The sequence below is a fragment of the Crinia signifera genome, chromosome 5, assembly GCF_055691185.1.
Source record: "Crinia signifera chromosome 5, ASM5569118v1, whole genome shotgun sequence".
NCBI classification, from domain to species: domain Eukaryota; kingdom Metazoa; phylum Chordata; class Amphibia; order Anura; family Myobatrachidae; genus Crinia; species Crinia signifera.
In genome coordinates this window covers 89,053,174-89,125,262 of record NC_139221.1, presented here as the reverse complement: position 1 = coordinate 89,125,262, position 72,089 = coordinate 89,053,174, and the positions used below count along the sequence as shown (strand labels likewise).

The 72,089-nt window shown below is 42.4% G+C and overlaps 1 protein-coding gene across 1 annotated transcript; it reads left to right on the top strand.

The window, feature by feature from the left end:
- The first annotated feature begins 16,491 nt into the window (after nt 1-16,491).
- On the top strand, nt 16,492-65,144 carry APCDD1 (APC down-regulated 1). Its single transcript, XM_083187655.1, is given in 6 exon segments — nt 16,492-16,794; nt 47,293-47,473; nt 48,356-48,887; nt 62,351-62,672; nt 64,092-64,439; nt 64,442-65,144. Coding segments are annotated over 6 exon segments (1,551 nt in total). The 5' UTR covers nt 16,492-16,730; the 3' UTR covers nt 64,546-65,144.
- The last annotated feature ends 6,945 nt before the right edge of the window (nt 65,145-72,089 follow it).

Genomic DNA, 72,089 nt, shown 5'->3' with positions numbered 1-72,089 from the left:
CAGCCCCTGGCGCTGGGTTTACCCAGAGCTGGGAAATTGGGCCATTGCTCTGGACTTGCCCCCCCAGGCTAAAAGTTGCCAGCCAGCCCCTGGTGCTGGGTTTACCCAGAGCTGGGAAATTGGGTGGGGGTGGATGGGCTCTTGCAGACCTTTGAACAGCTTCAGCCGGACCTGCAGGCCGGGACCTGCAGGCCGGGATCCTCTTCTGTCGGCCAAGATCTTCCTCTGCCCATCAGCATATGTCCCACGGGGAAGCTGCTGGGTATAGCGGCCGGTGAAGCAGCCATGGCAGGGGAACCCTCTGGCCAGGATGTTCCTGTCCCCAGCCAATGGTGTCTCTGCATCTGGGGGGGCCGCGGCTGTGGCACCGCCCGTCTCCGACCAGAGGATGCCGCACCCAGTACCAGGGACCCTCTGTGCTCCTCCACACTCTCCGTGTTCCCTGTATCCTCCCCCGTCTTCCTGCTGTCCACACCACCCTGAGCGACCCTTCTCCGGGGGATGGAGGATGGGAGCTCCGAGAATGGAGGACGGAGCTCTCCTGCTTGCGAACATTCCCAGCCCCCACCGGACCTGTGAGAGATGTGCAAATTATCCTTAAAATGCCAGCGTTGCTCACATTTGTTATATGAATTTAAATAAATAAATGTTGTGTAAAAAAAGATTATATTTCCTATATAAAAGGTGAACATTACAGATCATTATGATGAATAAAAATGTTTGCTTAGCAATTTTCACAACAATTTTGACATATTCACTTGGCACTCAAAGAGTTAACAGATGTCACAATGGACCGCCTTAGATGAGAATTTGTAGCGTTGGGTACTTTTCTTTGTGAACTGTCAAATGTGTGTGTGGAAGACAGGGCGGGACAAGGCCACTACTCTGGGTAGGGCTGGATCATAGAAATAAGTGAAAAGTTGCCTCACAAGTTCGCCGGCCTACCGGGAATCTTCCATATAAGGGCTATGGCTAATCTGCTCCTGTCCATGTGTAATCCAATAGTGAATTCTTTCTTTGATTGTTTTGTAGATCCCATCAGGATTCCTCTCGTCATGCATATTCAAATTATGTGAGCATAACAGCAAAAAATAAAAATAGTTCTCAATATAAAAAGTGAGGGGAGTGTGAACAGACAATTCTATATTGCTTGTCAGAATAGTGGAATTTGGCGTACCATACTCACACAGATGTGGAGCGGCTTCTACTCATAAAGATATCTTTTTTCGTTCACTTTAACTGGTGTCAATGACTTAATCCGTGAAGGGTAGTATAGACATCTACTAGTAAAGGTGGCGTACCATACTTACACACAATAGGAGCGGTATCCTCGCAGAATCAAAACTAAAAGTGATGGGCCCAAATCTAAGCAAAACAAGAGATAGAGAGGAATGTGAGAGTACTGTACTCTCCCCGGATTTGTTTGTATCCTTTGTATTATCAGCATTATGACTGTTGGTGTGTCATGTCAACATTTTCATTGTGTTGACACGGTGCAGATGTCAACATGTAGAATGTTAACAATTAAAACATGTCAACATTATAATTTGATATGTTTGAGTCCACATTATGACTGTCTATGTAGTCATTGTCAACTTGCTGACTGCATATCACTGAACCAATTATTCCAGTTTTTCACATATTGAGCGGTATTCAATGCCACCAGAGAGGGTATTTGTACGGGGAAGAAAACAAGCCATCCTCGCTGCCAAACCCCCTTGCCGTATTCAATGTAAGGGCCAAATTTATGTTCCATGAAAACAGACAGAGTGATAAAAAGATTGAGAGAAATACAAGCGTTAGTAGCATTGTTAAGATATTCCATACGGTCTGGAGGCCTGGTGACTTCATACATGGTGATGACATCGCATGTTCTGGGGCAGGGCTGGCACCACCTTAGTCTATGTCTCCCGTTGTCATTTACAGCTAGCAGAGGTACAGTACATGAGGGCAGAATGAAAGAAGGTAAGGAGCACCAATACCCAACTATTAGATCTGGCTCAAATGGCATTATTTGTGAATCACTACATGGACTTACAATTGTTGAGCACTCCAGGCCTAAGGCCATGGTATGTTATACATTTTCCAGTGCATATCCAGTTACGAGCCAGGCTCACTGACCAGGAATGTGCGGCAGTTTTAAGTATATTCTCAAACTTATGTTAAACCCACCGATTGTTGTTCTTTTGTTTGTTTTTTTGTTACAGGGAATTGTTATACTTATACTAGAATGAATACAGGTATTATGTAAGGAACAATTTTCATTCTGTGTATATGGTTAGTAAGTCCTCAAAGTCCATTGGTTGCTACTTGCCTAAAGAGATAGGATCCTACTTCAAAGACAAAGTGCCTGACCCATAACATTGTTATCCTTCTGGACGGCAAGGAGAGAAATGCAGATATCATTTTTCATGTATTTTTTAGACTGTTCTTACAGAAGAAACTGATTACTGCTCAATGTGAAGCAGCATTGAGTCCTCAATAACTTAGCTAAGAACATGTGTATTAAAAAACAAGGGTGGTCTTAAAGGTCAGTAGGTAGGAGTAATGCTAAACAGATTTCATAAATGTAGAACCACCCAAAGCAATCACATAAGGTCTACATGTGTTAGAGGTTCACAGAGAGAAACAAGGTGAAAGCAAACTCAGAAGTTGCCATGTTTATTAGCCGTGCAATGCTGCTTACTGCTCAGCAACAAATAAGTGACTGTCATTTTGCTTTAATCTCTTTGCACCAGAGTAGGCTCCTATAACTACTTCACGCTATTGCTTCCCCACAAAAGCCACTCAAAAATTGTCAGGGTTATAGTTTAGTTCATAGTTATATATATAGTGAACTGTACAAATTGGGAATGCGCTACTCTATAGACAATTGTGTTTGTTTTTTACTTTGGTTTAGACGCTGAAATCTACTGTTCAAAATGTATTAAAACAACTGACCTCACTGGTCATTTTTAATAAAAAATATTTTCAGTAATTGTACAGTACATCCATTATAATAATAGTCTTAAAATATTAAATGTCACCCTTTCGGGATGGTGCTTTTGAAGTAAATTCATAATTGAAACACCAACGCGTTTCATCTCTCTAATTAGACTTCATCAGGGGTTCCTTAATGCAAATAACATACAGAGAAAGGTGGTACTATCTATACAGAGATCATGTGGGCTAATTCTTTAATTTTAGATGAATAAATTAGTAAATGCATCAATACTTACAGGAAATGTGGGCTTTATACAAAATGTATTTATGAACAATCAGACAGTTTGGTTTGTATATTTAGATAAATACATTTCTACTTTCAAGGTATAACATTCTTAGCTCATACCTTTACATCATATTATACTGGAATCAAGTTTATGAACCAAGCAGTTGAGTAGAACACAGTAAAGATCACATTTTCAATAACACCTTTAAATGGTCATGAGCAATATTAGATCAAAATAGTACCTATAGGAAATCGGATTGACTGTTTTATTTATGTGAGTTGTTGTTTACATAGCCTTTTCCTTATAATGTTTATATAACACATATCTCTCACTGTCAGAGATGGCATCAGAAATGGGGTGTCCCAATTGTTGTTAACTTTGGATAGGGTAAGCAACCTCCATAAAAGTAGCATCCAATGGCTAGCTACATAATATAGAGTATAAGGGGGAAATTTACTAAGTAAAATTCGTTAAAAAAATTAGTATTTTCATAGAAAATTACAATTTTTGGGGGCATATTTGTATTTTTGGCATTTACTATGCCAAAAACACGATTATTCGTATTCGTGTTGATGGGACATTCGTATCTGTATTTATAAATACGAATTAATACACCTTCGATAGAATACGAAAGGAATCACCATTCAAAAGAATGGTGATTCCTAATTTACTATTGAAAATTGAAAATACGGCCGGTAATTAGTGGAATACGCCCGCTAATTGCCGGCCAAATACACCAGAAAAATACACTTCATTTTCCTGGCGTATTTGGCTTTAGCCTGCACGGATCAGTCAGATCCGTGCAGCCATCAGTGTGGAAAAAAATAGAAAAATAAATTTAAAAAACGGCATGGGGTCCCCCTACAGCTGTAACCAGCACCTTTGTGTCCCAATAGATGAGGCAAAACAGAGTCCCTGGTTTGGAGAAACATTTTGCCTCATCTATTGGGACACAAAGGGTAGCGTACTAGGAACGGACACAGGACAGGAAAACAATATTGGACAGTGGGTGACTATATACCTTTTAACAATGGAACCTGCTCACTAATAGCAGTACCTTTTTATCATTTAGCAATTTAATATTGCCTTTTTAATACCAAGTGTTCTTGGCTTAATAAATTTGTTATTTTTCAACACTGTTGCATGTTTATGAGCTTAGCGCAGTTTGAACCCCTCTTCCTTTTTACTATTCTTTTAAATCTAGCCAGTGGCCCTCATTCTAATTCCCTGTTCCCCCGCGCTTGCATGCGGGACCGATGGTTAGGGGCTGCACATGCGCATAAATATTTATGCGCATGTGTAGGCCTTCTGAGCGAGTGCCCTCGCCGACCTGCACTGTCGGCGTGGTGCTGGCACAGTCTGGGAGGCAGGATGCGGCGGAGGTGGGTGGACGGTGAGGGGGTATGGGAGCGCCCACCATTTCATATGCATATCCATGGGGTGCTGAGGGTGGGCGGCTTACATCACATGAAATCAATTGTCAACCAGAATCAGGGCCAATATATGGAGTTGAAGATTTTTTAGTAATACAGACCGACATACGGTAATTGCATTGCATTTATAGTTCCATAATGACAATAATTATTATTTCAACACAACTTTGCATTTGTTGTTTCAACATAGCTAGCCACAAATATTAATGTGCTTGTAATTGGGAGGCAACTGCCAATAAGCTGAGAATTTGTCACAACCAAACCTGTCACAACCTTATTCTACCAACTCAATGTACTGTAAGCAGCGCCACATTAAGGTATAAATGGGACTGGCGCTGAAAATTATCAAGGGCCTATTATGTGCAATAATAGGGGTTGTGGCCAGCACCTAATAATGTGGGGGGCGTGACCAGTGTTCTGGTTGGGTGGTCTGCACATGGGTGTGTCTCTATTTGTGTAAATACTTTCAACAAATTATATATGCCTGGAAAAGGTAGGGGGCTGGCATAGGAAAAATGCAGGAAGATATATTGGCGGGTGCCCTCCAAAGGTGCATCCGCAGGACGCTGATATCCTAAGATACTTGCGGGGTGAAGCAGCACTCCAGTCATAAAAAGATACTGAAAGCAAAACTTGATAGACAACATTTCAGCACCTTTTATGTGATCACCTAAATTTACCATACCATATACCCCTTATACAAATCATGATACACAATAGTAACCCCCTTATACTGTACTTGCCTCTTACACATTATGCCACATGGAATGAGCCAAAATTCACTCTGAATGAGCCAAAATTCACACTATGGCTCATGGATTGAGTCAAAATTAACGTTATGCCACACAGATTAAGGAAAAATTCAGATTTTGTCACAAACGGATTGAGCCAAAATACACACGGATTGAGCAATAATCCGCAATATGCTTCATAAACAGGGTCATTGCGCGCCTAGGGCGCACATTTAAAATTTACACCACAATGCCCATTACATCTTAAGCCACACACCATAATGTCCATTATGTATTATGCCAAACACCATAATGCCTATTAAAAATTATGCTACATAAGTGCTGCTTACCTACATGCTTATTGCCAGGGGTTCCATGCTCATTGCCATGTGGGATTACATGCTCATTGTCAAGGGGGAATACATGCTCGCGGTAACTGGGGGACAGCCGCCGGGCAGAAATGACAGCCATTGACAGCCGGGCAGAGAGCAGGGAGCACTGCAGGTCCCGGCTATTTGAAATAATACCCATTTCACACCAGAAAATGCAGGGATTTACCCGGGAATATGGACCCAGGATCATGCAGAGACATTCCCGAGCTGGGCCCTTTTACACCAGCCTAGTCCCTGCATTTTCTGGTGTGAGAGGGAGAGAAAACCACCCCCTTTAACAAACCAGCTATATCTTCGGAACCAACTAACCCATTTACATCATAGTGAAGAACTTTTGAGTGGACTTCAAATGATTTTGGTCCCGTGAAACTGGGCCATTTGGTTACAGAGAAATCTGCCCTCAAACAACATGAACAGCCATGAAATTACATTTCAGATATGAAAAAATCGGTTTACCTGCAATATCTCTGGAACTTCAAGCGGGGGGAGGGTGAGCCTGCACACTACTTCATTGATTTCCTGTATTTTTGGAACTTTTGGTCCACCTTATTTACTTGAATATGGTGGGGGTGCTAACTTTAAACAACCTATGTATTAGGAAGTTTAAGGAAGAGGCAAGAAAGGGGTTGCAGGGGTAGATGCACACCAGAATGGTACATAAGTTGTACCAAAAAGAAGAAATTTTGTACTTTATAAAGAATTTTTCTTAAAAATGGCCCTTGCGTTTTTCTTTTATTATTTGAAACTCCGGGTTCATGAAGTATTTTTAGACATGGTGAAATAAAGAGGTTAAAAATACAGACAATCACTAACAACATACATAGTGTATAGAGAATATCAGTGGTGAAAAATTGTGAAAAAATTGTATTTTAAAATGTGGAGTCCTGCTTAGCCGTATTTTGGGATTGACTTTTATGAGGTAATCTCTGTTTTTTACATACGTAACTGGGGCTATATTGCCATTATGTTAATTTCTGATACAGAGCCCAGTTTTACACTCAATGGGGGGTATAGGCTAATATGCTATTTTATAGCTATATTTAATTATATAATTTGTAGCCTTTTCTTGGCCCTTAGGGCTGGGAGATTCCCTGTGTCTGGAGGGATGTGTGTGGTATAGTCTTAATGTAAACAGGCACAATTAGTATTCTTAGAATTGCACCTGCTACTATCACATATGATATTCAAGTACTGTGGATCCCTTTATATTGAGATTCCCTGGTGGTATTTATTTGCAGAGCTACAATATGGATACAATGTATTTAATGCTCCTGTGTTAGGTGATTAAGTTGTTACTATATCACATAGCTGCCCAGGGGGAGTGGGATATGCTCTCTGCTCTAATAGCTGTAATGATATATTTTAGCTACTGCAGCGTATTTTTCTCCAGATACTCCTTGGGTAATAGTTGGGATGTAATACCTCTCTGCTATTGCCACCACTGTCCCTCTGTCTCTCCTCTTGGTCAAACAGATACTTATTAGCAATATGAGGCTTGTACCCCTATCTGTTATTTTTCTAAGTCCCTAGGATATGCCCCCTCACGTCAATCACATATACATTTTAACAATATCAGACATTTCAATTAAAATACGGCATTAGTTAGGACTTCACAGAGTCCGACACGTGTTTCCCCCATCTAAAACAGGCTTTATCAAGGCAAACACGGCTGCCGTTCACTGGCAATATTTATTAATTTCACCCGTCCAATCGGGAGTCATCCGTCGGTCACGTGTGTGCTAGTTATCCTATCACACGTTCCGCCTGGCTTTCAGATATGAAAAAATAGGTTTACCTGCAATATCTCTGGAACCAATGAACCAATATGGACCACCCTGGTATCAGATTGAAGGCCCAGCGATTTGGGTTTGACTGAAATCAACCTCAAGCTTCTGTGCTGCCGGAGGGGGAACTGGCAGACGTTGGAACTGGGTGGGGGTCGGAATTAGCGGGTCCCATGTTATCCTATGGGGAAAAGTTCCAGCTTTGCCTGGTGGTATCTCCGTTTCCCAGGGGTAGCATCACGGGGCCAGGCTCGTTGGAAAGCCCCGACCCTCAGCTACAAAATGGGCCTTTTTGGAGAGTGGGCCTGGAGCTGCAGCTCCATCAGGCCCATTGTTAATCCGGCCCTGACTGTAAGTGACAAATATTAGCTCCCACTCTAATCTTACATACTTTACATATACTGTACAATTAGATTAAACAACTGGAAATAGACCTGAAAGGTCCTAGTTTACCTTATTAGTTTGGATCCCCTTCATGTTTCTGTCAAACAGCAGAATGAATGGTATTGTGACTGCTGCTTACTTAACCATCACTTCCCATATGTGTTAAAATAGGAGTTTTGACCTTGATAAACAATTCCTTACTATGTGGGGCCATTGTGAGAGATACTTTTAATATGTCTTATCAAAGCTATAAGAATCGGAGAGAATTGTACTAAGTAAAGACCTCAAGTTTGCCACAGACTAAAAAAGTAGATACATTTGACCTAGTCATACACCTTAATAAGTATGTTAGAAGTCTCACTCTAATACCCCTTTTACACTAGAGCCATGACCCGGGTTATTGCCTCTCCAGTCTGGGCAGGGCCTTGGGTAAAAAAAAAAAACCTGGGTCCTGTTACCAGCAAATGTTTAGGGTCGGACACGGGGCTTCCCTGGAGTCAGGGGCCTTGTAAATGGTAACCTGGGTCATCTGACCCAGAGACCCATTTCCTCCAATCAGGTAGCCCCAACCTCCAGACCGCAGCACCCTGAAGTCAGTCTGGAGGTTGGGCAGGGGCAGTACTATACAGATAGCAGCGGAGGATGAGCAGAGGTGAATGGATGCCTGTGTGAGGCATCCATTCACCTCATGGACGGAGGCTGGGTGTGCACGGAGGCTGGGGGCAGCCCAGCAGCTTACCTGGGTGCTGGGCTTGCCCCCAGCATGTCGGTCGGCGTTGCAAGGGTGTCAGGCGGCGTTGCGGGGGTGTCGGTCGGTGCGTTTCCCGGGGATGCCGTGGGACGCCGGTGTAAAAGGGAACTGCCGGGTCGCATCCGGGTCCAAAACTCGGATGCGACCCGGCAGTTTAGGTGTAAAAGTGGTATTAAGAGACATTTTTTAAAGAACCCTAGAATGAAAAATACAGCAGAAGCAACTACATTACCTTCCAAGTTCTACCCAGTATTGATGATTTTAGGAAATTTAATATTTTGAAAGATATCAAATTTTTGCTAAAGGGGGCGTGCGAGTGAGTGAGATGCTCGTCCATCCCAATCAGCCAGTCTGCCATCCTAGCTGACGTCAGCTCCATCTGTAGCTTGTATCAACTATTTCCCTAAGTGCTTTGCAACAGTTGTGTTGGTCACTGCCTCACCTGTAAAAGCATAGTTTAATGCTGTGAGCATTAGACCAGATCGCATGCTATGTTTATGGTAATTATTTTGAGCAATAGAGTAGGAACTGCAAAAAAGTTGAGTCCCTTCCTTGCCGGGGGCTGCAGGTTTAAATGCATTGATCAATACATGAACTAAATCTCCACTGTTTATTATTGTCAGTTAATTTAGTGAGTGCAGGGCCCCTGTGATTTCTATTTAATCAATGTGATATATGATATAATATTATATATAATATTCACAATGGGTCTAAAATTAGGACAATAGATACCCAAAAGATAACACATCAACTATTATCATACAAAGTTTTACTTTACTTAATATCACATTAAAACAATCTAAAATCAACATAACAAATGCACCCGTGTGGGGTGAACCTAACTGGACCTAAGTCCACTTTTTGCCCCAAATTTCAGAAATCAGCCAACGCATTTTGTCCCTAGGGATTTCTTCTGGGGTGTCTGCAGAGGAACAGGTGGATATTGATAAACTTGTGGTGACCTTTCCTCATTCACAGGTCAGTGACTTATTCCTACACAAAATGCAATGATGATGACCAAATCCATTGATATTTTAAAATCCATGTTCCATATTATGTATATTTCTGTGGCTCAACATTTCTGGTGAGACATCTACTGGGTTCAAGGGTTAGTCCTCCACCTAGAAGTGTCAATACTGGAGCTTGTTGTAAACTCACTAATTAAAGTATTTCAGCCAGGGATTCCCTGGCTAACTGTGGACAGAAAAACTGAGGTCAGGGGAGCCGCTAAATTGGATTTAATCTCTCTTTTTCAGTAATTTAGTGATTTCACATTGAATGGTTACACATACAGAAGACCTTCTTAAGAGTTGGGCAATAATGCAAGCTGCAGTTCTTTTTGGATGCAACATGCTATTTTTATTAGTATATACAGTAAGCACAACTTATTACATGCATGTCTGTATGACTTGGTGACTCCTGCACATGTTGCCCTAATGCACATACACCCAGGTTTGCCACCTGTTGCACTCAAACACTGGTGCATGCTGCAAACTGATGATAATGATGATGGCAGACAGCTGATTCTGGTTTTCAAAATGCATATAAGATAAAACCAATGTAGTTAAATAAAATCATTTAAATGCATCAGGTGTATCCTAATAGCAGGATTACAAAGTAAAGTATACTTAAGGTTCCCATACACAGTACAATTGCTGGGTGCGATGAGATGCGCGCACATCTCAGAAAGTATGTGCTGCACATACTTTTTGTACTAGAGCTCATCTCATTGCATCCCATTGTATTGCAAAAACCTATGTGATGAGATGCGATTTAGTCCAAATTGTATACAATAATTGTACTGTGTATGGACACCCTTACTACTATGTTCTGGAAGTGGAACACAATCCATATATGTATTAATGTGAGCTTAGGTTAAAAATGTAATACTGTTCAATTGGCAAGCTATTTGTGGTATTTAATATGTACAATTCGCTGCCATTCACTGTAATGTGTATAGTCACACCTCCTGTTGCATTCCTGGTACATCTGCTCCTTGCATGGTGAAGGAGGCTCAATTTTCTTCAATCAGAATTAAACTCAAATTGTGTTTAATTCTGATTGAGGGATAAAATATGAGTTGGACTTCTAAAATGTTTCACTACCTCCACCACACCTCCCAACTTTCCTGCATGCGCCAGCAGGGTGAAATTAGGGGACATGGCCTTGTGATCAGGGGCGTGTCTTTTATCGCAGCACACCCACGGGGCTATACAGCTGTTCCACAGAGGTCCCTCTTTCGTCTGACAAAGAAGTTGCGTATAAACAGTGCACGTGCCACCGATTCCCCTCGGTACCATGCAATGGGATGTGTAACTAGAACATCTCCTCACATGCCTCCACTGCAGGAGAATTCATTAGATGGTCGCCAATCATTGTCCTGCCTTTGCAAATAAAAGTCAGTCTCCACTAAACTAATCCTCAGGGGGTGTTAAAGTGGATAAATAAAATCAGACAATCAGATACTGTCAGTATTCAAATGGCTACGGGTCATTGAGACAACCAACAGGGCTGCCATCAGGAATTTTGGAGCCTGGGACTCATTTCCAGTCTGGCCCCCCCATACTCATTTGACTTATCATAACCCGGCTCCTGCACCCCCATCCCCTCTTCCGCTGAGCTGCAGTCCGGAGGTCCCAGAGCGCAGGCTTCTTCAACTCAGGATGCCGGTGGCCAATTAAAATACAGAACCGACTGGTGAGTCAATCAGAGCTCGGGTACTGGCAACCTCTGATTGGCTGCCAGTACGCGAGCTTTGATTGGTTCAAAAGCCGGTGCAGCATTTTAATCTGCCACTGGTGTCCTGGGTTGAATAAGCCTGTGCTCTGGGACCTGCTTTGTTCAGCACACTGAGCGCAGCGCAGCAAAGGCAGTTGGGGGGTTGTGGTGGGCATAATGAGCTGCCGGTCCCTTTCAGAGGCTGGGGCCCGGGACAGCTGTACCCACATGCATTGGGTCGACCACTGAAGGTTGACATGGCTTAGGTCACCACATAAAATAGGTGTACATGGCTAAGGTCGAGATGTCAACACCAGCATTAGGTCAGCAGTCAAAAGTCGCATGGGATTTTCATCCACTAGGGCATAGAGGTAGACTAGAATAGTGTGCTAAGCGTATCGAGGCACCGAGCTCGAAGCATGGCGAGCCATGTGAGGGAAGGCGGGACACTCAGACGGTGTCCATGTCAACTATGTCCACATTCAGGACTGAGAAATGAAAAACTCATGTTGACCTGATTGACGACCTGGCCATTGTCGACTTTCCATCCATGTCAACCTATTTCATGTGTCGAACTAAGCCAAGTCGACCTTCAGTCTTTCCACTGTAACACGCTCCAAGGCTTGGCTGCCCTTACAGTCGTTTATGTAGAACGGACCGAGACAACTGTTCATCTGCTCTGTACTTTATCATGGATTTTCTTGTGGTATGATCATTTGTTACAGAGCCTGTGAATAATAGCATGTGACAGTATGATCAGCTCCTTTCATCTCTGGGTGAATGCACATCTAGCTATCCCATTGACAAAGCATCTCTTTATCTCATTGCGATTATCTTCCTCTGCAATTTTTGCCCAGATTCGCGATACAAGGGCTCCCAATAGCCCACTCCCTACTTACAAAGGAGCATCCTCCGCCTAACCGCTCCCAATGGCCTGAGCACATGTCTGTTCTTCTGTAAACAGCGCCATCTTGCTCCACAAACAAGTATTTTTCTCGCAGAGTTGTCCTCTTATCTCTTTCGTCACCTGGTGTCTATAAGTGAATACGGTATATTTATAAAGGTATTTTTGGCATGGAAATGTTCTGTTCAGTTTTTTTTTCTTTTCTAATTTTTTTTCATCTGCTATTTTTTCAAGTATTAAATCAAGAATATGAAGACATTACACTGCTTACAACATTCTATCTGCCTTATTTAAACTTTTGTATGTAAAACTGCTGGTGAACACTGAATAGATGCCATGCACATTATGTATTAGCAAGGGGCGGTTGGTGACGTAATTTTCTGGGGTGAACATGGTGCACCAGTAACAACTGGGCAGCCCCCGGCCCCCTCCCAGCTGTGAGAGACTTTGCGCAGAGCAGCGGTGATCTCCTGCTCCCTCCAACTGCCCCCCTCCTACAAGTCATTGCCAGCCATGGGAAGGACATCGGAACACTCTCCAAATAGCGGGACTGTCCCGCTGTAATAGGAACAGTTTGGAGGTATGTATTAATGCATGGAGGGGAGTTGGAAGCTGACCAAAGACAGAAGATGGACAGCCCACATCAACATACATGTAAAGTTGTATGTAAAATATGTGCTGGCTGCCTTACCTGGGGATCTATAGCCACTGCCACAACGCATGAGCCAGGCTGTCTGTTGCCAATAAGCCCACATCCTGACTCCTGTGAAACTATCCAATGGGAGTTGGCGGGCGGGCTTATTGACAATAGACAGGATGAGTGCTGTAAGCCTGTGTCCTATGTTGCAATGGTGGCTACTATTCCTAGGTAACGCAGCCAGCTCATATCTTGCATACACCTTTACAAGTATTTGGATATGTGCCGGCCAGCTCTCCCCTGCAGTCCCTGACTTCCCTCCCTGAACTGATATATATGGTCTGCACATGGCATCAATGCAGAGCAGCGGTGATCACTGGAAACCTACACACTCACACACACACACACACACACACCTTCCATCACTACAACCCGCATGTGGGACAGCAGGACAGTGTTCAGTTAGCGGGACTGTCTCGCTATAGTGGAATGGTTGGAAGGTATAATTATGATAAGGGTCCATGTGGGGGAGGTTACTGGAATTGGTGGCAAAAACTTAGGTATGTAATGCCCATTTTTGTCATGTACTGTATCTGCCATCAGCTGAGATCATAGAGAAACATGGGGTAGGATGTAATGGGTATCTGTCATTAGACATTGGTTCCCCAGCACACTGAATGGTATTATTAACCAATCTTGAACAGTCTTGCTTTACTTACTCAGTATTAACCCCTCCCTTGCATGCACCTGAATGGTATTACTGAACTAATTTGAGGATCTACCACTATCTGTATGTATCTGTCATTAGGACAACAGTGTCTTGGTCGACAGTCAAAAGGTCTACACATGAAGAAGGTTGACATGCATTAGGTGGATATGGTCAAAAGGTTGACATAAAAAATGTCAACATGAGTTTTTCGCCTTTTTTTGTGTGTCTATGTCACCATGGTAAACATAGACACCATATAAGTGCCACGTGTGCCCTGGCTGCACATACAGCGCTCGCCATGATTTGGGCACATTTGCTACTGTATATACACCATTAAATGCCCATTCTATGCCCACTGGGATGGTAAAGTATGATTAAGTCAGTTAAAAAAATATGAAGAACGAGCGTATTTTTTTGTCAACCTTTTCATGTGTCAACCTTTTGACTGTGGATCTAATGACTGCATACCGGTTGTAGTGAAGTCCAAGTTCAGGGGATGTGTGGGATTCTAGCAAAACATGGACATTTTTTTAAAGGGGCAATAATTTACAAAGCATGGTTTTGCCTTAAAAAAAAAATGGTCTGAGTTCGGTCGGCATCCCGCACATCTGCTGAACTAGAATTTCATTACATCCTGCCCAGGCTGCAGCTCATGTCACATGGTGGCTTGGTGGGCTTCTGGCATATTAAAATAAATAATTATATTTAATATACTTATTTAATAAATAAGTATATTAAATATACTTATTTAATATACCAGCAGCCACCAAGTGACATGAGCTGCAGCCTGCAGCAGGTGCGTCACAATGGATAACAGTCAAGAGAAGTGTGGAGATGTAATATTTAAGTATTAGTACAGCCAGGCCTGAGCCACCTAAGTTGCTGCCGTGCACTTACAGTGTGTGCTGTGGCAGGCTCCTCCGATGCGAGATTATCCCAGCCCAGTGTCACAGGCGCCGGGGCTCCGAGTCCCGGCTGGCCACCGCAAGCCTGAGCAGCAGTGGCAGATTGGTGCCAAAAACGAGACTGAGCTGAGGCCGGACGAGTCCTACTCCTCCCATGAGTGGTGCTCGGTGCCGGTGCGTGACGTAATGATGCACGGCACCGGCCGCTGCTAAGCACTCTTGGGAACGCCGGGTGGGAGGGGGTGGAGGGGATGAAGTCGGCGGCGCAGCACAGGGGCCCGGGAGCCAGGAGGATGCAGCGCACAAGTAAGTGAGGCTGACGCCGACTGCAATGAAAAAAAAAATAAATTCGGTACATTCGGTACAATTATAATTTGCCGGTACAGACTGTTAAAAAAACGGTACTGTACTGGCAAATTCGGTACAGTTGGAGGGTATTATATACATACATACATATATTTATATATACATACAGGGGCAGTGATGCCCAATGTATTGGGGCACCTACCGATCCTCCAGCGGTAGGGGTGGGGGAAGCTTTGATGTCCCACAGGTGGTAGGGGGTATTATATCAACCGTTCAGCATGTAGGGCCTGAATCAGTAATTTCCACTAATTACCCCTTTACTGCACAGATGGTGGGAGATGGGGTGGGAGAAGGGGGCATCGGGCTGAATAAAGGGGCCCTGATACATAACTTCCAGGGTGGTAGAGGACGTTTAATATGCAGAGGAGGGGTGTATAGTGGAGTTGGCTTATTATTCATAATTTTCTGGTGGGAGGACAGCTTGCTTGACTGCAGATATCTCCAGTTCCCGGAACTAGATTTCTTAGCTTTTAATGGAATTAAAAACGAGAGAACCCCACCTACCAAATGGTATTGGGGACTAGGGGATCAGAGTTCAGCAGGCAGACCAATCTGCCAATGAGAATATAAAACTACATACCAGGTGTGTGGAGCTGGAGCAGATGCTGGAAGGCTGATATCTCTGGTTCTGGGAACAGTAGAGACAAGCTACTAGTGTCTGTCAAAGGCAGAGAGTCCCAGCTTTTGGAATATACCCTCAGACGAACTCTTTGTCAGACGGAACCTGAAATATCTGACTGGGAAGAGCAATTAACAGTCTTGGATGGGGACCACTGCTTTGAAGTCAGATTTTTTTTTTTTAAATTATTATACCCATGGAAAGAGGGGACCCTCAGCTTTCAGCCTAGGTCCCTTAGACTCCTAGGGGCGTTTCTAGGTACGCAGAACCCCCCCCTGCGTGCGCCACTGGGGGGAGGCACCAGGGTCGGTGCAGCCCTGCCTCTGTCGCTCCACAAGGGGGAGGGGGGTGCCGGGTGATGCAGTGTGGGCCGCCACAACGCTCAATGGGAGGGGGTGGGTGTGATACAGTGAGGGCTGCTTAGTAACTCAACGGGGGGTAACGCGGTGGCCGCCGAGTCGCTCCGGGGGGGAAGGGGTGTGATGGGGGGGGGGGGGGGAGTTGCCACTCACCTCCATCCACGGGGACCTGGGCAAATGCCTAAAGCTGCCTAGTGGTGGCGCCGGCCCTGGGGTGCCCTACCCTATTTATCTTGCCTCCGGGCAACTGGGACAAAATGACACCACTGGAACCGCGACCACATGCTGTGAAGGTCCTTCTTACCCAGTTTGGGGTCAGGACCCACAGAATGGGAACACCTGATTTAGATAGATATTTTCATATAGATGGATCTATATACACGCATACATATAGTAATACTTCTGATGCCAATTATGGCTAAAAGTCTGTGCTGAGTGTGCAGATGAATCCCCTACACGGCGGTCCCCAGTGCTATGATCAGGGTGCATGTACCTGATGGAGCACTGCTGAATGGGAATACTCCGGGAAGCTCAGGGCAGTGTCAGACACCCCTCCCCCTGCACGCCCCCTCCACTTATAGTGCACAGAGTGGGGGAGACGCTCACACTCGCTGGCAGGAGACAGGGACCGTCACCGGCAGCTCATCCCCGGCGTGTATACAGGAACAGCCGGCTGCGGTATATACAGTGTGACACACGCACCGGGAGCGGGGGGATGATGAGCTGCGGGCACCCGGCGGACAGCACAGGAATTCTCGCCTGTTGGATTAATGTGTAGAAGATCAGTGTGGATTGTACAGTGTGCGTGGATTGCGGAGTGTGAGAAGCGATGGAGCCCCGCAGCCCGTGTTCCCAGGCGCTCCTCTGCTCGCTGCTTGTCCTCCTCGTGTCCGGTATGTGCACTACTGTTGCTGCTGCTGCTGGCCGGGGTAGCTGCTCCGAGCCTCGCTGCCCCATTACTGCCTGCCTGCATCCCCCAGGGCTCATCGTCAGTGTCCTGCACATGTTACAGAGTGGCGAGCACAGTACCAGTGACAGCTATCTGCACTCCCCATTAGAGGTGTGTGTGTGTGCTGTATACTGCATGGTGCTGATGTTCCTCCTGTCCTGTCAGGGTGCTACACTCAGTCATCTGTGGGGATAATATAGAGGGTTGCACCAATGCCCCATGTTCTTGGCAGTATATGAGCCTGGTACCTATGTGTCCTCTGTATAATGTGCTTATCTGCCAGGTTACACCAGCAATGAAATCCTTGTGCTTATTACTGCTACAAAGTTACCACAAACTTCCAACTTGGAGGCGCAAAATGTGCACAAAGCATGCTGCTGCCCTCCATTACTAGGGAGATGAACACATACTGTACACCTAAATTGTTATTGCTGTGATAAATGATCATTATTGGGACCAAATCCTGATAATCAATATGCCCCATATCTCAGATACTTACATCTTATGGGAACTGTAGTTTACAAATGATGTAAGTAAAAAGGCGCCTGAGACATTAGTTTACTTCAAGTATGGATTCTTTGATGTCTGTGACAGGGAGACAGTGATCAGTCCAGGTTACAAGGTGCTGCTTCTGGGACCCAAACCATGGCTGGCAGCAGCTTGCTCCACTGTGTTGTATTAAGTTACTTATTAGAGCTTTGCATTTACTTTTGTTAAACATTTTTTAAAAAGTTACTTGTGGAACGTATTGTTTTCTGTTTTGTTCAACGCCAATTGTAAAACGCAGCAGAAAATTCTGGCGCTATATACAGTACTGTAGGTGACTCTTGATAAACTAAAGGGCTATATACTGTAGACATCTACAAAGTTCACATTTTTCCTTTGATTTATGGTGGCTGCAATACTAATCTGTTCTGTAGGTTTTATAAATGAAAATTGCCATTGAAAAGCATCACATTTTGGGGGATATTTGTCAAAACTTGGAGAGAGATAAAATGGAGAGAAATAAAATATCCTCAACCAAACTCATTTACATGTTAGAGGCTGCATTTGAAAAATGCCATGGCGCTGATAGGTTGGTACTTTATCTCTCACAATTTTATCTCTTACCAAGTTTTGATAATACCCCCTGAATATGTTTAGCGGGAAGTAGATTGTTATATGCCAATGCCATTTAAAAATATTGAGCCAGTAAGATCATGGCTTTATTCTGTAGGATAGATTTTGTGCAGTGGAAATCTGTGATATAGACATTTACTGTTTACATAGATAGATTGGAGGGTAATCAATCCCCGACGCTTTTTATGATGGTGGAAATAGCGGCGGACGCCTATTCAATGCTGTCTTGATCGACAGGATGGGCCCGACTTTGAAAGCTGTCAGGCCTGTTTTGACGATTACGGCCGTGAATTTTCGCGAACACAGACAAATCCCGCCAATCCATGGCCCTTTTCGCTGATCACAAAGCAGGACATTGAATCCCGCCTGGCCATAGGCTGTGGAGCAAAACAAAAACGGGCCAGGGTCACGGCTGTCAGGACAGATAGACAGTCGTGACCCGGTATTGAATACCCCCCATAGTCTTTGATTTGAATGTATATCACAATCAAAAATGTCTTGAGTGTTATGCAAGCGTGTTTTACAGAATTATAATTTAAGAAATACAGAATATAGACATTACAGTAATATACAACTATTATGCTCAAGACAAGTGAACATTTTCTGCAACATATTTCCCTGTTTGCATATTCCCATATTTCCCAGGCTTCGGTAGTATATTTGGCCTTAAGTGCTCCCAGACCTGCCCCAAGCACTCAGTACAACAGAATGAATTAACTGACATATAGGCCAGTATTGAATTAGTCCTAAAGAAACATCGGGTACGAAAAACAGATGGTTTTACAGATGTTTCTCAGATATTTTTTTCAGGCTATCACAATTTGGACACCCCCTCTCCAAAAAAAATAAAATAAAAAATTGCCAGAAAACACATATTCATTTAAGGCAGGTGAAAAAAATAAAGTGCAGCTCGCACCAGATAATCGGGGCTAATTGAATAGCCCACTAGCAACACAATCTCGTGGGTAATTGAATACCGGACATTGACTTTCTTTAAAGTCTGCAAAATATGAATTTACAAATAGAAAGAGCATTCCTAGGAAAAACAACTAAAAGAACATGGCCGGAACTTTGTGTGGAATGGTCTCTTCCTTTGTGATTAAAGTGAAATTTAACTTATTTCTATTTTTTTTCTGTAAATCTGGTTCAGAAAGTTTGAACACTTATGGCAAACATCCATAAGATTACATCACATTTTTTCTTAGCTAACATCTCTGTCCCATGCCAGGGACCTTGGCAGTTCTGGAGTAATCCACCAGTCAGCAACAACCTTTTCCCATATTATAAACTGAACCAAAACTTGTACAACTTTGAGTCAGTTCTAAGCCAGTCACTGGCCAGATATAGGGGACCCTTTTATCAAAGCTTGATGAGAGATAAAGAACCAACCAATTAGCTATTGTCATTTTACAGGGTGTGTTGACCTGTTTAACAATCTGACACTGTGGCACTGTTTAAATGTTCCTTGGTTGCAAATGTGGCAAAGCATTACAGCACTCCTGGACCATCAGTTACCCTGGTGTGGTGTCAGTTCTGGTTGTTGTGGAGGAGATGCTAGATAAAATTCCAGACCGGCAATAGCAAAGTCTGAGGGCCACAATCAGTGGGTATAATTCAGTGAGAGCCACATCTATCCTCTAAAGGGCCCCAAGGAGAAGCCTCTGAGCCAAGTGTGGCCCCATTCACCATTTTGACATGTCTGGTTTAAACTCTAGAACAGCTACATGCTGTCACTCAGGAGCTTCTGCAACAGTCAAGGGAATTTTAAAACTAACTTATTCAGATTAGCATTTCAAAACTGACAGAAGTGATCCATCTCTGCAATATAACACCCTACTTTGTGCATTGTAAATGCTGATTGATTGATTGATTGATTGATGGGTGGGTGGATGGTTGAGATGCACTGAATAAATGCAGTTGTGGCATTTGGCTTTTATTAGTATATTCTGTCCAAGAGCAGATTTAGAGACACTTAACAGTGTTTTCTTAGGAAAGATTACGTTCGATCCGCTGCAATGCTTGCATCAGTCAATTGATTTCCCTTAGTGTTTAGTGGGGTGAAAGAAATTGTGTCTAAAAATCTTACAAAACAATTGAGGCATTTATCACATTAGTTTAAAGGTAAAGTTTTCTTTGTCAGTTTGTTTGCAGACTTTTCTTGGTACTCATTCTGTTCAGTCAACACGTATTTAGCTGTGTTTGAATGAGGAATATGATTTAGCCTTATGCCATGAGAATAACTGCTTGCCAGGAGCACGCTGTTTGACTTTACTTGTGCATAAATCCCGGCTGTTTATTCTCTGTTTTGTGTTATCCAATCAATCAAGAGTTGCCATAACCTGTTTGCCAGAGACTTGTTCCAACTTTCTGATGTTTTCGGCTGTACATTTAGCTGACTCTGTTCACACAGCTTTATTTTTTTTTTTTTTTTTTTGTTGTTTATTTTGAAAAACTGTCCAGAAAATTTCCTGAGAAAGATCAGATGTGACTGCGGGAATAAAAACAAAAAGTAAAAAAAATAATCCAGATTTTATATACTAGTTAAACTAGTAAAACATACATTTCATTAATTCAAAGCAGAATGGACAGTTCAGGCCAGATGTATCAAGCTTCAAAAAGTGATAAAATGAAGAGCGATCAACAGCCAGCCAATCAGCTCCTACCTGACATGTTACAGGTCGGATTTGAAAAATGTCAGGTAGAAGCTGATTGGCTGGTTGTTTATTACTCTACACTTTATCACTTTTTGAAGCTTGATACATCTGGCCCTTAATAGTTAAAGAAGGATGTAACCTTAAGGCAATGTTATTTTAATGGCTTTTATATGAACTCCTGCAACTTTTACTCAATGTATGCTTTCAGCCATATATTTTCATTATAAGGACGAATTGCAGATTTTGGCTATATGGGTTTTGGCACAAAGCTCCTGATTGGATATTTTCTGTCAATCTTACGTATGTTATTTATATGGTTGTTTTATTACCAATGTAACAAGGGGGAGCGGGCAGAATGAAGAAATAAAGAAGAGGGGGGACACCTGCTGGAACCTTTAAATAATTTTGACAGTTCACATTAGTATAAGCAGATCACAACAGATCACAGAACAATGTGACTTATATGTTGTGTAATACTTACAATAAATAAAGCTTGGGGTGTTGAGTGAGTATAATTTGTAAATTAATATTATTTTAACGGGACATTATACTGTTTTTCTTTTATTCCTATGCTCATCTTTATTAACAAAATTCAAAATGTTACTATTTATATACAGCAAAATGTACTAAAGGGAAATTGTGGGTTAAAAAAATACAAAAATTCCATTTGCAGAAATTGGCGACACTTCCCATATGTACCAAGCTCCGGAATGTAGCTTGGAGACAGTGAGTAATGCTATCTTTATGTGGTGTTACCTTAGGTGTCCATTTATCATTGAATATATGTGTAAAATGCCCCTAAAACATTGGTTTTCTGGGGATAGCCAAAAATATTCAGTATCTAGCAAATGTATTATTAAGGAATACCTCCATTTCCACCAACAGTCAGTCTAGCTACCACTCCATATCTCGAGGATGATCTTCTTTCGGAGTCCCGATCCCTGCAGGTGCTTAAGCCCTGTGCACACTGTGCAATTCATCTTCTATTCAATTCCGCTTAGAATGGGATTGAGTTGCATGACGCAGTGTACACATTCCATTTGGACTATATAGTACAGATCTGCACAGTCTATTTTTCTATTCGATTTTTGATGCTGCGAGGATCAAATTGGCATCGAGTGCGGCTGAAAACCGTTCGATATAGTCAAAATCAAATTGAAATCTAATTCTAATCGCACAGTATGTATGGGGCATTAGTCATACATGCCGGCTGAATAATCGCAATATTAATTGTATTACTATAAATAGACCCCTTATTGATATTTGTAAAAGAGGACGCATGTGCAGCATCTATAATGGTGAGGTGTGTCTGCGTAACAACAGAGAAGAGGTGTTTGGAGGGGACAGTGGAATGGGAACTAGCTACAAGTGGAGAGGGTGGAAGGACCATGAATGATCCAGGGAATCTAAATAACAATTAGATTTTGGTTGTCTTTCAGTTATAAATGAGGAACCAGGAGGGACATTATAGACTGCTGATTCATGGGGTATATTAAAAATGGTGTTGAAAGTGTGATTTTCTGAAGTGACTGCTTTTTAATTCTACTAGAATAGTCTGAAATATTAGTGAAACTCACAAATTTGGTGAGTACTGTACCTCTAGAAGATCAGTCCACCCTCCCTCATCCAGCCCATATAAGAAAATAGAAATACTTATGTAATTTGTGCTAAATTGTGTCATCTGGCTAAAAATGTGACACTGTGCAACAGGGGCCTTTGTCCTGGTGAACAAATCGCACCACTATGCCCCATGCCTGGTGCATTAGGTTAAATCTTAAATGCTACTAATATAATTTATTTCAAACTAGTAGACTATGTAAATATAAAGTGTATGCCATATAAAGTACATTATTTTAACAAATACTAATCCACAAAATGTGCTCAAATTGTAAACTTTGTAAGTGCTTATAAGCAAATAAACATTTTATACCCCTTTCACATCACACAAATAACCGGGTTGACGTGCAGTGTTAAAGTGCCTTCTAAAAATACATTAAGGAAGGGTCGAGCGACCCGGGTCCCGTTCACACAATGGCCCTTATTCAGATCTGATCGCAGTACAAATTTGTTTGGAAAATGGGCAAAACCATGTGCACAGCATGTGCAGAAAGAGTTAAATTTGGGTGGGGTGTGTTGAAACTGAAATCTAAATTGCAGTGTAAAAATAATACAGCCAGTATTTACCCTGCACAGAAACAAAATAACTCACCCACTTCTAACTCTCTCTGCACGTTACATCTGCCCCACCTGCAGTGCACATGGTTTTGCCCATTTTCCAAACAAAATTGTACTGCGATCAGATCTGAATAAGGGCAAATAGAAAGGAAAAAGAGCAATTGTGACCAACAAAGGTCACACAGTAGCGCTGATCTTCACTAGTGGTGCTTCTATGTTTTAATGTTTTAATTTCTACAATGGTATCCCAGTATACAATTAATGGCTCAATTTACTTTAATGTTGGAGTGTGGTTGCAGCCCTCTTTTTAGGAGGATTGTGAACCTCCTACACGTGCAAACAAGGGGAGTTTTAGTGGCAATCAGATGATTGTCACTGAGAAAGCGCAACTGCACTCCAATGATCCACAATATTTAATCAATCATGATTTGGATTTATTTAAAAATACATAATATAACAATTCGTGCATGAAATACAATTCCTATCAAATTAAATGTGTGTGTGTTTTTTTATTTTATAGGAATTGTATTTCATGCATGAATTGTTATATTATGTATTTTTAAATAAATCCAAATCATGATTGATTAAATATTGTGGATCATTGGAGTGCAGTTGCGCTTTCTCAGTGACAATCATCTGATTGCCACTAAAACTCCCCTTGTTTGCAAATAGAAAGGAGGTAACGTCGGCTCCAAGCGGTACCTCCTCCCCGCCCCCCGAAAATGTCAGCAACCCGACTTATTGCATTCCAAATGCTGGGTCACTCCCGAGATGGACCAGTGTCCAAATACCAGTTGCGACTCTGCATTTGCAATGTGAAAGAGGCATTACTTAAGAGTTAAAAGAATACACAAAATCTTGGACTTTTATCACCACTTGCCTCCCTTTAAACTGCATTACAGTGTACCAAGTGTTAACACTTTTTGCAGGAATAATGAAATAAATCCCGGACATTCAGAGTGTGTGGTTCCATTACATAACATTTGGACTATCAGCAGCTAAGCATATCTACTAATCGGAAAGGAAATGTATAAAATCCCTAATATTACAAGTCTGTATTCTTATAACTTGTCATATAACGTTCTCGATTGTAACAAAACAAGATCCATAGTAGAACTTCTTGTGCTTGTACTGTGTGACTAGCCAGTCATCACTAGCAGCAATGTCAAAGTGGAGATGGTAGTCTGAAGTCTATCTGACAATGCAATCAGTGTAGGTCAAGAGAAGTCATGTTGATGTCTGCAAAACTGTTATCAATCCTCACAGGATGAGCAGAAACTAGACCTGTTCCCAAGCAGCTGGATAATCAGTTGGAGGTTGTTGGAGGTTGTTGTGTTTTACAAAGCAGTGCAGAGCCTGACATGGAACTAAATCTGTGTCCACTGCATCTTAGCACCTCTTATACGGAGTCAGAGACACAGGGGTGTATTTACTAAAGGTTCATGCACACTAGACTGTAGTAAACAATATATACGATAGGGACCATCATTAATGAATATCCTCTAGTGTGCACGTACTATATTGTTAACGATGCACGCTCCCGAAGGTCACTAGTGATGTACTCTGTCATATGTACACGCCGGACGTCAGAAGATACCACTAGCAGAGTCTCATGGGACTTGGCACGATGCAGCAATGATGTATGTCGAGGCATCTGTAGACGTCAGACATAACTCAATTAAACAACTTTAAAGAAATTCCTGAATACAATTAATACATGACTTGCAGTAAACCTAATCTCAGGGACAAACTAGGTAGATGGGTAGAGGACAGAAATGAAAAAGAAAGGGGCAAGTAATTTACCCATGAGCTGCCGCTTATAAGCATAATATCTGTAGGCTGATCTCTGTTTACACCATCATAGGCTGGAAGCAGATACTTGCCGGACATTGAATAAACCCCAGAAGGTGCAGGGGGGGGGGGGGGGGGAATACATAGGACTGTTGGATTTGTCCTCCTGTAGTAGTGATTTCAGGTAGCTTGTTCTCCTTCTTCTCCTCCTCCTCCTCCTCCTTAGTAACGGCCACTCTCACACTGATAGGTAATTCCTTGTGATGTCAGTCACTAGGCTGTCCATCGGGTTTGTTATTTTAAACCTTTTGGACACTTTACCGGAGAAGGGGACAGACCTGCAGGGGCACGTCTGGCAAGGTAAGTATGTGTGTGTGGGTGTGTAAATGCATGTATATATGGATGGATGGATGTAATAAAGTTTTACATGGTGTGTATTTATTTTAATCTTGGTCATGTTGTGGAACTAGAAGTCCCAGTGTGCCCTTTAATGCCCCGCATGCTGGGACTCGTTGTTCTTCAATTCCCTGCATGCGGGGAGGCATACTGGGAGTTATAGTTTCAAAGCACAAACACCAAGATTATGGTCTGACTTTTACACAAATTAATCAGTCCGCCACAGACGGCCCTTGGCTTCAGTTCTGGAATATTGAAGCCTGGGGGGCTTTTATTGGGTGGTCTCCCCCAGGTACCGCGTTCAATGCTCACTAGCCACAATAGTCATGGTTTGGCTGGGAGACCTTGCATAAAAAGTGTCCCCTGGCTGTGGTATGACACCACTGGCTGTTGGAGCCCAGTGCTGGTTCCAAAATATGGGGGACCCCAGTCTTTTTTGTCCAAGAGCAAAAAAAAAACCAGAGGATCCCCATTATATTGTTTTTGGGAACCAGGACTGACTCAATCATCCCAGGGCTGCTTATGTTTTTATTTTGTTTACTTGCAAACACTTATTTGGACAGAACCATCTCACTGATCTTGCATGGTTCTGTCAAACTTGCCAGCCTGGACCTGGTCTATTTTGTTTGCGCCCTATTACATTTGTGATTTTGATGGTTTCCATGAGAAAACACCTGGATTCAATTTGTAATGTGCAATTTTTACAGCAAATTGTTCAATTTTTACTGCAAAACGCACTCTATTACTTCTGAGATTTATGGAGAACATGCGATTTCGGACATTTTTTGCCAAAAAATCGCACATGTCAGAAAATCGCACCCTATTACGTTTTACCCTCTGAAAGATCCGAGTAGGAATAATCTTGCATCTGCGATGATAAATGATAACCAATATATTTTTCTTTGCAGACTGAACTCTTCAGACACCTGCGTGATGTGAATCTCTCTTGTAAACCACCTCTTTCCTTTTTCAGATCACATCATTAATCATTCAGTATGTGAGCGTTAAACCTGCATCTATTGAATGAGGTATTGATGAATGATTAAACTTGGAGAAAATGTTACAGCTCAGATCATAGCAGTGACTGAAATATGAGATGGAGCGTAACCTCTGTGCCTAAAATTAGAAAAGAAAATTAGAAATGAATCAAACTTTAGCTTTGTCAAAGACCCCAGTGTATATGAGCTTCTGACTGAAACCAGACACATGTTATATTAAAGGTAGCAAAACTATTTTTGGTTAGATCGGATATAATAGTGAATATAATGGATTTTGCTTTTATAAATTTATTACTAGAATGTTTTTAGAATTTGCAAACACACTAATAATTATGTAATTCTGGATACACAATGGCAGATATATCTGTCATCAGACAGGGTGTTCTCCATAAATAGTGCCAGAGCCGTCCTGCCTGATGTCACAACTGATTGGGCGTGCCCCAGGTGAACTGTCAACCACCGCCGGCTACTGTGCCAGTGTTGGAGCGCTCAGCGGATTGCCCGTACACAGAGCATGATGTGCCAGTATATCTTTAGATGGGTACTTATGTAGTATCTGGGAGTCCGATTTAGAAATCGCATCGCATCGCATGCGACCAAATCGTATGCGATGCCATGGTCAAGATTTTTCCATAGGATTCAATGTTAAAATGGTCTGAGTCCATTTTAACATAGAATTCAATGGGAAAAAGGGGTCCTTTTCCTTTCCCCACTATCCAAGTGGGCATGGAGTTGGATATAAACCTGTGGCGAGCGTAGCGAGCCACCGAGCCCGAAGCATGGCGAGCGTAGTGAGCCCCGCGAGGGGACACAGAATACTTTTTAAGAAATATGCGTCCCCTCGCGGGGCTCGCCACGCTTCGGGCTCGGTGGCTCGCTGCGCTCGCCACGCTATATAAAATCAACTCTATGCCCACTTGGATAGTGGGGAAATGAACAGGACCTTCTTAACATTGAATCCTATGCAAAATCGCATCGCATCTGATTGTATGCCTTAAGGTAAGGCATACAATCACAAAATCGGCAGCCCAGATACTACATAAGTACCTTTAGATGTAATGGGCCGTCACAGTCTATCGCTAGTACACACTGACTGATATTCCATCAATTAATCAGTCCATTGAACGGCTGATATATATGCCATTGTGTACCCAGCATTACTTTTAAGTAATAATACCAGGTCACCACAGGCCGCCCACCTTGCATAATAGTACAAGGACACCACAGGCCGCTCCCCTTGCATAATAATACCAGGACACCACAGGCCGCTCCCCCTGCATAATAATACCAGGACACCGCAGGCTGCGCCCCCCCCCGCATAATAACATCCAATAAATGTTATCTCCCCTGCCTTTCAAGTTTTGCCAGCCTGGTCCGTGCTGCAATGCTGCAGCTCCCGCCTCTCTGTCCTGCTCTACCACGCCGCGGCTTGCTGAACCTCACGGGTGGACAAAAGGGGCGGGCGGTGTCAGCGCCGGGCCCTGCCCTGCACATATTTATCCCTGGAGGCTGATGGACATGTCCTCATGCAGGACGCCGGCGGCCATGTTCCTGTAGCCGCGCCGCCGCATACAGGACTGGAGGAGGAGGCACCATTACTTGTTACAGCGGCCCGGGGTGAGTGTGCGTGAGTGTTAGAATCAGATATCTTCATTGACATTTGTGTATTTTTGTATTCATTCTGTGCATTTACAGTTGGATTTTATGCAAGAAACTTTATGGGGATTGACAAAGTTGTCACTGTGCACTGAGCTAAGGGGTCAAATCAATAAGGTGAAAGTTTGCAGAAGCGAGTTTGTTTCATGAAACATATACAAGAGAAATGCAAAATGAAATTTAGAAATGATAATTCACAGAATTCACAGCAAGATAGTATTCATTTATACAAAATGTGACCCGAATAAAGTGCATAAAAAAATAAAAAAAACTATCCTAGACCTCAAAAAAGTGACAACTAAGATATAGGGCTGATGTGAATGTTAAAATATTCTCTGTAAAGCGCTGTGGAATATGTGTGCTGTATATCAGAAACTGTAAATAAATAGGGTGTCTGCGGTGAGTTTGGCTTGTTGCAGCAAGGATCACCGAAACAAGCAATCCTCGCTGTATAAGCCCCGCGCTCACCCTATTCAACCTTCCAGGGGACTCTTCGCAGTCAGAGGACGGCGAGTATTCCCCAAATGGTGAGGTTCGCCACTAATGCAGTGAGCCCACTGCATTTAGAGGCGAGCCTCGCCGTTTTGACAGCCAAACTCCCTGTTTCCACCTTGCTGGAAAACCCAGCGAGGTGGAAACGGCGAGTGCAGGGGGATCCGTTGAATACTGACCCATGAGCAATCGGCACTGCATGCCAAAGAGCATTGGATATGCCCCATAGACTCTGTTAGTGGCCATAAGGAAAGCATTGGAGGTTTTATAAAAATTCAGTTATTTTTTTTCCTGATTTTCGCATCAAATTAAAGTAGCTGCAAATCCATTCGCTACTCACTAACCATCAAATCATTTTTCCAGTGTGTGCAGTCTATACATAACCCGGGACTTACTCGTACAGTGTGATAGAAACTGGCTGACCGAGGCCAGAGCTGACCTCACATGACTTCCCTAAAAAGTCTGGAAACACCTGCATTGTCCCTAAAACAGCCAGTTACCTCCTACAAACACTGGCTTTCAGTCAATAAACTTATGTATGGCCATCTGTTTAAAAAAAGTCATTGGATCTTATGGTTGGCTTGCCTTGAACATTTGAACCGTTAGCCATACGAATGCGCAGTCATTTGGTTAACGCTCAGCTTGTGAATTCTCAGCTCAGTGATCAGTTCTGAATAACACCCTTGGTTATAAGCCACCAGGTACATTAGGGTCATGCTGTGGGAGGAGATTAGGGTTAGGCACTAGAGGGAGGGGCTACGTCAAATGGCACATGATTTTGTTCACCATTCTAGCATAATAGAAATACATGTTGACGTGTCATCCATGTAGACCAGGGCTGGGCAATTGCGGCCCTCCAGATGTTGATGAACTACACATCCCAGGATGCTTTGCATTAGTTTTGCTATGTGGCCATGGTGAAACTGATGCAAGGCATGCTGGGATGTGTAGTTTATCAACATCTGGAGGGCCGCAATTGCCCAGCCCTGATGTAGACACTATGAATGTCCATAATATCATGTCAACCTTATACACATTAACATGAGAGGTCGACCTAACATTCATGTTGAAAGGATTGGCTGGGATTCACTGCTGCAAATAGGAAACATGGTTACAAAAAATGAATGGGGAGAAAATGTTCTTTTCAGGACTTGGGCTATTATAAGAATGCTAAAAGTAGATTGGGCAGCTGCAGAAGCTTAGGGCGCAAGAAATAAGGCACAGAAATGCCAAGATGTAACTGTCCATGGTAGTGAATGTGCGAATACTGAATACAGAAGATTCAGCTTCTGTTCCACATGCCCATCCATTACTTATCCACCTGCTGTAATCACTTGAATGCACATTGTGTTGCAGAGATTTGAACAAATGCTTTGAACGTAAAAGTAAAAAAGTTTTGTCTTCTAGTCAATAAACTACATAAACTTGTCAATTATTAGTCGTTAACAATATTGAGCGTACACACTAGGCAATTTTTTAAAAGATTGCTCAGAAGGGTCATAATGAGCGATATATCTTATTACAAAATTGTATGCCCAATATTGTTAACGACTCTAAAGGGGTGTACACACAGATTTTGACTATATAGTCAAAATCTCCTAGAAGGTTAGCCAAAATCTCCCTATTTTTCTCCTGCTCAGTCAATATTATCTAGCATAGATTGCTTAGCATAGATTGCCTGTGCAGGCAAGACAATTTTGACTAGATCATAGACTATCATTAATTAGTCAAATTTGTCCATTAGCCAAAATCTTCCCGTGTGTACACCCCTTAATGGAGCTTGGAGCTTATATGCTATCTTACAGCTTTGTCAGGCCAGTGTACAACGTACCCAGCTTGCTGTCACATGCATGTACAGGGGAAATGAAAGCGATGATTATTTTTGCTAATATGGGGAAAAAATGGAAATATTTAAAAAACATAAAAATGTTTATTCTAAAAATAAAGCACTTTTTAAGCTTTTGTTGCATAATTAGCATAATAATATACTTTTTAAAGAAGTTTCTGCTGGCTATTTCGTTGTATTGGGAGAAGTGACCATAAGCTCTATCACTGGTGAAAACTCCCTATCTTCAGGGGGTTTTCAGACCCGATCATAGACCTGCGTTTTGGCAAGGTGGGCGGTTTGTCAATCGACTGGGCATGCGTACGGATCATAGGGCACATGGGCGCGGCCATTCTTCAAAAAAATCCAGCATCTTTTTTGATAAGTAGCTGTTCACAAGTTGATTGACAGGATGCCAGCATTTGGGGGATGGTACACGGCCGTTTTCTGGGAGTGTCAGGAAAATTGCAGGCATGCCCAAGCATTTTACGAAAGGCGCGTGACATCAGCTCCGGCCATGGTCAACCTGTTTCTATCCGACAGGCCGAGCAGGTCTTGGGATACATACAGACTGCACTATGCATCTATGCTTTTTAAAGCAAAGTTATAAACCTCTAGGTTGAATAACAGAAATCTAACTTACTGTTATTATTAACACAAGGAATTAATGCAGCATAACTACAGACAATGTGGTTGTTATTGGTATGAAATCTGCTATTCTGCATAGTTATCTATTTATCTATTATATACACACACAAACACTCATATATATATATATATATATATATATATATATATATAGTATATATATTGTAACAGGTTCGCTGTTCATATAGGACACAGCACGCCGTATTCAGTATTTGTGCATGTATTTAATGACATACAAGCCACACATCCACTTCACAGCAAACAAAGCTTCATATAAACATTCAAAGATACTTGTCCACGCAGCGCTCTGTGCGCACGGTGCCTCCGGGCACTGGCAGTCCAAGTCCCTGGCACTATAATACTTGTCCCTGCTCACTGGCCGCTATCAGGCATCAGTGCAATGAGCAACACACTGCACAAGGTTTAAATCTCTTCTCCTGCAATTAGCCTAGTTCCCACCTGTGGCTGTGCAGGTCTGAAAACCTGGACTGGAGCAGTGTGCTTGAATGCCCGCCCGTCTCTCCTCCAGGCACAACTCAGAGACCCATTCCTGGCTTTGCAGTGAACCAGGTTCTGTTACCTGGCTGCAAAGCACTCTCTCTGAGGCTGGATGGCTCCTTCTTAACCCTTTTACAGGGCAGTTGTGACCAGCAAAAAACATCACTCTGGTGAAACTAACCCTGTTTCACCACAATATATCGTCATCATAATAGCACTCCTAAGTCTTAAAAAAACATATTATTATTTTATTTATAAGGCGCCACAAGTGTTTTGCAGCGCCGTACAAATAATATGTGTATCTCATTCAAATAAAGCCTGTAGATATAGAAACTTTCATTTGCGATGTCTGCTGAAAGGTCTAGGTGCCTGTAAAGTAAACTCCTGCGATCCACCAGTGCCGTATTCAAAGTGAAGAGTCTGTGGTTAGATGGTAATTATAGGGCTGCTCCCCTAGACCCATCTGCTTAGAATTACAGAGAAGTTTTAATCCTCATCATAACCTTGAGACAATTTGGAGCCCACAGACAGATCAAAACAACAGCTGCCAAATAGATGAAATGGGGAAACAATTCAGCTTAAAGATGTGTTCTAAAAGCATACTCTTATCAAAGGCACAGTTCTGTTCTCTGGAATCATTTCTTATGTGTTAAACTCCATTCTCTCCATGATACTTTTCTTAAGTTTAAATATGTTTGCAATGGTACAAATACATTGGCTCATTAAATACATATATGTATGCAGTACACATCGTGCTGTAAAAGAGCATTTTGGCTGCAGCCATAGCATCTAATCTAAGCAAGATCCAGCAGATAATTCCATGATGTAAACAGGACCGAATGATTTTTCAGTGGGTCTAGGCATGATACTATCACGTTATCAGAGTCACATGTGAATGTATCTAGAGCTAACTCCTGTCACATCTGCAGCCAGCTCTCATCAAGCTAAACATTGTTTAACGAATATGGTCTTAACTCGGTAGTATATTTGCCCAGAGAATTGTGCCATGTTTTTGTTTCCTATCAAATCTAAGGAAAATACTATTAGTTCCACCATTGGGATTTGGGGGCGTTGTAAGTTACAGAACTTATGCTCAGCATGGTCTGGAGTTTATACTGAAGTCACAGCACACGAATAATTATATTTCTGATGTAGTCTGAGAACATTAGTAAGGTCATGTTTGCATAATTACCAACGTAGGCAAACTGGCATAGACGCATATACCTTTTAAACGTCTGTAAATGCCATTTTTACCTGTGGCTTCCCACGGCTGGTGTAAAGGCACACTAATGATGGCAGCAGCCAACCGCTTCAGACTGCAAATCATTTCTGTAGCTGCTAGGTGCTTTGAAGTGTGTGCATATAATAGGTTTTTGCAATTTATCTTTGTACATGAGATGAAGCTTGTACCATCTGTAGTAGGGGAGCCTATTAAACCAAACAGCAAACAAAATAAATTGTTAAAACATGGGTGTATGATCTATGCATATATAGCATGCTACTGATGCAGCCCTGCTTCTTCCAATGCGTACATTTCAGTGTATGGGCGTTAATGCGCAATTATTCCTTGAAGGTTTTCTTAGAATCCAATATGCAGCTACCTATGCATCAAATCCGAGGGGCATTAGGAAACACTGACTGTTTGTTTGCTGTGGTCGCCTTATTAACCAGCAGGTTTCCTGTGTTTTATAGATTGTTCCAAATCTAGAAAGTTAGCAGTCGTGGAGATAGTGCAGGTATAGTAAAGTGTGTAAGAGTTCCCACTAAGGGGCATACCATCCTTAAATTGCGGTAGTGATCGGTGAACAGCTATAATACTTTTACCATGACTGCCCTTGTTAAATAGGCGATAATTAGCTCCCCCATTTAAAGTATATTTGACAATTGACTTTAAAAAATAGAAAAAAAAAGCATTACTGTATCTCCTGCAAAAATGGGGATTGGGCTTTTTGTGGCTTTATAAATAAGCACCATAATCTCACATAGGGCCTTATTCTAGTTGACTCGGAGGGATGCGTATTTTCGGACGGCCCCGCCTACCATACGGATTGCTCACACCGTCTGAATGCGATAAGATGCCAAGCGAACAGACCATGAATGGATGTTTCATGTGAACAACTCCCCCATCTGTGGGAACGGTAAGACAGCGGTAAGACAGCTCCGAGTGCTCCAGACCACCCGGACATTTCTCCATGCGAACGCAGGGATATGGGCGGGCAGCTGGCATCCGGCTATGTCAGCTGTCCGCCCCCCACACGTGCTTCACGGCCGGATTACCATACGTACGCATATGGTAATGAGCCCAAACAGCCCTTCACACCCCTCTCCACTCTGTTCGGATTGTTACGACCGATCGTTTTCTGTACAGAATTCACGCCGTAGACCGAGGACAATGACAGCAAACAGGGTTAAAGCTTGCACTAAGAAATTGGATGTATTGAACACAGTAATTATAATTTTCATCGCTTTGTATTCATTCTTTCATTGTATTAATGCAAGCAGACCTCTTTCTATCTTGATTTACAGAACTTGCATATCCATATTATCATATTTTGGAGAGAACAGTTGGCTGTAAGCAGTTATTACAGAGTTATGAACCTGCCTTTTATAAAAAAGCAAACCTCTGTGCAGTCACTCAGACAATTCCTCACTGTTCAACAATATCTCCATTGGGAAGTTATTCTAGTAAAAATATTACACTGCTCATAGTAGAACCTGCATCATGTCAGAGAATTCCAGCTGGAACATGTCCATTATCAGCTATTTCCATTCTGTCTCAAAGGTCAGCTGTGAAAATAATTTATTATGCTAACAAGTTTGTTCTGTTAGATCATGTGTAATCGGTGACATTCAGGCTGCTGTGGAACTACATATCCCAGGAAGCTGTGCCATATCCCAGAAATCTGCTAGGGGATACTAAATCTGTGGTAGAGCATGCTGGCATGTGTAGTTGCACAGCAGCTGCAATGCCCCAGGTTGCACACCTCTGTTCTAGATAATAGTTTGTACATTTTCTATATAGCTCAGTGTGTAATATGTTTCATGTTCCACTAATGACTTATCTGCATTGGGGTTGTTAACCACACAGTCTCAGAAAATGGCAGGTTTCCACCCCCCACCCCGACTTTCTGCCAGTCAACCTTCGGACACATTGCGATTACAATCCATACACAATTCTGTCGCTATTTGGGGTCGTGTATGCGCGGTGCATACAGTTCACATGTGCAGTCATTCAATAATCGCTCAATTTTTGATTTCGCTGAAAAACTCTTAGAAACTATTTGCCTTATATGTCCTTTACAATATTGTATTGTCTGATCTGACTGGTCGCTTTCCATGACTGAAATCCCTTATTTTTATCCTTTTTTTTTTTTTTTTCTTTAGCAGCAACTTTTTGTGTCCTACAGTACTTCGTGCAAAAAGTCAGTAGGCAACAACTTATAAACAGAGATTTAAGCAAGTAAAAAGGACATAAGTATGATGGCATCAAGTTTATGAAACTAGTACACACATTTGTATTTCTCAGCATCTGCTCTTATTCTTTAGAAAAAGAAGAGTATCACACTTCTACTCATGTTCTGTATGTTGGGTGCAATTCTGGTTATATTTTATTATGCTGAAGGTTATGTGTGTGTGTGTGTGTGTGTGTGTGTGTGTGTGTGTGTGTGTGTCTGTTTATGTGTGTATGTGTATATTATTGCCTTAAAATTATTGTGCATATTGCCTAATAACTTACTTTAAATCTAGTGGATATAGTAATAAAAGCTCATCGGTGCATTTAAATCACAGATCAATGCATTTAACCCATTCAAAGGGGGGTTGGAATGGCTAATTTAGAGGGTTATCCTTTACAATGCTTAAGGTGGCACCAACTGTAAATACTGCCGTTTCCTACTAAAGTGTAGGAGAGCTTTGAAAGACCAGACACATTCAGGGTGGTGCCTGTAGAGTTGACAATTCAGTGTTTAGAATAAGTATCTAAATTCTTTCTGTTGTGCTAATTTGTAGCAAATATGCAGTTCTCTATGGTGGCAAAAACATTCACACAGTCTTTGTAGGTAACCTGAAAAGTGTGTCATTCCTGTGGCCCAAGTTCCAGCTCAGTATAAGCCCCATATCAGCTGATCATTAAGTAGAAGAAATTACAGGTGTCTGCATACCCTGTGTTGCTAAATAAGTGGTTCCTGCTTGAAAGCATTTTCGCATGCCACTTGTCCTTGAAGTTCTCTGCTACAATACATGTGGGTCGTTACAAGACAATACAATTAAACAGCTCTTGAATGTGTCTGTATACATCTGCGTAGTTAGCTGCAGGCAAAATATCTTCTTGGCAAAGAGGTGCTTAGTGACACTGTTGAAATAGGAGCGGAAAGTACCAGCATCATAGCATAGCAGAGGGGTGATCAAAACACCAGTACCTAATGTCAAGGGCTTTCCGCAGCCAACCGTAAAAGAAAAACAAAACCAAAAAAAAATTGTATTTTAAATAGTCATGCGTAGTCTAATATTGCATGTAAGATTATAGGGCACACGAGTGGAAATAGGGTGCCAATTATATTTTTTGAAAAAGTGTGATTTTATAAACTTTTTATATGACAGTAACATGTGTCCTTCAAAATACACAGACATCGGGTAAATGTTTCCAGTTGTTTTCTACATAAATCAAGTAAAATTTATCTTAATGTAATAGAAACAACGGTACTTGTTTCCTAGCACGGCCACAATCGCGGGCATCGGGTGTAATTTTTAGTGGTCTGCGACGCGACCGACGCGATGCCCCCGATTTCCCATTGAAATGCATTGAAAAAAGTCAAAATCGGGTCGGTCGCATCGCAGGCGGCTAAAAAAGGCTTAAATGGTCCAGACGCGATGCCCCCGATTTCCCATAGGCTTAAATGGTCCAGACGCGATGCCCCCGATTTCCCATAGGGAACAATGTTAAATGCCTCAATTTACCCAAATCATCATAGGGAACAATGGTAAATGGGCCAGAAACCCCCCAAAACACCCCTGAACAGTGAAATGGCCCCCCAAAATTAGTTTACGCCACCCCACGATCAACGTGAACCCGAAGCGTGGCGAGCGCAGCGAGCACGCGTCCTCCGACCTTTTCATACCCCCACTATCCACGTCGGCGTGGAGTTGAGAATAGAATAGTGTGGCGAGCGCAGCGAGGGGACGCGGATACCTTCACAGGTAAACGCGTCCCTTCGCGGGCTTCACAGGTACCCGCGTCCCCTCGCGGGGCTCGCCACGCTTCGGGCTCGCCACACTATTCTATTCTCAACTCCACGCCGACGTGGATAGTGGGGGTATGAAAAGGTCGGAGGATGCGTACCGCCGCTGCGCTCGCCACGCTTCGGGTTCACGTTGATCGTGGGGTGGCGTAAACTAATTTTGGGGGGCCATTTCACTGTTCAGGGGTGTTTTGGGGGGGGGGGGGGGGTTCTGGACCATTTACCATTGTTTCCTATGATGATTTGGGTAAATTGAGGCATTTAACATTGTTCCCTATGGGAAATCGCGGGCATCGCGTTGGTACCATCACACCCGATTTTTTTTTAATGCATGCGATGCCCCCGATTTTTACTAACGATGCCCACGATCATGATCGGTGTGGCCGTGCTAGGAAACAAGTACCGAAACAACATTCACCTATAATTATATATGTTACTCTGGAGAACTTTTCAATGAAATGATGATTAACCAGCAAATTTAGGGCCTGACTGCTTGAAAAATCTCTTCTTACCCAGACGCCGCCCGGCCGAACGCCCCCGCCCCCTGCCGCTGAATCCCCTCAGTGCCATGTCAGGGAATGTAATCACTAACACATCCCTTGGCATGCGGCCGCTAGCAGGAGAAATCATTCGATAAAACTCAGTCTGAACAGACATCGGCCTGCCTGCGTTCCCACTGAAATTCCCAGCGATTTCCATGGGGGCGCCCATAAAACTCTGGGCTTTCCCCCATGGTCCAACACCATTCCCCCCCTTCCTGAAACAAACAGCTTGGCGAATGTGTAATTTGGTGCCAATATTTGGACATGTGCAGAAATGCATAAACCCTGACCATCGGGACTGGGGCCGTATTCGGATCAGACCGTGAATCGGCCCCTTAGAGAGCGAGAGAAAGAAACCATGTGATCCTTGGGAAAATGAGCTATGACTATGAGCTTTGAGGCTGTTAATCTGCACTCTCAACTGGAAAACTCCCATTGATACCATTAGTACGTTTTTGTCTCAAGTCATCAGACTGACATATCCAGGGGTTATAGAACATGACTTTAAGTATTACAGTATCCTCAGTTACAGACTAGAAAACAAATGCCAGTTACTTCTTAAAAGCTTCTCTTAAGATGCATCCTCTATCAGAAGTGTTGAGCTACATGTGGGATTTTTTTTCCCAGACAAAACATGCCTTTGTTCTTTATATCAGTAGAGATCTACTTTAGAGAGAACTTGAGACAGAAATGTGCCTTTTATCTTTCTCCTCTTGTCATCTCTGAGAAGAGCCAGTTCTTACAATAAACAAGTAAGCAGCTTCATCCCTGAAACAAGGCACAGCAACATTCAAATAAATAACTTTGTGTTATGGATGATATCAAGCAAATGTCGTCAAGCCTTTATGGAAGAGAGCTGTTTTCAAGATAATACAAATGCTAGAGATTATTGCACCACTGGGATATTTGGGGCATTTATGTGTTGTATACATTAATAACTAGACATTTTAGAACCTTAATAGAATATGTGTTTGTACAATGCAAACATGTTATGTAATCATGGGACTGGAATTGTTGTTTAGGTAACAAAGGGGAATACTTTCTGTATGCAGGAGCATGGTGCACTGGGGAGCAGTAAAGCATATTCCGCAGCGCTTTACAGAGAATATTTGAACATTCACATCAGTCCCTGCCCCAGTGGAGCTTATAATCTACCATGTACACACGCAGACATTCTAGGGTTAATTTGTTAGGAGCCAAATAACCTACCAGTATATTTTTGGATTGTGAGGAAACCGGAGCACCTGGAGGAAACCCACACAAGTACGGGGAGAATATACAAACTCTGCACAGTTAGGGCCATGGTGGGAATAGAACACATGACTTCAGTGCTGTGAGGGAGCAATGCTAACCATTACATGGTCTGTGCTGCACATATAATATAGTGTTCCCTCTAGAAATGAGGGCGGGCAGGGCGCCGCTGCAAGGGGGCAGCGCAAGGGGGGCGGACCGGGCCCGCCGACGTCACAGTTGTGGGCGGTCCCGGGCCGCGATGTCACGAAAGGGGGCGGTCCTGGGCCACAACGCCACGAAAAGGGGCGGGCCCGGCCAGCGCCGTCACTAAAGGGGGCGAGCCCGGCAACGCCGAAGTTACCGTGCTGCTGGGGAAGCGCTGGGAATCGCCGTCTAAGGCGGCGCAGCGCTTCCCCGTGCACACAGCCAGGGCAGGCACCACGCTGTTTTAGCGGGGCGCTGCTAGCAGGGCAGGGCGCATTTTGCCCTGTAAAAATCGGGCAGGGCGCAGCGCCCCGCTAAAACAGCCTAGCGGGATAGGGTATAACTTTGCCAGGGTGTGGGGTTGCCAGACAATCATAATGTGGCAATCATTTACAAGGCAAAACCAGCCTGCACCTCCAACAATCTCGAACCCTAATATAAATATATATATATATATATATATATATATATATATATATATACACAGGTTGAGTATCCCTTATCCAAAATGCTCGGGACCAGGAGAATTTTGGATAACGGATTATTCCGTATTTCGGAATATTTTAATATTTCAATGATGTATTTTGAAGTATCTTGCATTTATGATGTATAAACACATAATATACACAAAAATGAATTTTATTACCACATAAAATACACACAAATATATTTTATTTGTTCAAAAAACAAGGTTTCAAAACGTGAAACAAAATGTGTGTACTATCTCAGCACTGAATTTGAATGCCAAGCAATCATTTTCTTGTACATATTTAGTGCCAGTTACATATCATGTCCCCAGTGATGCTGTTACAAATGTCCTCAGTGAGTTTTTAGCAAAAAAAAATTTTTTTTTTCCACTTTCTGGAATGTATGGTTTTCGGAATAATTCGGATAACGGATATTCGGATACGGGATACTCGACCTGTATATGTATATGTATGTATATGTATATGTATATATATATATATATATATATATATATATATAATAGATAGATAGATAGATACAGAAGTACCAACACACTCGCCATTCCTAAGAATGGGGTGCAAACAGCACCCACTTCCCAGGATGGTTTGCATTGGCCTGTGACCACACACTCTAGTAAATACAAACACAGGGGGCCCAGCACTCACTACAACAAACTAACTCACTTTAACATTCAAATAATCAATTAAATAAATAATGGGGTTTTAGTTCATGAATTGATCAATGCATTTAAGCTTGCAGCCCATCGCCAAGGGACCCCATTTCACTGCAAGTCCTACACTAAAAACTGATTTTCATGGGAACCTGGCAACTGTTTGCACATCATAGCTAAAATGAACATGTGTTATTTTCCTGGGTTAAAGCTCAACTGCCATGTCCTTATGGCTTTTAAAGGTGAGACCATCCCAAACACAGAACCTGAATTAGTATTAAAGGGGCAGCTGTCACAGGTTTCAGGTAAATGAGCTTATCTAGGGCACATGAGAAAGCTATGATCACAGTAACAGAGGTTAATTAAAAATCAACCCAAATATATAGATACAGAACTACCAACACACTCGCCATTCCTAAGAATGGGGTGCAAACAGCACCCACTTTCCAGGATGGGGTGCATTGGCCTGTGATCACACACTCTAGTAAATACAAACACAGGGGGCCCAGCACTCACTACAACAAACTAACTCACCTTAACATTCAAATAATCAATAAATAAATAATGGGGTTTTAGTTCATGAATTGATCAATGCATTTAAGCTTGCAGCCCATCGCCAAGGGACCCCATTTCACTGCAAGTCCTACACTAACAACTGATTTTCATGGGAACCTGGTGAGTTAGTTTGTTGTAGTGAGTGCTGGGCCCCCTGTGTTTGTATTTACTAGAGTGTGTGGTCACAGGCCAATGCACCCCATCCTGGGAAGTGGGTGCTGTTTGCACCCCATTCTTAGGAATGGCGAGTGTGTTGGTAGTTCTGTATCTATATATTTGGGTTGATTTTTAATTAACCTCTGTTACTGTGATCATAGCTTTCTCATGCACCCTAGATAAGCTCATTTACCTGAAACCTGTGACAGCTGCCCCTTTAATACTAATTCAGGTTCTGTGTTTGGGATGGTCTCACCTTTAAAAGCCATAAGGACATGGCAGTTGAGCTTTAACCCAGGAAAATAACACATGTTCATTTTAGCTATGATGTGCAAACAGTTGCCAGGTTCCCATGAAAATCAGTTGTTAGTGTAGGACTTGCAGTGAAATGGGGTCCCTTGGCGATGGGCTGCAAGCTTAAATGCATTGATCTAAAACCCCATTATTTATTTAATTGATTATTTGAATGTTAAGGTGAGTTAGTTTATTGTAGTGTGTGTGTGTGTGTGTGTGTGTGTGTGTGTGTGTGTGTGTGTGTGTGTGTGTGTGTGTATGTATATATATATATATAGCCCCATGGTATCTTAATAATTATCCATAAAACCAGATATTGGCCTTCTTGGTGTTTTCTCAACTGTGCAAGACTTCTTGAAAGCCACTCCGGACCTGGGTATATTTACTAAAGGTTGCTTTTAAATCTATTTGGATTGATTAAAATCGATGTTAATTGATGTTGAGCTTCCAAGGTAAAAACACACATTTACTCTTTCTTTATATTCATTTTTAAATGTTGTTAAATGTGTATTTTATCACAGGAAGCCCAACATAGTTTAAGATCTATTTAATCTTAAATCAATGTAAAACAACTTTTAGTTGATATACCAAAAGATGAATACACCTTACTCGTCCTTACATATCTTTCTCCCATACTGTCAAAAAATACAGTACTTTCTTGTACTTTTCAGTCAATGTTTTTTCAACAAATGTAGCAGTATAACGATTACCAGTGACAGATTAGCAGAATGTTGCTTGCACTTAATTTGATATGTGCTCTGTCAGGGAGTTCTGAGACTGCCTCTATATTTAATACAGAGAGACGTTCATACACATATGCTCTAGAACAGGGGTAGGCAAGTAATTTTTGATGGAGTCCGGAAGTTTGAAATGATTTTGTTCGAGGTCCACAAAACCACACAATGAGATATTTTGAATGTAATTAGTTTTTATTTTGATGCAGAAACGTATACTAGTTATTACTTACTTTGTAATGTACAACTGCTTAGTAGTAACATACTGCATTTCTTAAAAGGAATTTTAACTATGATCGCAACCCGCGACCAGACAAAAAAAAAAACATCTATTTTCAAACATTTGCTCATCAGTGGTGAGGTAGGGGTGGGGGGGCTGAGGGCTGGGAAACCTTCCTGCTCCCCCTGTATATTAAAGATAATAGGACACCACAGGCTGCTCCCCCTGCATACCAAAGATAATAGGACACCACAGGCTGCTCCCCCTGTATACCAAAGCTAATAGGACACCACAGGCTGCTCCCCCTGTATAATAGTAATAGGACACCTCAGACTGCTCCCCCTGTTTAATAATTACAGGACACACAGAGACTGCTCCCCCTGTATAATAATTACAGGACACCACAGACTGCTCCCCCTGTATAATAATTACAGGACACACACAGACTGCTCCCCCTGTATAATAATTACAGGACACCACAGACTGCTCCCCCTGTATAATAATTACCGGACACACACAGACTGCTCCCCCTGTATGATAATTACAGGACACCGCAGACTGCTCCCCCTGTTTAATAATTACAGGACACACAGAGACTGCTCCCCCTGTATAATAATTACAGGACACCACAGACTGCTCCCCCTGTATAATAATTACAGGACACACACAGACTGCTCCCCCTGTATAATAATTACAGGACACCACAGACTGCTCCCCCTGTATAATAATTACCGGACACACACAGACTGCTCCCCCTGTATAATAATTTACAGGACACACACAGACTGCTCCCCCTGTATAATAATTACCGGACACCACAGACTGCTCCCCCTGTATAATAATTTACAGGACACCACAGACTGCTCCCCCCGTATAATAATTACCGGACACACACAGACTGCTCCCCCCGTATAATAATTACCGGACACACACAGACTGCTCCCCCTGTATAATAATTACAGGACACACACAGACTGCTCCCCCTGTATGATAATTACAGGACACCGCAGACTGCTCCCCCTGTATAATAATTACAGGACACCGCAGGCTGCTCCCCCTGTATAATAATTACAGGACACCACAGACTGCTCCCCCTGTATAATAATTACAGGACACCACAGACTGCTCCCCCTGTATAATAATTACAGGACACCACAGACTGCTCCCCCTGTATAATAATTACAGGACACCACAGACTGCTCCCCCTGTATAATAATTACCGGACACCACAGACTGCTCCCCCTGTATAATAATTACCGGACAACACAGACTGCTCCCCCTGTATAATAATTACCGGACACACACAGACTGCTCCCCCTGTATAATAATTTACAGGACACACACAGACTGCTCCCCCTGTATAATAATTACAGGACACCACAGACTGCTCCCCCTGTATAATAATTACAGGACACCACAGACTGCTCCCCCTGTATAATAATTACCGGACACACACAGACTGCTCCCCCTGTATAATAATTTACAGGACACACACAGACTGCTCCCCCTGTATAATAATTACAGGACACCACAGACTGCTCCCCCTGTATAATAATTACAGGACACCACAGACTGCTCCCCCTGTATAATAATAACAGGACAACACAGGCTGCTTCTAGTGTTGCCAAAGTAGCAGCCACACCACTAGTTTGAATACTGGCAATATACATTAAAAAAAAAACATCTGCTCACCTTTATGAACTCAGTACATGGGGAGCGTGCAGGCCACAACCCGCAAATGCACTTAAAAGTGCCTTCTGGCTCCGTTGCCTGCACCTCCCTCTCTCCCTCCCTCAGACCAGGTCCAGTCTGGGGACACGGGGAAACGGTGGCAGCCCCTGCTCAGTAGCGACGCGAGGCGGGCTTGCAATGCGCGCCTTCTGCCCCTGAACACGTCGGCCGCGGCATCGACGTCAGCACCGGCTCATGTGGTGCGCGTCGTCAGCCGCGGCTCACGTGGGGTGCGTGGGGGAGCCGCGTACTCGCCCGTCGGGAAGGAGACATCATGTCTCACTTCCCCTGCCATTATAGCAAAGAGCGCGGTCCGGAGATCTGGCGGCTGCGGTCCGGAGATGGACCGCGGTCCGCCAGTTGCCGGTCCCTGCTCTAGAACCTCTAGACAGCACATATTTCATGTAAAGGTTGTAAAAGTAAGAGTAGCCGACTGCACGATCTGTGTTCCTCTGATGGGGCAAGTGGTTCCATGTGGAAGTATGTGTAAGAAGGTGCCACAGTATAATGAGTGAGATTTGATGGACTGCATAATGGATGGTGGATCTGTATAAGCAAAGTGGCTATTAATGGTGTCTGCACAATGAACGGGTCCTGGGACAAAATAGCGGATGATGGGCACACTTCTTAATAAGTGTTTGGCAAAGAAGTTTAGGCAGTGTGGGTTGTTTATGCAAAAATGATGGGGCCTTCTCTCCAGTTATACATGTTTAGCCAGCATTCGTTCTTATATTTTGCTTGGCATAGATATCTGGAAGAGTGGCATATACATAACATGGTTATACCTGTAGGTTTATGAGGTTGGTGAGCACCATTATTCTAAGTTTTATTGCTATGTCTAAAGCTTGGTACACACTAGACAATATGTCATGCGTTCCAGTGGATCAGACCAACATATCGGGCACATCTAGCGTGTACCCACAATGTCACTGAAGATGTACATTCTTGACCGTCGCCAGCGACAAATGCAAATGCAGCATGGTTCCCACCGTTACTGCCAACATCGGCAAGTGTGTATGTACATTTCTATATCAGGCTGGGTACACATCGTATGGTGTGTACCAGCTTAACATTAGATGTGTACAATTAAAATATGTAATTATGTATAACTATGGACTGGAACATGAATAATCCAACTAATGGCGTAATGTAGTTATAGCCATTCACACATTTTGAGCTTCTCTTCCCTATTAATATTTGTATTTAATGGATAGATCATATTAATAGTAAGGATAATTATCAGTATGTCTGTAGGGCTTAGAAGTATTCTTAATCTTTGTGATGTACAGTATTTCATTTTGACTTCACTGCCAACAAGTAATAAACAAACCTTTAGGGGTATATTGTATTTTATATTCCAGTAGCTGACAGCAGCAATTATTATAATTGCAGTAAGAAGATATGAGCCAAGTTCTAGCTAAGATCGTGTGAGTGGAAACTATGATATAATAAATATATATGTGTGCGCATATACAGTATGTAAAGCCCCGTACACACTAGACAATCCTGGCCGATATAGTTAACGATATCGGCCGCGGGTGGTCGAATTGAGTGCACACACTGAATGATCTTGGTAAACGATATCATTCAGTGATGTCACAGTGGAAAAAGTAATAAATATCATCTATATATATGTCTCGTGTCCATTTTGTGTGTCTCCGAAACACTGCCATCTGTTGACAGCGAGTGAAACTACAAGGTAGCAGACTAGCTTTTGAAGCATTAGCTTCAAGTGGGCTTACGTGTGTGTGTGTGTGTGTGTGTGTGTGTGTGTGTATGTATTGAATACTATTGCGTGTAATGCAGGTTAAGGTAGTTATGGCTCTCCGGTTATCTTAGAACTACAAAGTTCCAACAAAACCGCATGTATGTATTTGTAGTTCTACTAAACCTGAGGGGGCATCAGCTTACATAGGCACTAACTAAGAATACAATGTTAGAATGTAACTGGTGGTCTCTTACTTTGTATCCAGACTGATTACAGTGCTGGGTTCTACTTCTTTGGGACATGTGACAAATTCAGAAATCTGCTGTCTGATAATTGGGGTAAATTCTTGTCTAATATTCTAGACTCACGCTTTGAACCGCATGATACTAATTTCCTTGCTGTCACTTTCATGTTTGTTGTATTTGTGATGATTTCCTCTCCAACAATGAACCTTTTCATGTTACATCATAACAAGACTGGCGCTTATCTGCGAGAATACAGATTTAAGGCACAAATTCTATTTACTAATCAATCTCCAAAACTGGAACTTATTAGTTTAGCCAAGTACTACAATTGATGGCAGTATTCTATTATATTTATCTAGTCGATGTTAGCAGGAAATAATACGCAATTCCTCTATGTTTAAAATCATGGATCAAAGTAAAATTTCTTGCTGCTGGTTTATAGTTACTGAATCAGTGACGTGATTTATTAATGTCTTCACCTATGATTTTTGCACTTAACATTCTTGTAGCCCTCTATTATTAGTAACTAAGGGGCCGATTCAGACTCATTCGTAAGGGTCCAAATTCAGCTCCGTACCCGATGTTTGGGGTCTGCAGACTTTGCAACTTAGCTTCACCAAAACACTAACCCTAAGTACCCAGTGTTATATATGCGTTATCTGTGCTTTTATACCAGTTCCCTTAGTAATTCTGAGTGCACCATAAGCAAAGTTAGATGCTAAACCTAGAAAAAAAAGGGCAAACTGAGGGAAACATATGCAGTCTTTGTAAAAGGCAATAGACAGGGCCATGCGTTTTTCTGTTTCATCTGCTATTACATATGAATTCCTTTGTGCCCAAAAAATTAGAGATGTGCAGGTTCTGATTTTACTCTGATTTACTCTGATTTCAAAGCAGGATCTTATTGGCTATCCCAAATCACATGACAGCTGTTGACAGTTGATGGCCAATAAGATCCTGCTTTGAAATCAGAGTAAATCAGAGCCTGCACATCTCTACAAAAAATTCATCTTCTGTATCTGATTTATTTTTACACTGCATTTTAATTTTGTGCTAGGACACGCTCCTTTCGCATCTTAATTACTCTGCAAACTTTATGTATTCCCCACCTGCAGTGCACCATGGTTTGGCCCAGGAAAGGTTACTTGCTCTTTTTTTGCTTTAATTTCCAACTCCGAATCAGCCCCTGTATGTGATCTACAGTGGTGTTTTTTACCTATGGACTGCAGTCTCCCTCCCCCCCAGTGAAGCCAGATGTAGTCTGTGAGACTGCACTGGGGTCTTTTTGGTAGACAATGACAAGCCCTACCTGCCAGTCACCCACATAACAGGCAGTCCCATTGAGAGGTGTTTCCCCCACTCCGGGACTGCTGGTTTCCTGTAGGAAGCCACTCTCTGCCTTGCCGTGCAGCCCAATCTGGCTTCTATGGGCTCCAGCTAACACAACCCATAAAAGCTTGGGGTATTCAAATGCGCAGTACCATTGCTGATACTGCGCATGGCCCAGTGCTTGTCATCTGCACTGTACAGGAGCCGAGACCATGAATGGCGATGGGTAAAGAAACAAAAATTAAGGAAAAAGCACAGCACAGGAATCATGCCAGTATGGGTGTATGCGTGCACATCTCTAACTGTAAATACGATGGGAATTCATAATGTTATAAGTTCATAATGTTAACAGTTGAACTGCCGGCAAGCGTAAAATAATGTAAGTTGCGTGCTGGGATATCCATAATGCTTGTCAACATTTTAATTTTTGACAAGCACACTACATTCTATGGAACATAATATACAGCCCAACCACACCGTTGTTTATCTGGAAGCAATACTTCCCCTATATGATTTCACAGAGCAGATCATCACTGGATTTAATGTAATTTCCTAATAGAACTACTGTAGCTTAGTCAGCAGATGATTGGCCCTATAGAAGCCACATCACTTGCTATGAATGTGGTTACATCATCTATTAGGAGCAGTACATTTCCTATGATCCAGAGATAGCAAAATAGCTTCCTGGTCCCCATGTTTATACAATTAATATTTGTAAATATAAGTGAAGTTGTAGAACTATACAAAATATATTCTACAATGGACAGGTGTGCAATTTAAAGTACAGATATAAAGTAGTTGACCTATTAAGATGTGAATTAATTAGTTAACTCATTGACTGTTTTTATTTCCTCTTACAAACAGGTTTGGATGGGTCGCATGTACCTTTAGCGGACACTAGGTCACATCCCAAATCTCTGGAGAAAACTGCATGGAGGACGTACAAAGAGTCACAGTGCCATCACATGCTGAAACATCTCCACAATGGAGCCAGAGTCACTGTGCAGATGCCCCCGAATATAACAGGACAGTGGGTCTCTACAGGGTAAAGGCAGTTTTTTGGACTTTTTTTGTTGTTGTTTTGTTACAGGTTGCACTTATGAGCTACATCATTTCCTTAGTTTTCTGCAGACTATATACACCTATCCTGGACCCAGATTAAATAGCTGTGGCTCAAACTGTACATGCTTTAACCCTTTCAGGTCCAACGTCTAGTAAGGCTCAAAAGCCCTAGCACTAGTAGCAGATCCAGTGGTGAGCCACTTTAAAATAAGAACATTAACATCATTCAATATAGACCATTTTTGGAAAAATATAAATTAGAATTTACACATTTAGGCCCTTATTCATGCCCCCTCCGTACTCCAGACATGGTTGCCCCTCCATACCCCAGACGAGTCTTTTATTTTTATTTTTTACAAACACTCTATGTATGCAAGAAAAACAGCAGAAATCCATAACAATAAAGATACAAAACAAGTGTCAAAAGTGTTTTTCTCATTTTCTTTACATAAAATTTAAGAGTAAAGAATAAAGCAGAACATGGCATAAAATGGAAAAATAATCGGGGGGGGGGGGGGGGGAGGGGGGGGTTGAGGGCAAATGGAAATAGACAACAGGCACAGAACAGCAATGTGGAAGATCCGAGGATGGCCAGGCAAATATCCAGTGTAGGATCTCAGGAAGATCAAAGTCCGCTATGTAAGATATGATCTTTTTAGTGTAAGTTGGACAATAACCGCAAATGTCTGCTTGGTTGCTATACTCTAAATCAAATTTGTACTTCTTATTCGTTTTAATGTATTCTGTATTGCAATATATTAAAAATAAATGAACATTAGACTAATAAAAATGATCGCCTTCTATCACAATTGTTTGAATATAACTCTAGTCACATACTTACTATACATTGTACTTACCTTTATAGATGTGAAGTTCGGCCTGGACCAGAATTCATCACAAGATCCTACAAGTTTTACAACAATAACACATTCAAAGCCTACCAGTTCTATTATGGAGGAAACCATTGTACAAATCCCACTTACACTCTGGTTATACGTGGAAAAATTAGACTCCGCCAGGCATCATGGATCATTCGTGGGGGTACAGAGTCTGATTACCAACTGCATAGCGTTCAAGTTATACCTCACAGTGAAAGTATGGCAGAAAAACTCACTTTGTTGGTGAACGAAACATGCCCTGGCTTTGTTCCTGAAGACAAGCCCTGGAACATGGATGTCCTTTATGATTTGTGGAAAGAAAACAACAGTTGCAGATGCCTAGAGGCTCTTAACTTTGCAATGCATGAGCTTCAGCTAATCCGCGTGGAAAAGCAATACCTTCATCACAACTTGGACCACTTAGTTGAGGAGCTATTCCTGGGGGATATTCACACAGACGTCAACCAAAGGATGTATTATCGGCCATCTAGCTATCAGCCTCCTCTGCAGAATTCCAAGGTAGAAATACTGTAGTCACAGTTTTCAGTATCTGAAATGCAAGTAATATACCATTGTTTTCTGTAACTATAGATTGCTTAAAGTTTTTAATCTATGTCAATTTAAACCTGCATGCTTTCCGTACTTTCCGGTTTCTGTCAATAGCCGGGCATCGGAATGAGTCATCTATACCAGAGTTTTCCAAACTCTGTCCTCAATGACGCCTAACAGTTCATGTTTTCCAGACTACCTGTGGATATTTAGAATGTGTCAGTTTGATATACAGTAAATGCACCTGTGCACTAACTATGTGGTCTGGAAAATGTGAGTTTTAAGGGTAGAATTTGACCATCCCTGACCTGTGCAACTGTTACCTTTTCTCAAACACAATTCTAGGGTTTCTATATGTAATATGTTTATACCCTGTTTCTCACATGAGGGAGATTTATTATTAGCAGTTTCTTATATAGCGCACACAGATTCCGCAGCGCTTTACAGAGAGAATATTTGACCATTCACATCAGTCCCTGCCCCAGTGGAGTTTACAATCTATATTCCCTACTACATGTACATGCACACATTTATTCTAGGGTTAATTTATTTTTTTGGGAGCCAATTAACTTACCAGTATATTTTTGGATTGTGTGAGGAAACCGGAGCGCCCAGAGGAAACCCACGCAAGTACGGGGAGAATATACAAACTCTGCACAGCTAGGGCCATGGTGGGTATTGAACCCATGACCTCAGTGCTTTGAGGCGGTAATGCTATCCATTACACTGTCCGTGCTGCCCAGGAGATCTTTTATACATTCAAAGATGCAAAGTGGAGATGTTACCCATTTCAATCGATGAAATCCTTGTTGTCACTGTATAAGCATAATTACTTAATGTAATCATTTGTCCATAATTTGTAAATAAGAAACTATGGGCTAGAGGCATCTCAAAATAATCCTATTACTATAGGGTACTATAAGGTATTGATCAGTGTATAAATATACTGCAAATATTTTAGTGTGATTCTCTTTGGGACAATAGAATATTGGTAAAACAGAGGAATTATGTGAAACCTAAAGCCCAATTAAAGACCACGTGGGCAATAAGTTCAAGGTTGGCCACAACTCTTCTTTTATTTAAGACTAATTGCTGTTCCTCTGAGACAGTGTTAGGTAACAAAACACTGATCCAAGTACCAATATTCACACACAGGCATGTTCCCTTAAGTGCTTAAGCCCTGTAGTAATTTCTTAGTAATAAGCTACACAAGAAAGGGGTTTATTATGGTTCATTCTTTCTGACAAATTCCTTCTTAGATGGGCAAAACCAAGGCCCTTATTCTGATCGGTGCGGCCGAATCCGAATATGCGGCCAGGACCGTGCGTGCGAAACCCCGCCTTCCATACGGATCGCCAACTCCGTCCGTACGCGGTAAGAAGCTGGCCGAACGGACCGCACGTGTATTTTTCATGGAATACGCCTCCTCCATCTCAGGGAACCTCCCCCATCATTCGATGGTCGCAGACCATCGAATGCAGGACCGAGTGGCCAGCAGCTCCCGCAACCTCAGACCACACGGGCATTTCTCCGTGCAAAAGCAGGGATCTGGGCGGGCAGCTGACATCCGGCGATGTCATATGTCCGCCCCCTACACGTGCGTCACGGCCGCATTACCATACGTACGCCCAGCGTTTGCAAGGGAACGCCCATGAAACGGGGGCGTATGCATATGGTAATGAGCCCAAATAGCCCTTCACGCCCCTCTCCACCCCCTGTTCGGAGTGTTCACATTTCATGCGGGATTTGGCCGTACGCCCCGCTCGCACATGCGCAGAGACGCCTCTGCACATGCGCAGACACAAAACATCGGCGGCACAAACGCACGCGGATATTACCGCACCAACCAGAATAAGGGCCCATGTGCACTTCAAGGGAACAGATGTAAAATGTGCAGAGAGAATTAGAATTATTTTGTTTCTGTGCAGGGAAATACGTACTGCTTTATTTTTACACTGCAATGTAGATCTCACTTTAAAGAAACACCCCAACTAAATCTAACTCTCTCTACACAAGTTACATTTACCCCACCTGCAGTGCACATGATTTTGTCCATCTAATGGTGTGTACACACTGGTACAATCAACATGAGATTGTGACTATATAGTCAAAATCGCATGCAGATTGCATGCAGATCGCACAGGCTTTTTACCTTGCGATCCCGATACGCTGAATTGTATGTAAAAAGCACAGTAGCAAAGATTGTATAGCAAAGGAATCTCACCGTTTGTACACACCATAAGAAGGAATTTGTCCCCCCAATTTGTACCCCCAATGAGATGTTCTGCTTGTTTTGTCATAGTCACAGTAGCACTAATTATAGTAATAATAAGGTTACATAGTTAAAATAGAAATAGTTTTTTAATGAAAAAAAAAACCAAACCCCCAGAGACTAAACACTTGTATAACATGTTAGGCTGGGTACTGACCACCAATGTTTACTTCCTCACTTGTTTGTGGCTACAAATGAGTGATAATGACACGTCCAGGCTTCCCGTGTGGTGGAATGCTGTTATAACCACACAGTATCAGCTGCCAAGAAAAATAACCAGAGCTCTTATGCGACTCCTAGGTGGTAAATCAAAGTCCCTTACTAAATATATAGAGAGTGGCAGCGTAAGGCCTTGTTTCAATTTGGGTCACATTTTGTTTTGTAAATGTAAAAATACAAGTTAGAAAAATATCTTCTATACAGTGAGGAAATAACAGTAATAGGTACATTTTAAGGGCCAAATTAGTCTTACTCTTAACCTCAGTAATTATTTAAATCACTATATTTAATACAGGATAAAGACCAACATGTGTAATACATCCCCAAAAGAGGGCTTCATTGCACCCGCCCCCGGAACAGTGCCCATGCTATCACAACTAATTGCCCCAAAACGCAAACTGCGGGGGTGTGTCTTCATTCCATCTCACTAGCTACAGCTCGGATCATTTTATAGATGCTCCAAGCAGCAGAACAGCTTGGCACTAAGGGGGAACAGTGATAGAGCTGTGTGTGGTCATAGGGAGGAATGGTACCAACTTCTTCTAAAGAAAGAACAGCAGTTTATCTTAATATACAGGGGTATTCCAGAAAAATAAGTTTGGATAATAGAAAAACGATAACCCAAAATAACTTTCTGTATTTTATTATTTTTTTTTTACACAGAATAGTCTATTACTTCATATAATCACCACCTTAATTAGGTAGTTATTATATCTGTCCATGGCAGTGACAGAACTTGTGGGGCCAGGACCACTGTAACCCAAGTTTACAATAGCTCTTTACTTTTTTGGGCAGCAGTGGGCCCCTTAATAATTAGTGGCCCTGGTGCAATGCACCTGCTGCACAAATGGTAGTTCCCCCTCTGGTCCATGAGCTTCAGAATCCCCTTGATGCACACAACTGACTTCAAACCATTGAACCAGTTGCATCAACTCATCAACACTTCCAAAAAGTTTTCCGCCCCAGGGAAGTTTTAAAGCTTAGTGAAACCATACACCTGCAAATTTCAGCAGGTCTCAAGGGGTGTACACATGGTGAGATTTTGGCATGAGATTTTGACTAGATAGTCAAAATCGCATAGAAAGTTAGAGAAAATCTCCCTATTTATCTCCTGCTTAGTCAATATTGTCTAGCATAGATTGCTTAGCTTAGATTGACTGTGCAGGAAAGGCAATTGTGACTAGATCATAGACTATCATTACTAGTGAAAATCTCCAGTGCATCTAGCCAAAATTTCTCTCAAAATTGCTTAATCAAAATTGCCCGTGTGTACACCCCTTCACAGTCAACAATCAAACACTCCTCACTTCATAGATGGGTGGATTATTATTACTATAGGGTTCTGTTTAACCCTTTGAGTGCCAACGTTGCTGTGAGAGATCCTCAAAATATCCGCTAAAAATGCCGGCACCGCTCACAGGGACTGTTCTTTTAGTATAAGTAAATACAAATACAGCCAAGTCAATGAATTTAAGTTTAGTTAAATATTGCACCCAAAAAAAGAACAGTCGCTGTGAGCATCTCTCACAGCAACATTGGCACTCAAAGGGTTAACCATGTACACCAGTGGTTCCCAACCCTGGTCCTCAGGGACCCCCAACAGTGCACGTTTTCCAGGTCACCCGGCAGGTGCACTCATTATTCAGACACATTTTAAAAGATCCACAGGTGGAGCTAATTATTTCACTTGTGAGTCTGTGTGGAGACCTGGAAAACGTGCACTGTTGGGGGTACTTGAGGACCAGGGTTGGGAACCACTGGTGTACACCATTGCTAAGAACAACCATAAGAGTAAAGCCCCATACACACTAGGGGATCTAGTAAAAGGTCCCTTCTGAGCAATAACTTTTACTAGTGTGCACACTGAATATCGTTAACGAACCCCTCCCTCATCTTGCGTGTTCAGAAGAGGAAAGTCCTCATATAGAGAATAATATCCCTACTCATTATGTGCATTTGTTTGTCATGAGGTTTCATTTGCACTGCTTATTTTGGGGGCGAGCTGTGCTGAATATAGCGGATCTGATTATACACTGAAGACCGCTGACAGCTTTCTTGGGCACTAAGACCCTTTGATTGCAAACACAAATGCACAAATCATTTCATGGACAAGACAATGGCTATGCCTTCATCACTCATTGCTGTTAGACCACAATATATTATGTGTGCACTTTTCTTCCGTAAAAAGGGGGTTAGTACCCAAAGAAATCTGTGAAGGCTCATACATTGTTTCCGTGTCCAGTCACACTGAGCTCTAAATAAAAGATTTAAGCTACAAGTGAGTACACCGAGGTATCTGTTCTATTCATGGTTAGACAGCGTAGCTAGATGGAATGAGTGATGTCTGCGTTTAGTGATGGCTTGTATTATATGACAATCACTATACTAGCTGTTACTTTAAATATGAGCATTTGTGGTCTATTTATCAAATGGTTATGTGAGTAGAGGTAGAATACAACAGTTAAGGGATAGCAATCATTTGTCTGGACAGTTGTCTCTTATTGTTAGGAATAGCGAGGAAGAGAGATGAAACTTTACGGTCATATTTTGTAAGACTTTATGGGGGAAATTTACGAAGACGGAAAGTCGGTTTCATCTGGGATGCTGGCTATGGGCAACCAATCAGATACTATTATCTTCTAGAAGGTACTAAATAAATAAGAAGCAGGTTCTGATTGGTTGCCCATAGCAACTCCTATATAACTCTAGTAGATTTTCCTCTATGAATTTAATCAAATATCTAGTAAATGTGAAGCTGTGACAGTGACGCTGAGATTGTAGAAGAGTGGGGCGCTACAGCTGATAGGTGCACACTACGAAATTAAGTCACATTTCATAAAGGTCTGTAAATATAATTACAGCATCTTGTTGTACCCTGGGTTACTATACAAAACAAAAAATACAGCTTCATAACTCTAACAAAGGGGATAATTTATGGTGCTAATAAAGTAATTTGGGGAGGGATGGGGTACATGTAGCATAGCCTGGGCAGATTGTGGGCATGGCACTTTAGTAATGTATGGTAGACAGAAGTGTAACTCTGGGAGACAATGGAGTCATCTGCCACCGGGCTCCTGCTCCCAAGGGGGCACCTCTCCTCCCCTGTGAGTTTGAATCAGTTAATTTAAAGTTGTCAATATCACTTCTGTAGCTAAGGCAGGACCATAAACTTCACTCTCTTTATTTTTAACGTACGTACATACATGCACACATTATAAGTTATTTATTAACAGTTTCTTATATAGCGCACAAACATTCTGCAGCGCTTTACAGAGAGTATTTCAAGATTCACATCAGTTCCTGCCCCAGTGGAGCTTACAATCTATATTCCCTACCACATGTACAGGCACACACATTCATTCTAGGGTTCATTTTCTTGGGAGCCAATTAACCTACCAGTATATTTTTGGATTGTGGGAGGAAACTGGAGTACCAGGAGTAAACCCACGCAAGCACGGGGAGAATATACAAACTCCACACAGTCAGGTGGGAATCGGACCCATGACACTGTCTGTGCTGCACACATGCATACATATATGGGGCACCAATATTTATCTTGCCTCAGGGCAACTGGGACGCACTTACGCCACTGATTGTAGACATCTTATAGTTATTACTGTTTTTGCTCATAGGGTGAACATACAGACATAAGCAATTTGCTAGGGCAATGGGTATGGTAAGGAAATAGCAGCACATAATTCTATAAACCTTGTGTGTTGCACAGAGAAATAAAATATTTTAAACGTCAGCCTGGGAAGAGGGGGCCATTTTAAAATTTAAAATATATAAGCAACATATGACAAAATAGGGTGGAACACATATCGCTGACAGCCATGTTAAGCACTGACATTAGGCGTAATAATGAAACTGGCTCATGTAGTCGAAAATACATTTGTATAGACAGTGAATGCATTATTATTTAACTTCCTTGAAGCCTGCTTGTGACTTTCTGAGGACAGACAAATATTTCATAATTATTTATAACCGTCTTTCTTTCATATGCCACATTGCTGTACATAAATGTGCTGGATGTTGCTTGTTGTTGTTGTCTTATAAATAGAATGCAATTCCAGTAATAATTGTAGAGGCCTCTTTTATGTACTTTATGTACAGTATATAAATTGTGTTTGATCCCTGTTCTCCTAGCAATGCTGGAGAGGACGGGATCACAACTTGTTACAAGGTAATTATTCAGTTGCCGTTTCTCAGACCTTGCTATGTTTCAGTGCATGTTTTGCATTGATGTTTTCTTCCTAAAGCCAAAAGAAATTTCACATTTATGCTGCATTTATTAACTCAATATGCAGAAAATACATTTGTTGGGAGTAGAAATATTGGGTGAGATTTAATGGAATGAGAGATTCAGAAAATGAGAGATTTGGTGAGAAATCTCCAGTTTTTTTAAAGTGGCAATCATTTACACTTCAAAATCAAACTGGTTTTGCAGTGTAAATGATTACCGCTTTAAAAAAACTGGAGATTTCTTACCAAATCTCTCACTTTCTGAATCTCTCATCCTATTAAATCTCACTATTATGTAAATATGGAGCTTATATGTAATCCAGTGTTCTGGACCACATTGGAAATGAGCAGTTTCAGTATTCATACCTATTCATATTTTTATTAGTTCATAACATAAATAATGATTGATCGGGCCAAGAAATTAGGTGAAAAGTGGCAAATCTCATGTATAAGTCGAGAGATCTCGTGCATACTCAGAAGAGCGGTCCGGGCATCCAGAGACAGCGTGTGTAGTGCCCACTGAAATGTTATAGCAGCATGATAAGTGCCGCTATAATACATTTGCCCCAGGTGCCTTAAAACAGACTGATAATTTCATAATATGCAAAATACTTAAGGCCCCCATACATTACTGCAACTTCTCCAAGGAGAGAAGCCGCAGCCCATCTACCTCGGACGCCCAGGAGCTTCCTGGGCAGCATTTTCACACGCATTTCTTTGCATGCAATATATTGTATGTGATCAAAGCAAGTGCTGCAGGCCGCTGACCGTTCCAACGGATCCTACATGCAACACTTGCAATCTAGGCGCTCTGATCCAGATCGGATCTAAAAAACATGCGATTTGCCCAATTTCTCGGCCCGATACATCGGAATTGGGCAAAATCAAAGTTTATGGCCCGCTTTAGTCCTAAAAGTAAAAATTTGGCACTATGCAAAGAGAACAAATAAGTAGCAGGATGTCTGAGTTTAAGTTTAACTATGCTCCCAAAAAAGTCATAAAACTATAATCGGTACTTATGTATTATCTGGGCTCCCATGTTAAATGCACCCCATTTTTTCATACCCCTACTATCCAACTACGCATGGAGTTGATTTTATATAGTGTGGCGAGCGCAGCGAGCCACCATGCCCGAAGCGTGGCGAGCCCCGCGAGGGGACACGGTCTCATAAGAAAACCCAGATATTACATAAGTACCCTATAATCTTATACTGTATATCAGCACTATGTATAAATAGCCTAATACAGTAGAGTTCCGGAAATCTCCGGCAGAAGGCTAATTAGATTTTCAGGTCGCAGTCTTTATTATTATGAATGAGGACTACGATCTGACCACTACGCATACCTGCCGACTTTCCTGTCCCGTTGGCGCATATGTGTCATGGCAGCTGCAAAGGTAGGATCTTCTGGGGAGGGGGGTGGCATGATAGTATCAGTTTGGCTCCACCGTCTACTATACATTGCTAAGAAAACAGGTGTGTAAAAGACTTGAACAACTTTCTTGTGGGCAGGAGTGGCATCCAATGTCGGGAACCTCCAGACCGTTCCAGAAGAGTTGGCTAGTATGCCGCTACACATCAATATTCAAAAAGCTTAAACATTCTCAGATGGCGTAAACCGCTTTATGCCTATGCAGGCATATTCATAGGAGATCGATCTTATGATCCCCCCCCCCAGCAGCCTCTATCTGGCTCTCAAATCTGACACCATCCAAAGTCATGCTTAGTTATACTTAGCGGGTTATCCTTTAAGTTATACATAGCGGGATATTTTCACTAACATTGAAAATATCCATCATGATATAGACTGTTGATAATAACAGAAGCGTTGTGATAATATACAGGCCCTTAAATCTCAATGGCTGCTTGTGCATTTTTACATATTAGAAGCTGGCCTATTCCCCACAGGCCTGGTAGAGAAGCTCTCATATTGTTTTTCTTTCGTTTGCCTTCCTTCAAGGATACAGGATATCCTCAACAATACTATTCTCATTACACAAGATCAGAAGCCCTAATATTAACAGTTCTTTATTTAAATTGTATTTATATTATTTTGCTGCCAAAATATTTGTCATTTTCCGCTAGCCATACAAAGACGCTTTTGAATTGCTGTAAGTCAACCATTCAACAGATACATACACAACCTGCTTTATTGTGTGCACATAGTGCACGGACTAGACATTCCAGTCTGACATTGCATAGATATTGCTGCAGCTGGGGAGGGAAAGGGAAGTAGGGGAAACTTGTTTTAGGTGGACATTTGATGAGCTGTTTAAATCAAATACAAAGGCGGGCTTCCAATTTGTGCTACTGTTTTTTGAGTTATTAATGCAATTTAGTCCAATGATCATTCTTAAGATGCCCATACACTTGTTCAATTTGGGCTGATTTTGCCGGATCGGGCAGAAAAATCGCCCCAAATCTGATGTGTTTCACATCCCCCGCCAACCCGAAGTGAGGTCATGGAGTAGAGACATTAAATCTATCGGAACAGACCCATCAGTCGCACATTGCGGGTGCTATTTAGCACCCACGATGTGTCTGTCCGATCCTTAGGTGTGTGCCAGCGGTGAAGCACTGTTGGCACCATCCCGCATCATTACCGGTGGCCACTGACGCTAATCTGCTGGAATGGGTTATAAAAAACGGTACTTGTGTATTATCAAGGCGCCCATACCCGCGGATCGCATGCTATATCGTATACCAAACCGTATGCGAGTTGCATACAATTTACATATGATTTGCATACAATTCAATCTGCGATGCGATTTAGCACACCACCACCGCGGAGCGGGGCCCACAATGGGGCGCGGTACGCGTGGCAAGCGCAGTGGATTACTTGATGTGTATTAGGCGTCCCTTCGCGGGGCTCACTGCACTCGCCAAGTTTTGGGCTCGTTGTACGCATCCGCTCGCCACGCTTCGGGCTCGGTGGCTCACTGCGCTCGTCGCACTTTATAAAAACAACTCCACGCCGACGTGGATAGTGGGGGTATGAACAGGTCAGGAGGATGCGTACTGCGGGGCTCGCTGTGCTCGCCATGCTTCGGACTGACGTGGATAGTGGTGGTGTCCTAAATTGCATCGCAGATCGAATCGTTTGCAAAATGTATGTGATTTGCATATGATTTGCATACAATTCGATCTGCGATCATGGGCGCCGTGATAATACACAAGTACCTAAAACACTCCTTCCTCCCTTATCAGTGCATTTAGCACAGCATTAATTTGGTATTTTAGTAAAGATGTTCATCAGAATTAATAGGGAAGAATTCAATGGACTGCAAGATTTTTAAGCTTTAGGCATTGCCTGGAGCTAATCAGTTGTCTGCAGTGTTTATAATCCTTAAGTAGTGAGTACTGGTAAAGGCACTTTTTGTCTGGAGTATCAGACGCAATGCTATTAGTGTATGCGGCTAGCCTGTGAACAGCATTGTGGCACTAGCTACGCTGGATTACTGGTCATGTGTCAGGACAGTGCAAGGAGCAGTCCTATAGACAAGGGTTTACAGCATGAGCAATTGAATAGCTGTGGCATTCATTCTTCAAGCTAAAAAGCAACTTGATTTCAGGGGGCGGTATCCTTAGCACCTTTAATGAACCGTGGACTAATTTATCTTACGAGACTATTAGCCCAGGAATGAGCCATTAGCAACACTTATCAGGGAAACAAACCCCTGATAACTATAGGGTTAACAGGTGCCGTGACCCTGTTAACACACAAAATCTGAGAAAAGTTCAGATAAGTGTGTTAACACCCAGCCAGCAACACATTAAGTTAAGGGACATTAGCATATGGCTTGGGTAAAAAAGAAAAAAAAGTCTGGAATTGAATAGCCACAAGCATTAAAGGCTACCTTTCTTTCTTACTTCATATAACCTATTTATCATAAGACTGCACTATTATTTTATTGGTACTTGGTTAGCTTCACGACGGCCGCTCTACGCTATGTTTTCAACGTAGCCGCCGCTGAAACTACAGGGTGGTGGGTGCTTTGTTTTAAACTTACCGCCCTCCAGTCGTCGGTCCCTGCGGGCGACGGTCCCCCTCCTCCGGCAGTCACTCCCCGGCGCCAGCAATGTATGTAATCCAGCGTATTGCCACTGGGGGAGCATCACAGGGTTTCCCTGCTCCCCCAGCAGCACTACGCTAATTGCGTACATTGTCCGCTGCTGAGGAGGGGGACTGAACACTGGCGCTGGGGAGTGACTGCCTGATGAGGGAGACTGAATGCTGCCCATCGGTGGACTTGATGGACGTGGTGGCTGGGTCGGAGGAGGGTAAGTATAAAGCACAACACACACATTTCACCCACTATCCACGTCATACCCCCAGAATCCACGTAGGTTGGTTTCATAAAGAGTTGATTTCATAAAGTGTGGCGAGCCACAGAGCCTGAAGCGCGGCGAGTCCCGCGTATCCGCGTCTCCTCGGCACGCTGCGCTCGCCACACTTTTTAAGATTAACTCCACGCCAACGTGGCTAGTGGGGATATTAACCATTCTGTAGTTTCAGGGCTCCAGAAGCACTTACGTAGTTTACGTAGGCAGCATAGTGTTGTATTGGTATTCTCAATACAGCACCACGTAAACTACGTAACTGCCGCTGTGAAACTAAACAAGTACCATTTTATTTATTTAAATCTTAACATATTTAGTTACTAGTCCTTTTGTTAAACACTATTATAGTTCTAGTGATTGTAAATGTTTTCATGTGTAGTCTTTACAATATTTTCACTTAATTTTAGAAGGAACATTTTTTTTTAATAACTAATATAAAATGCACAATTTTCTAAATTATTTTGCTATGCCTTGTTATATGAACCATGCACAATAAACAGCAATACAGTACATTTAACAACCTTGTAGTGATAAGGATCTGTGCAGACAAACATTTCCTTTATGGAAAATCAGCACAATATTCTAATGAACATCAAAGGGGGCTTTGATATTACATCAAACACAGCCTTTTCCTTAATATTAACCTTCCCGGCACTTGATTACCCTGCTAAGAATTCATCATACTTTAGATACTGCCCTTGGACACCTTAACCATTTTCTTGCTGTGGTCAGTTAGACAATGTGAGTGAATATAGTGATGATGCTAATTATATTTTCAGTTGGTTTGATGTTTGTTCTATTTTCCAGCTTGCTGTTTGAAGACCTGCAGAAATGAACGATTTACTATTGTTCTTAGCCTTCTTTATAATTCATTAACATATTGAATACCTCTGTAGCATGGGTCTCCTGCTGTAAACTCATTATATACAATGACGGAAAAACTATCATTGGTGCAATATCACATGATAATAACTTTTTATGCATTGAAGTGCATTTAGGGGACAATTTACCAGTGTTATGAGATTCCTCAAGTTAAAAATCACAGGCGACAAAAACCCTATAAGAGAGCCTATATACTAAAATGGAGAGGCAGACAGAGAGGAGTGACACAGAAGTGGTACTGTAAATGTAGTTTGTGTACAGATGTGTCCAATTACATCCATCCTCCATTTAATATAAGTTGCATTATACAAAACATGTTAACTATGATTCTGTAGCATCGAGCATCATTTTCTGTTAAAAAGAGTCTCCTTTGCAAAACGGAGTCGATAGGATACACAAGCAGCTTTTGTGGATTCAAATGATGAAATGATAATGTGGCATTCCTATGTTCAGTGTGTGACAGGAAAACTCTAACATAGCATTTCCTATGCAGATACAACTGGAGTAAAATACTGAATATAGCATGTTGCATATCATTTTAATCAGCAGACGCTGAATAATCAGCTGAATAATGAACACAAAATGAGGCTAGATGTACACGGACATACCTCTACGTAGTGTATGTAGTCCTAGGGGGACTATTAAATTGTTTTACCCCTCTACTACCCTGCGCTATATTAGAAACTGCAATTAAATAAATAATACTACCCCTAGATGGCATTAAGCAGAGTAATTCAATAGTTATTGTTTGGGCACAAATAGCCACATGGACGGAGATTTCTGATCACCGCCTCCTGATATGGCTCAAATGTGCAAAACCGGTCCCATTTGGTCACCCAATCAGGACTTTTTGCACTGCAAGCAGTATTTATGTCCGGTTTAACTGGTGCTTTTGTGCGCATTAGAAATAATAGGCCCCTGATGGGGAATGATTTCCCCTCTGTGTGTATGGCTGCATATGCATTCGCAGCAGTGCACAGGGGCAAGGGCGTAACTTAGGTGCAGGGGGTGCAGGTGCTATGGGGCCCAGAGCTGAGAGGGGCCCACCTTGCCTGCCAAAGTATCATGCGTTATATACATTTTTCAGCATTAGGTGATAAATAGGGGCCCTTACAAACTTTTGCTATAGGGCCCACATGTATATAGTTACACCCCTGCACAGGGATGGGGGCGGGTGTTCGACTGGGGCAACGTTTACCTGCTCGCTGTGCTCCAAACACTCGCAGCCACCACAATCAGGTCTGAATCAGGCCCTAAATGTACACTGTATACAGTCAAATGCCAACCATATGACCCGCAAAAAGATCCCATGTAAGCCATTGTTAAAATTCATACAGATTTACCAGTTAGACTAGTCGGCTATAAGAGAATGTTGGGCTTTCATGCTACTACTGTGACCATATAATTAGATATTGACAAGGATAATGTTTGCCTTCATTATGCCACTACCACCTAATGTCTTCTTACTTATGTTTCAGAATCATGAGCAATCGTGCATCGCCTGCAGGATCATCTACCGGTCTGATGAACATCACCCTCCAATATTGCCTCCCAAGGCAGATCTAACTATTGGGCTAAATGGGGAATGGGTGAGCCAGCGGTGTGAGGTGCGACCAGAGGTCCTCTTTCTTACCAGACACTTTATCTTCCATGACAAAAACCACACCTGGGAGGGGTATTACTATCACTATGCTGATCCAATCTGCAAGCATCCTACATTCACTATGTATGCCAAGGGGCGCTACAGCAGAGGAGTGCATTCAACGAAGGTCATGGGAGGGACAGAATTTATATTCAAAGGTGAGTAGATCTTGCTAATAAAGGACATATTCTAAACCAAAGTTCCTGCTGCTATAAAACAGGGGTTTAGTGATCATTCTAGCACCCGCCATCTTTGAAAACCCATGCAGTTCCTCTTCCCTGCCTGGGGTGTCGCTGTCTGCTGTGGTGTTTCTAGCATAGGTCTGGTTTGCATATCAGTGCTGATATACAGACCACACTGCGCTAGAAGCACTACAGCAGCAGACCGCGACACCCCAGGCAGGGAAGAAGAACTACAGAAAGAGAAACCAGTAGGCGCCTTATGTACACAAAAACCACAATTTAATTAATACATACATAAAAATAATAACTTGCATGCATGCAGTATACAATTTAAAATGGATACATCAATGCAATTGCATTTAAAAGTAACATATAATTACCAAGTCCTGATTGGATGATCAGATTGTGCGCAAAATTGGACAGATGGTTTCAGTCCTGTATCAGAGGGTGGAATTCCCAGCGCTTTGTTTGGGGAAAGATGGTTTATCCTCCCAGGTGGAGTGGGTTAATAAGCGGGTAAGTCCCTACTCACTCCCAGGTCACCGAAACAGTGAGTATGAGGGGGCACTTGGTGATTGTCTCAGATAGTTAGTGGAGCATCTGGTAGCGTCTCCCAGATCTTGAGACTGGACTTTTAGCGAGTGTCAGAGCCAGTCCGTGGGTGCACACTCCGCCGTGCACCTTGCAGTGTAAGATGGTAACCAGCTACTGCACCGGCCAGCAAGCCAAGTGCAGGCTGGGGTACACTGCGGCGGGCGGGAGCATCCTCTTAGTGCAGGTGAATACACGCTCCTGTCGTGGGTCACCGGATAGGAAGTGCAATCTTCTGTATATATGCCCAGTGACAGGGATCACTCTGTGCCGTAGATGAACCAGCTTTGCCGGGGACCAGGGTGTGGAGAGAGTTCAAAGGTCTGTGCAGCAAATACACTCCTTAGGTCCACGGTCTCTGGTAGCACGGAATTCCTCACTGCGCTCAGGCGGCTTTGTCAATTTAGGAAGAGGAACTGCATGGGTTTTTTTCAAAGATGGCGGGAGCTAGAATGAACACTAGGGGTTGAAAAGACCAACTGAGTATAGATAAACCAGACAGTTTACGAAATAAACAAACTAAATGAACAAATTGCTTCTTTAATTGTAAGATTTAAATCTGTTCCTTCCATGTGCAATATGTGAGCACTACAGAGCAGCAGCCAGAGTAGGGCAGCGAGAAGGCAGGAAGAGGTATTACATTATGAGCAGAGCGTAGTACCGGACCAAGGGGTCAGAAAGAGCAGGGGGAGGGACCATGCAGAGCAACAGACAGACTGAAGTGACCTGGCAAATGCCCAGCCATTTTTACTAGGATTTATTGAAGCAATTTGAGTATAACTGATTTATGAACTTTTCTTACAGTAAATCACATGAAGGTGACTCCCATGGACTATGCTACAGCTTCTCTACTAAACATTTTTAATGGAAATGAGTGTGGAGCAGAGAGGTCATGGAAGGTCGGTGTGGAGCAAGATGTCACTCACACCAATGGCTGTGTTGCTTTGGGAATAAGGCTTCCACACACAGAGTATGAGCTCTTTAGGATGGAGCAGGATTCACAAGGAAGATACTTGCTTTATAATGGCCAAAGACCAAGCGATGGCTCAAGCCCAGACAGACCTGAAAAGAGAGCAACATCCTACCAAGTGATGCTTGTCCAATGTGCCTCATCATCCCTAAAACTGGAGAGGAGGATTGAAGGTGGTCAGAAAGCCAGTTCAGGAACGCCTATACTTGCAGCATCAACATTAGTCTGTTACCCCATGACGTACTTGTGTTTATTTATACTATATTACATATGGAACAGCTGAACTAAGACGGGAAATAGTCTTTGTATTTTGATAGCATGGGACCAAGGACCTATTGTTTCTTTGAAGACATTTTATCTGTTTACTTGACGCACTTGGATGCCTACAACGTATCAATTCTTTTCATCTGTTCTCTATTCTGCATCTTTAAGTCAACAACCATCTGAAGCTTGATCTTTGAACTTCAGCAAGTTTGACCCAGCCTTCTGTAACTGCACAACAGTAATTGCACTTTAAGTCAGCAGACAAATTTGTAATTAATGTATTTTCAAAAGAAAAAAAGGTAGTTTACACACCACCAAATCCCCAGTGTTTTCTGTGCCACATTGCTGTGACCTACGTATGTTACAGAATTGCCGTTTTCTAACCGTGTTTGATAAATCAGGATTTATTTTGTACAGTATTGTGCCGCTAGCCTATAGATGATCCCTTTACACTTTCACTTCTTTACTGTCTGAGGGGCAACACATGGACCCCTCTGATAGCAAATGAATTGAAACATTTGCTGTATATATCTGTGTACTGTATATAAATGTATAATAAAGATGCATTGATTTATATTAACATATTACACATTTTACACCAAAGAATAAAGACTTGACACATTCTCGGTAAGTGTTATTTTAATATTTGCACAAAGTTAAGGTCTTCATCGCTTTTCCAGCATAAGCCAAAACAAAATAGAGGACTATTCTACAAATACAGCTGCAGTAATTTACATTGAATAAAAAATTCACCATGGACTGTCCAATAATCCCAGATAGCTGGCATTTATCAGGCATTATGGAAGCATGCAGAGCATTATCCCTTATAAACAACCCTCCGAGTAGTTATAACAAATGGGCACAGGAACTAATCCAGGATCATGGGGATTATTCTGGTTCATATGCTCGCATGCGAGAACAATGTTTTTCATCTGTGCATGCGCCGGGTGCGAGCGGCCACGATGAACAGGGTTCGCTGGGCGCTCGCACCCACACCATGGGGTGGCGGTGGCTAGTCATGCCCATGGGAACGCCCAGCATTTCAGGGGCGTTCGCATGAAAACGCTGGGCATTCCCATGGTGATCACCAGTGATGTGGGTGCTGGGGGTGAGTGGATGACATAACCGGATGTCAGCTGCTCGCTATTACACTCAAAGCTAAGACACCTGAGAGTGCCTGAGTTTTGCATGTACCTTCCACATCATTCAATGGTCGGCGACCATCGAATATTGTGGGTGTTTCCCCTTAGGCTGCGAATGGATGTTTATGCTAAACATTTATTTGCAGCCGTGCTGGGGAATTCGCCCTGTGAAGAGGGATGGCGGCGGCATGTGTGAACGGTGGGCGGGTGAAAAATTAAACGCACGCTGCAACCTTCGCAGCGTTGCGTGTCAACCACAGTAACCCCCCATATTATTTATGCCATTCCAACGCAATGCTCCGACAGATCATATAGTGCTTGCGAGGTACTACATGCTATATATTGCCCTAGTGGAATGGGGCCTTAAGACTGACTTATTATAATTGAAATTCTGTCCTCATTTGTAACAGAAAACCAGAAGAAATGTGCATTGTTCGATGTGATCGGCTCTGTCACAGAGTATAACTTCTGGTGTTATTCACACGTCTACACTTCATGGTTAATGCCTGTTACTGAAAGAGGAGATTATATGACAGAAGCTGACCTGGGGACAGTTACATTCCCTGTACAACAAAAACAAAAGAATACTCTACACTGGTACTGCATACACCAGGTAATAGCAGGTGCATTTACACATATTTGAAATAAACATCTCGGAAAATGATAGACTGAAATAGCCTTGTCAACATGCATCTCTTATAATTTCGTAAATTCTATTGGCAAAGCTTTGGAGAGAGACAAAGTACCAACCACACCAGTTCCTGACATTTTGGGAGATGTACTAAGAGATGAAATGGAAAGATATAGTACCAGACAATTCACTTCTCTCATGTTACATGCAGTGTTTGAAAATGACAGGAGCTGATTGGTTGGTAGTTTTCCTCCATTTTATCACTTTTCAAGGCTTAATACATCTGCTGCAGTCTGAAATATGGAAGCGAAGAGCCAATTGCCGTATAAAGTAGAGAGAGCTAAAGTACCAACCAATCAGCTTCTAACTGCCATGTTATTGTGTTTGAGAGATGACAGGAGTGGATTGCTTGGAAGTTTATCTCTCACTCTCTTAAGCTGGCTATACACTAATAGATATATTAAAGGGAAAGAGAAAAGGGATGTAGGTGACGCTAACCCAATGGTGCTGGCGTTGAACACAAGCTGCTGGTCTCAGGGAGAGGGTGGGCTACCCTCTAACGATATTAACGAGAACAGGGGGGGGGTTCCTGAGTCCTGCGCTAAGTGTGAGATGATATGTGTGGGTTTGATTTAGTAATGCGTGGCACTGTGCGGTATGTGTGAATGGGATAAAAAGATGTTCAATACAACGGTGTAATTGGTCAACAGGAATTTATTGTGAAGTGAGATCAACACTGTTTACAGCTGCCTCTTACAATAAATGGTCCATAAACAAAATGCATGCATAAATGGGTAGGATTCAACTGTGCAAATTACAAAAAGTCTCAGTTCAATGCTGCGGGTGGGTGCCAACAGCAAAGGTGCACAGAGGTGCAGGGGGAGAGAGAGTGTGTGTAAGACACTCTGGGGAATGGGGAAAAGGGGGGACAGTGCGGTAACCAGGAAAAAGTCAAATGAGCAGATCAATTGATACAGGTTGGTGGTGAGGGGGGCTGGCGTCCAGTCCCTCCCGCAGTGCACCTCTAACCTGCATGCGGAGACTGCCTATAGTCCTTCCAAAGGACCCACGCTGTATCCGTCCTTCTAGCCCTGTGCTGCAGTTGGTGTGGTGTGCGCATAACCAGCCTGGCTCCACAGTGCCGGCGGCGTGACTTCCGGGAAGTCACATCGCCGGGACTGTGGAGCCAGGCTGGTTGTGCGCACACCGTGCCAACTGCAGAACAGGGCTAGAAGGACGGATACAGCGTGGGACCTTTGGAAGGACTCAAGCAGTCTCCACATACAGGTTAGAGGTGCACTGCGGGAGGATTGGAAGTTGCTATGGGCAACCAATCAGATTCTATATGTTTTTTTCTAGAAGGTGCTAAATAAATAGATTCTGATTGGTTGCCCATAGCAATATCCCATCTTCAATATAACTCCTTATATATACATATACAGAGTTAACAATACTGAGCATACCCACTAAGCGATTTTTATCTTTTAAAAAGGTAATCTAGTGTGTATGGGGCCATACAGATGGGGCCACTCATCGCGACTACCGCCTTGAGCCATTCGCCAGAATGGGGCATGCGCAAGTGGAGTTGTTCATGGCTATGGACAAGCACATGTCTCACCCGTTTGCGCGTCCCGTCCCAGTCTGCCGGATTGCCATCCACCAGCAGCCACAATAAGAGTGGCCCCATCTGTAAGTGTGACTGTAAAAGCTACACACATGGGAGAATTCAGCTGATGGCGAAGGCTACTCATTGTCATTTCTGCAGCCTTTAAACACAGCAACAGAACCTCATATTGTACTATTTATCTGCCCATCTGTATTGCACAAAAAGGTTCAGTATTCTATAGGTCAGAGGTCCAACACACAGATTTATTTTAATTCTGGATATTCAACAGACTCAGATTCCCAGTGAATACACAAAGTAGATTGGTTGCAAGGGCAGGGCTCCGAACTCACGGCAGAGGTTCTAGGTAATTCTTACAGGTTGATTGGTTAAGGATATTAGTAGCTGAACAACAATTTTCTTCTACTAAGGACAGATATCGCAACTTACCTTAAAAGCTCAGCGATGTTCATCCAGACCTACGTTATATTAGTGATCTGCTAAATGCTGATCTATTGGCAAGACTGCACAGGTAACAAAGCTTCTGCAACCTTATCACAAAGATATTTTGCTTGAGAGGCCTGGGCATGAAGCTCAATTAGCTTCCTTCTTATAGTTACTGCTATTGCACAGACATCCCTTCCATTTAAAGGCTCTGCTTTGAAGTATTTGCTTTTATTTTGCAAGAACTTTTGTCACTAAGAAACATGAAAAGTAAGTTTAAAGCCTAAAACGGTCTAACTTGTAAATTAGATTTGGGAATACCAAGAATTCCAGAATAAACAAAAGCTTGAAAGTGTTCTTAAAAACAGAAACGTTTGAAAACATTCCATTGTAAAAAATTCACCAGACTTAAGTCTGTGCCTCTAACTAAGCTGTTATTTCTTTTTCCCGGAGCTCAACAAAACTATTGTACAAGTATTAGGAGATAAAGTATTTGTATAACTTTAACAAGAAAACAGTCTGTCCATACAGGACAGTGGCAGGATCGTACCGAATAATATGCTCATCAAATGAGGACAGGATTTTTTAGTTAATATTTATTTATGGTTTCTTATATAGTGCAGCATATTCCGTTGTGCTTTACAATTGAAAAACAACAGTAATTAAACAAACTGGGTAGAAACAGACATAGAGGTAGGAGGTCCCTGCTCGCAAATTTACAATCTATAGGGATTATTAATAGGAGGCATACATGGAGGATAGAATTCAATAGCATAGCAGTCCCCCCAGATTACAAGACAGTCCTGATGGGATGCAATTACATATGATTGCTACTGGAGGTAATGTGGGGGTTCTGGAATATGATAAGCTTGCCTGAAGAGGTGAGTTTTCAGGTACGCTTGAAAGTTTGGAGGCTAGAGGAGAGTCTTAAAGGGGGTATTAAATGTACGGTCACAACTGTTGGGCTGGCCCGACAGCCGTGACTGTCCTATTTTCGGCCGGCTCGACAGGGATTTTGCAGGTGGGATTCAATGTCCCACCTGCCGAGCGCCAAGAAAGGGGCGTGGCCGTGAGAAGCAGCCGGAAATCAGCGAGCTGCGGCCGGGAACTCATCAATTCCCACCCATTCTCAGCAGAACGTGCTCAACTGCTTGTGAAGTCGGGCACGTTCTACCGAGATCCCTGTTTAATGCGGTCGGGGAAGACAGCATTGAATAGGGCCTGCCACCATTTCCCCCGTCGGGAATGGCAGCAGGAGATTAAATATACCCTTTAATGTGCATGGAAGGGCATTCCATAGGGTGGATGCTACCCGACAAAAATCCTGCAAGTGTAAGTGGGAGCAAGTGTGGATGAGAGACGCAGATCTTGTGCAGAGCGGAGAGGTTGGTGGGGATATAGTTTGAGATAAGCGAATATATATAAAAGTCAATGTAATCAGTAGTGGTCTTGAATGTAAGTAGAGGTATTTTATATTGAGTACGTTAAAATACAGGCAACCAATAGAGGGACTGACAGAGCAGATCAGCAGACGTTAGAACGTCTAGCCAGGAAGATCAGCCTCACAGCTGCATTCAAAATGGATTATAGCGGTGAGAGTCTTTTCTTAGGAAGACTGGTAAGGAGACTATTGCAATAATCAATGCTTGATATAATGAGTGCATGGATTCGAGTATCTTCTGTAAGGTACGGATGAATTTTAGATGCATGTAACATGATTTAGAGACCGATTGAATGTGAGTAATAAAGGACAGTTCAGAGTCGAGGATGACCCCTAGGCAGCGAGCTTGTGGAGTAGGATTGTTGTGTTCTCAACAGTGATAGAGAGATCAGGTTGGTAACTACTCTTGGCTGGTGGGAATATGATTATATGTTAAGTTATAAGTTAATATGGCAGTGAAAACGGTAACATTAGGTGTGGGAAAAAACAGGTATACCAAACCATGCAAGCAAAGAGGGAGATAATCAAGAACATGTGCATTGGGAAGAGTATGAACCCAATAATATGTTAGATTATCTACCTTGAAGGAAATGAGACATCAATGTAATTAATTGTTTTTAAACCAATATAGGAATGGAACTTATTCGCTGCTTAATGAACATGTAGTATGAAAGAGAAACTGCATTTTAACAGTATTTTTTAATTTCTCAATAAATGTTATTCAATTCATCCCTTGAATATCATCATTATTATTAACTCTTCCTCAAACTAAAGCTGAGATATTACTGTTGTTTTTTCCTAACAATGTAATTATGGGGGAAATGTAGGAAGCTTGGAGAAGTGTCATCTATCCCCATAAAGAATGTTATGTTGGATAGATACTACTTATCCAAGCTTCATACATTTACCACTTGTGTCTTTATAAATAAATGAAACAAGAGGTATAAGGTTTAGATGTACGGACTGCTTTATCACTAATTTGTTATATATTTAAGATTTAGCTACTGAGCACAATATTACCACACATTTCTCTATCAGTCAGTAATGTGTGCCCCCTTGGGGACTCCTTTAACCTGCTGTTAGATCCTGTACGTGTGGGATTTGTGCTGGTGCCAGAAAGAGATTCCATTCAGTGTATGATCTTTTGTTGAACCAACATGAAACAGTGTGTAAGTATTCTTATGTTAGAGCTTGCAAAGCTCAAGAGGTCTCTAACTCCAGATGTGACTAAGATAAGCTCATGTAAGGAGACAAGTGTTTTTCTAGGTCTTTAAGGCCCTTGCAAAGAAACCGCTCTCTTATTTAAAAAAAAACTAAACTAGTAATAGAAGCCTAACCTATTAAAAGTTTTTTTAAAAAGTTATATAGACTACTAATACAAGCATATCTTATGTATCTAAACCAGATTTACCATTTTAGACTGTTCAGTCATCATAAAATTATCATTGGCTTGCTATTTCACAGCTCAGGCAAACCTTAATCATCCTCAATCATTGGCTAATAGATTGACATTGCAGGCTACTCATGGTGTTAGACTGTGGCATAGACCAAGCACCATGACCATAAGTGGCCAAATCGGACAATATCTGGATTCTTGACATTCCAATAGCCAGTTATTTTTTTTATTTATTAACAGTTTCTTATATAGCGCAGCATATTCCGTTGCGCTTTACATAGGGGACAGTGATACAACAAAACAGGGTATTTACAGACAGTCAAAATGTAGGAGGGCCCTGCTCGCAAGCTTACAATCTATAGGCCTCTGTCATCATAGCTGCAGCAAGATGTCCACAGAGGCAGCTCCATAAAGTCTACATAGACTAATTGATTTTGTGATTAAAACAGATCTGAATGAATTGTAAGTCTTAAGACTAAACTAAGCAATAATTCAAGTAACATTGCTCATTTTGGCTTTTTTGAGCAATTGCTTCTGAAATATCATCTAGCCTGATTTCATTATCCGCGCGCATTCCAACCGGTCAGTTACAATGTCCTCCATAGTCTGTACGCCCTATAATTGCGGAAGTGATGACGAAGTGTTCCACAGAGAAGAATCGCGTCAACGTCACTTCCACCCTTACATAGAGACTCTCCGTGGTCACTGTTTCCAGATACCAAGTTGGTCTGGCCTGCTCGAATTTCCGGAGCCGCTGAAAATCGGGCAGCAACTTCTCACAGACAGCAAGAGGGTTAGTATCGGGTTGGTCCCTCTGCCCTCCATACTGCCGCTACTGGAGCAACATACAGGACTGTGAACTTATCCAAAATCGCCCACCACCATCCGCACCGGGTGGAACTGTTGAGCTG